General features: G+C 39.3%; 2 protein-coding genes across 7 annotated transcripts; both read right to left on the bottom strand.

Moving 5' to 3' along the window:
* Positions 1–10,390: 10,390 nt before the first annotated feature.
* YEATS4 (YEATS domain containing 4) lies at positions 10,391–15,741 on the bottom strand. 2 transcript variants are annotated; one of them, XM_064731204.1, is made up of 7 exons: positions 15,600–15,741; positions 15,389–15,508; positions 14,760–14,826; positions 14,575–14,669; positions 13,082–13,174; positions 12,917–13,004; positions 10,391–10,974 (listed from the first exon to the last, which is right to left on the bottom strand). In XM_064731204.1, exons 1-7 carry the CDS (start codon positions 15,648–15,650, stop codon positions 10,805–10,807), a joined length of 684 nt encoding a protein of 227 aa, XP_064587274.1. In that variant the 5' UTR covers positions 15,651–15,741; the 3' UTR covers positions 10,391–10,804. The 2 variants fall into 2 exon arrangements, with proteins under 2 accessions (XP_064587274.1, XP_064587282.1); XM_064731212.1 differs by lacking the exon at positions 15,600–15,741 and having other exon boundaries at positions 10,393–10,974; positions 15,247–15,462.
* Positions 15,742–24,594: 8,853 nt separating this feature from the next.
* On the bottom strand, positions 24,595–56,447 carry CPSF6 (cleavage and polyadenylation specific factor 6). Of its 5 annotated transcripts, none has more exons than XM_064701912.1 (11): positions 56,304–56,447; positions 45,621–45,830; positions 44,375–44,478; positions 43,489–43,634; positions 42,667–42,840; positions 41,090–41,594; positions 39,787–39,879; positions 38,670–38,785; positions 38,219–38,372; positions 37,433–37,627; positions 24,595–37,304 (listed from the first exon to the last, which is right to left on the bottom strand). In XM_064701912.1, exons 1-10 carry the CDS (start codon positions 56,361–56,363, stop codon positions 37,438–37,440), a joined length of 1,752 nt encoding a protein of 583 aa, XP_064557982.1. In that variant the 5' UTR covers positions 56,364–56,447; the 3' UTR covers positions 24,595–37,304; positions 37,433–37,437. The 5 variants fall into 5 exon arrangements, with proteins under 5 accessions (XP_064557982.1, XP_064557981.1, XP_064557983.1 ...); XM_064701911.1 differs by having other exon boundaries at positions 24,595–29,944; XM_064701913.1 differs by having other exon boundaries at positions 24,595–29,944; positions 37,433–37,624.
* Positions 56,448–67,389: the final 10,942 nt, after the last annotated feature.

Here is a 67,389-nt window from a genome sequence, read left to right as displayed (position 1 = left end):
TAAAAATTAAAGGGTTTGCATGTTTGTTAGTCTGTATGTGGGTAGAAAGGCAGTGAGGTTAAGATAATAGTCTCAAAAATGTATTCTCAGAAAACATTTAAAACCACAGCAGGGTGTGATTGTATGCAAATAAGTATTTTTGCAATAGCAGATTAAACACCTTATGGAATTTGTATGGAAAACTGCATGCTTGTACTTGATGTGAAGTATGATTAAGCACCAGTGTGTGGAGTTTTTGCCTTTGGTCAAAAATTAAGGCAGATTTAAATCAATCAATGGTTTTTTCAGTCTTTTCACAGTGTATAAGTTATGAATGGTGTCTACTAGAGAGAAAACACAACTTTCTCCTTGGGTCTGCATTGTTACAAGAATATATCCTGCTATGGTTTCCAATCAGTAAATGCAGGGCAGTAGCAGAAAGTCTGGTGGTAACATGGCAACATGGCAACAGGATCTGAAACAGTGAGGGAAGAAAACTGGCAAATGGATGTAAACTTTTATCTTATTGTATGTTTTTTGCATCAGCTTACAGACAGCTTTTCATGAATGGGTGAATGAAGCATTTCAGGTTCCAGGACTACATTTAAATAAACTTTTTTCATGTTCAAAGATTGTTAAAATGACCCTCAGGCAACCCAGTGCCTTTAGGGGCAGCAGGTAACTTCTCAAAAAGCTATCCTTAGCAGTAGTGGAAAGACCTGCATTGTCACAGGCAGATCATCTCTGCTCTACTTGGTCATTTGCATAGCTAAGGGACTTTAAAATAGGCTTCAGTGTTAACTTCTAATCTACATTACATACCAGAGTGTATCTGTGTATCTGCCTTCCTGAAACTCCTTTCTCTTACACACAAATTAGCTGCAATGCAATGAGAGTGATACCATGGCTTTTCCTAGAAAATTGCCCTTTGCTATGCTCAGGAAGAAGTTTAAAGGAACATTTAAAATTGCAACCTGAATTTTGTTCTCCTAGAAGTGATAGAACTGATTTAGCAAAATCAGATACGATGGTGATTGTTTTAATCCTGTTTTTCCCATCTTAGTAGAAAAAATAAAATTCATTACTTCAAATTAACTTTTATATAAATAGTGACATAAATTGGACTCACTGCAGTTTCTCTGGGATGGATATAGTACTTCAGGAACAACATAAAAGCTTCTCTGAAGAAGTCAAATTATCATGTTGAGAAACAGTAAAACACACTCTCTCTTTTCCAAAACAATTCTGCCTACTCAGCAGTGAATCTACAGAGGGAACCCAAGCTCACACTGGCAGGATTACGCTTCTGCCTCTTAATCATAATTTGTTAGTGAAAGCAGTGGTCAAAGGAAGTGCAAGGTCAGCTGTTGTGAGCGCTGGCAGAGCAGGCTTCACTCTCCCTCATGCATGTGCCGTTATCCCACAGGCTCCAAAATCACATCTGGACGGGAGCAGATGAGTAGATAACTGAGCACTGTGATTTTTACAGACAGGTGAGCACTGGAGCACTGAAAGGTATCACCTACCCTCCCCTGGAAGGGTCTCAGCCCTGCTTAGGGAAAGGCTTGGTTTTTGAAGCTGTTGCTGAAGTACTGGTCATACCCTGATGTTTTAAGAGAAGAAAAGCATAAATGGCAGGGTTTTTTTAATTTCTCCCCATCATATTAGGAGTGGGCTTCTTCAGGAAAAAAAGAAACTTATTACCATGTGGGCAGAAACCACCAAGTGAAGGTAATGAGCCATCCAAAGTGATGAACCACTCCGAGCCCTTCAAAACCCAACTTGTAAGTTAGAGTTGAGACAGCCAATGTAAAAGTCTGTGGAAATAACTTTGGGCATGTTCCCTCAGAAGAGGCAAAGAAGAAAAAAAGGTGACTTGTGGCAAAGCAGAATTATTGGTAATGAAATGTAAAGCTGTTTTTACACTGCCTCATTTTGCAGCCAGCATATTATTTCTCTCTTTTAGGACTGCCTAAGTTCACACATAAGCCAGTAGAAGCAAACTACATAATTGCTTGAAACAAGGGAAATAAAAGCAGAGTTGTTAATGTAATGACATTTTAAGCAATAATTATTTCAAGCAGAAATAATTAGATTTCCCTTCAGTAGCATATAATAGCTTACATTTTAAGGCAATTTAGGGACAAAATCAAAATATATACCAACATTATTTCCTCATGCAGAAACAAGTATGGGGAAGAGTCTGAAGGATAGAGACCGAGGAAGCCTTGCTCGTAAGATTTTTCTTGAAGCAGTTTGGCTCAGGTGGGACTAACTAACTGTATTAATAGAGATTTGCCCAGTTGTGTTTGTTATTCCCCACTGCTTCACTGCTTGCAGGAGGAGGGAATAATGACAGAACAGTTTTTGCTTTAATAAAGCATTTTTTAAAAAAAGTTTTGTGTTTACATCAAGGAAACCCCAAAGAAACAGGCTTTACGATGAAGTGAGAAAAGGTGAAGAACTTCCTGCCTCTTGGGAAAGTTCATTGCACTGCTAAGGAAATTTCTGCCCCATGTGATAGAGAGCTTCCCTATGTCGGGAGAGCCAAACTGGTAACTGTGGGCCATAGATGCTCTTTGGATGGGCTTTTCCTTCTCTCTCTGCCACACTCTTGGCCTTTCCTGAGATGTTCAATTGGTTGCTGTTTGTGTCAGAGCTCAGGGTAGACTGCATATCCTGGTTTTAAATGAGACCCACTCGTCAGTGCAGACCATTGTGAAGCAGCCTGAAGTATTTGGGGTTTTTGTTCTGCTTTCAAAATTGGTGGGTACGGAAATTTTGGCAAAGTATGAAGCAAAATGCTTAGAGTTTTTGTTTTTAAGGTTTTTTTCTCAAGGCTACTTAATTCTGTAGCAAACATGCACCCACTTCAACCTTCAAGTAGCCTTTTTGCTACACGTTGCAAATTTTCAGAATATTTTTGTTCTTTTTCAATCTCTCCTTTTTTAAAGCCATAACATTTTTCATGCAAGTGACTTCCTGGAATAATACTTCTTTTAAAATAAAAATAAGTGTGATTTGTTAAAGATGGTGAATTCATTGACAGCAGTTGCTTCTCTGACCCACTCTAGTCAGACTGGGTTGTGCTGCCACAGGATGAGAACTGTACTGTACTGAAAGCTTCTTCAGATCAAAGTGGATGAAGGGTATAATTTTAGAGCTGAAAGACATTGCTTACATTTTGAGTAAAGAAGTGCAATTTATCATACCACCCATCCTATATTGCCCATTCAGATTGCAGGCCTTCAGGCCTGGAACTCTGCCTGTGCATTTTACATGTGCAGTATTCTCAGGATAGAATATAAATAATAATATATCACCAGTGAAGGGAATAGCCCAGTGGAGCAATCCACAACTGAGTGAACCTTTCAGATATTGTGGAACAACGCCAGCATTACTTCAAAAACATTTCTTTTTTCACAAAGTCAGTCAAATGCCTAAATTAAAATCCCACTCAATTGCTTTGGTCTTATCAGATAAAGTATCTATGTGTTCATTTAATATGCCTCTCATACATTTTATCTTTGTGCTTCATTTAAATATGAGAAGCAAACACATTTTATATAGCTGTTATTCTCCAATTACTACAAAAGCTTCTTGGAATCTTTGATCATGAGAATGTTATTTCAAATCCAGTTCTGCTTCACAATTACAAAGTGTCTTCACTGAAGTTAGTTTGGATGCAATTCTAACTCCAGTAGAGTAAACCACAGTCAGTCCTCAAAAAAACAGGTATGACTATGGAGCAGTAAAGAGATCAGAATGAACCCAAGTAACTGAGTTGATTTATGTGGTGGTGGGGTTTTTTAGACAGAAATTCCAACCAAAGCTGTAATGGTAACAAGAATCTGATGTGAAACACCAATGATTTAGCATTACATGGCATTTACAAAACATTATTATTAAATACAGTAGATCAGCAAATTTCATTTTTTTGTATCGCGGATACTAGGATACTAGAAGTTCAGCCCCCAAGTTTTGGTTTCTTAGGGGTATTTTTACACAAGGCCAGAGAGACGTGATGCAGGTATATAATGCCTGCTAACCAAATTCAACAGCCTGGAGTGTGCACATCTATTCAATGATCACAATGTATTCAGAGCTGTCACACAAACTGTTACTCGATTTAAGTAAGACTGAAGCTAGCACTGTACAGCATCAGTGTCAGATAAAGCTCAGGAAGCAACAGCAGCAGCAAAACAAATTACACTGCTTTTTGTCTTACAGATTGTTTCTCAGTTTTTATTGAGTGGTGAAGTAGCTGTAGCATAGAACTGAGGATGGAACTTACAGATGGCAAATCTTTTAGCAAATGTGCAAAATACAATGCAAAAAATATTTTTACTGCAAAGTCAACAATAGGGCATGCAGCAGCAATGGCTAGGTGACAAACTGACAAGTGTTTTGTTTAATTTTGTGCATAGCGCGTCTTCAGATTTCTGAAAGCCTTAGCTTAATACCTGTAAAGTCTTAACTATCATGAAATATAAAACATTACTAAAGTGTCCTTTCTACTATTAAAATGAGGCTTTTTCATTTACTGATTTATTACCTTCATTCACCAGAGGTCCGATTGAAATTCAGTCACTTCACAGGGATCGAAGGTCAGGTTTATTTAGTGAAGGACCAAGCATTTCCATCTCCAAACACAGAGGCACACCAATTGCAAATGTTTAGTACCATATGGAGTCAGATTAAACTGTGAACAAAGTATTTTCAGACAGTGAATCCATGAAGAGTTTTACTGCTTTTTCATTTTAAAATACGCGTGTTCTGTCAGCCGGTTCCAAAAAGTAATGATTTTGTTTCTCTCTTTTATTCATTCCCCTGAGGGAAAAATGAATACTAGAAAAAAATTCACAGCCTTAGAAAAGTATCTTCTTTGTTCTCAGCAAAATGCACAAGGACTAGGACTAATTTCTTATTTACTAATAAAAACCCAGCAAAACTCCCAACACAGTTTAGTTTAAATTCAGCCAGGCTGTGTTCGATATTTGAAGCTGTAGACTCCCGACTACTAAACAATGTCAAGCGAATCTCTCAGGATGCAGCACTAGCAGACCCATCAGGGATGGGACACCCCAGGAGTACAAAGCAGCACCCAAGAGGAGCAGCCTTGTGGCTGTGACTTGCAGCCTGGCAGCTGAGCACACACCAAATCAGCCGTGCCCTCTGACATGGCCCACGATTTTCTGTCCTGCTCCCAGGCAATGCCCACCTCCATCCAACACTGCACCTCCTGGCTGCTGCTGCTAAGGACTATGCAAAGAACATTCAGAGCAGCCACAAAGCTTTGCTTGGATCATTTTAAAAAATATGCAGTGGGTGCTGGAGTTTGGTCTGTCTAGTTTAGTGCTGTGTCTTTCTTCACCATGCAAACATACTTAACCTGTAGAATATATGTATATATACACATATTTATTCTACGATCACTAAAAGGGTGTATAACTTCCAAAGGTAACAGGAAAATAATTCCATCTAATTTAGACTTATGTATTTACTAAGGATGCTACTCTTTCCTGAGATGATTTTTTTTCAGCTTGAAAAAAAACCATTCCATTTGTTTCCTCTAATGCCCTAACCACTACATGAGGTTATGGTTTTTCTTGCCTGTTCCCTGCCCAGTCTCAGAGAAGTCCTGCAGGGCTGACTGTCCACAGCTCACTGAGGGCAGCAGCACAGCAGGGTACTCTCATGATCTCATGGTGAAGAACTAAAACTGAGTGATGCAGTTTTCCTCAGGAATATTTAGCTTACCAAGTAAATGCTTCACCTACTACATAATCTTCCATAAAGAATCCAGGAAATAACATCAAAAGTTTACTGCAAGCTCCTCAAACATAACTTCTCAACACTCTCCTTTTTACCTGCTCAGAGTTCAGGTGGATTGAGACCTGAATAGAGCTTTAGGTGGAACGCAGTTATCACTCTACTCAGGACAGTAATTAAAACAAAAATAACCTGGATTAATTCTTATTTTAAAAACAGAGAGATGCTTTTTTAACATTCTAGATCAGAGGTTAAATAAAATGTTCAGTTTGAAAAATGCTGGTTTGTAGACTGAAAAAAAGTGAGATTTGCCTGACATTGCAGAATTAAGATATTAAGAAGAAAATAAGATATTGGTCCCTTCAGGTGAAAAATTTGCAAAGCAGAAGCTAGTAGTAGATCAGATTAAATTGGTTTTCTGTCCTAAAGTACAGAATTCCCCACAAGTGTGGGGGAATGAACACCTAATATAACAAATGAACACCTTAAAAATACAGTCATTATTAGGGGCAGAGTATGTCAAATACTGTATATTGCAATGTTAATGAAGTTATTTTTGTGGCCTAATCACTGACATTCAAGAGATTTTTCCTATGAAAATCAAGATGTAAATTTTAATTCTGGATATGTATTAGCTATTTGCGTGGGCAAGACTGTTTCACTAGAAACTTACATGACTTCATGTGCTAGCTTAAAACATTTTTAAGTGAAATAGTAGGAATGTATCCTAAGCAAATGTTACATAAATCCCAACTAAATATATATTTAACATTAATTTCTCATTGCTGCTATTCTTTTCTGCCATCCCAATTCTCTTTTTTTCCCCCTCTTAAGTGAAACTGTTCTTCCTGCACTATGCAGGAAAATTAAAGTTCCAACACACTTGGAAGCCAAAGGTTCATTTGTAGTATTCATTAAGCAGTAAGCAGTCAAAGAAGTGTATTTACTTTATCAACATTAACTTGATAAAACAACAAAAGTAATTACTTTTACTGGTGTAAAATCCTGCAATTGAGTGCAAGCAAAGTATGCAGTCCAGTAGAGTGCCTGAGTTGTTTCATGCACTCATATTGTCACACAATCTTGGCCTGAAAAAGGAAAAAAAAAAAAAAAAAAAGAAAACAACTAAAAGCAACCCCAGAGCTTTGTATTTTGAAAGCTCCTTCCCTTCCCAAATGGAGAAAAATTCTAAACACTCATGCTTTATTTTGTGCTTCCTGGCACACCACACGATTTGTTGGCAAGGCTGCTGAACAGTTCTTTAACATGCAAGAGATCATCTGGTCACCTCTACAGAAACAAATACAGGTGTTCTCATCAGATGACCAAGTCTCAAAGCAAATGAGATTAACCAAAGACATCACAGATCTACTAAAATCCCATTAATTAAACTGTTGTAGAGACTGGAGAATATTTTGGGCATACCTGCCACCTGGTGTTTGGAAAACATCATGTCTGAAAACAACCTGAAATGCTCTTAAATCTGTATTCTCATTAAGACACAAACACACATTGATGTATTTTATATGGATGAAATGCATAAGCAGCAAAAGGTTGGTGTAATTACCAGCATCTGTCTAGAAAGAAAATGAAGACAGTGCTTTAATGTTTCTTCCAGCTCCATCTCTACAAAAATTCTTTAACTGGATCTACACATCTCCTGTCAGATAATGGCACCTCTGGTGAGAAACATCCTGGGCAACAGCCTTACAGTTCTTCACAGTCTGACTGCAAACTACAGCATGCCAAACCCAAAGAACTGACTTATATGAGATGGAGCTAGGTAGGAAAAGGGCTAGTGATACATAGTACTGGGTACTCAGTAATGAATCATTGTCTGAAATTACTGTGATGAGTATTCATTTGTCTTACCTAAAACATTTAAAATACCCAAGTCTTTATAGTGGAAGTGGCAATGACACTAATAGTTTTGCATACTTGATATTGATGCTCCCTGGTAAAACTCAAAACATTAAGCATGTAAACTGAGATAAACCATGTTTAACTTTACCTAGCAAAAGGTTACTTCAAGTGGTGGCTAAAGCTTTAGTGCAGGCATCTGAAAAACTCCCTGTGCAATTCAGTGATATCAAACTGTACTTGTAGCACATTGAGATTTTTGTCTCCTCCTCTGCAAAGCAAGATGTAAACACAACTCTGTTTCCCAATGACAACTCAGGATGAAGCCACAGTCTAAGGTCAGTCTCAGCAATATAAACAGCATTTAAGTTTGCACCCTGGCAAGCACAAACTGGAACTATTTTTCTGGAATCACATCTTCGTAGGGCTGCCAAACATGAAGCCAAGTGTAGCATTTGGGTTTGTCTTTTTCTTCAAGGCAATGGAGGTCAAATGCAACTGTGTCCTGAGGTGCCCCACTCCATCTCAGTTCTAATGACTTTGAAAATGATATGCACTAGAAGATCAACACTGTAAATTTACTGTGTACACACACACTCCTGGCTGTTTGCATCAATAACTTTCAGCTGCAGAGCACATGGGAACAAACATAACCTCTCAACTAGCTGGGATCCATGCAGTTCTTGAGGATGGCTGGGCATGGTCAGGAGCTGGATTCAATCCCTGTGCATGCCATACAACTCAGGACAGTCTGTGACTGCACCTATGATTAATTGTCATTAACTTCTCCCGGAATTTAGTTACTGTCTAATACAGGGCCCAGTTGCTTTCTCAGCACCTGAAAAAAGTGTTTTCTAATGAAAACACAGATCCTAACGTGGAATTTTGTAAAGCAGAAGGTGCTCTTCCTGTTGTCTATTGACTGACTACTCAGCAGACAGCTGTGTTAGCAAATTAGAACTATTTTCTTATTTTTGAGAGAGGAGTCTAATGACTCTTCTAGGATCTTTGCAGAGAGTGCAAAGGAGAAGAAAAAAAATACAAAAAGTTGAAAGAAAAACTGAAGAAAAAAAGACCACTAACTCCAAGCAGAAATTACATCAGTGATCTAGTATGCTGATGGCTACTAGCAGCGGAGCCAAGATCATTGCTCCTGTATCCTAGGAAACTAGGCTGTTTATTGGATGTAAACAAAAAAAATATTTCAGGCTCCCACAAAGAATTGGATTCAAAAGGTACATCTCCATTATTTTTTGGCCAGTTCAAGTCTGTTTGAGCAGACCTGTTCATGTTAGTCACAGCTTCTGCAGAACCTCCTTAATATTCCATTTGAGTTGGTCATCATTACTATTATTTTAACTGACAAATATGAAAATAATGTTGTATACATCAAAAATTGTGCTTTCCATTCCCATTTTTATTTCAGCATGCACAACATACTGTGGCTCATGCAAGTCTTATTCTCAGTGCACAGCTCTGAACATGGCACTCTTCTTCAGCTGCTGCTTAAAAGGAAATTGACTACTGAATAAAGAAACCAAAGCACTTAAGTAGCCAAAAATTGACAAATTTGGATATTCTGCACTGCTAGGAAGGATCTGTCTGGATACCACAGTACAAGGTGCTCCTCAACCTATGTGTATTCATAATACCATAAACCAAGAATGCCAAGTAGCTGTTCTTAATGAAAACCCTAAGTCTACATACTGAGTGATGAAACTTTCACTTTACCAAGCCATGTAAAAGCCCATCAATCATCAGTTGTTTCAAATATGAAGAAAGGAGTGCTTTGCTCTTAAAGGATTGATGAGATCAGGTAGATTTTTTGGGGAAATGCTTACAAGTGACTTAAGAGTTATGTGGCAAGGCTTTGGTAGTGAGGGGGCTATAGGGGTGGCTTCTGTGAGGAGCTGCCAGGAACATCCCCTGTGTCCACCAGAGCCAATGCCAGACGGCTCCAGGATGGCCAAGGCTGAGCACAACAGGTTACTGATTTAAAAAGGGGAAACAAAACCTGCTTGGGCAGGGGGAACAGGAGCAGAGAGAGTGAGAATGTGTGAGGAACAGCCCTGCAGGCACCATGGACAGTGAGGAAGGAGACACTCCAGGTGCTGGAGCAGAGATCCCCCTGCAGCCTGCAGAAGAGCTCACACCAGAGCAAAGGGATGCCCAAAGCAGACTGTGATCCCGTGGGAAGCCTGCATTGGACCGGCTCCTGTGGCCCCTTGGAAAGGAGCCCACACTGGAACAGCTTTGCTGGCAGGACTTGTGACCCCATGAGGGACTTCATGCTTTGAGAAGAAATGTAGCCTGTGAGGAGCTCTCCAATTGGAGGAATTAATGGAAGACTGTCTCCATTAATTCCTGACTGGGAGGGACACCAGGCTGGAACAGGGAAGAGTAAGAGGAGGAAGTGGCAGAGACAATATTTGCTGAATGAGTGTAGTACAGTACAAATATGAAACAAAATCCTGCAAAACAGTACTGGAATAATTTGCTGCTTCTGAGCATAGCCTGTAGCATTGATACATTTGTATGTGTTAAAGCAGCTTTGGGGCTAGAAACTCTTACCTGTGGATATACAAGTTATTTAAAATCCTGTTTTCAGAAAGTGGTTTCATTGTGCTGGTAACAGAGAGACATGCCAAAAATCTCTGTAACCAGACTTAAATAACTTGCATACCTTTGTATTTCAACCTCTGCCTGAAATCAGAGTATGCTACTTACAGTAGCTTCCTTACAGATGCTGAAGCCCACAGCTGGACAGAGACAAAAAACATTAAAATAAAAAACTGCATATTTTATTTTTAGCTTTAAAGATGCATGTCTAAACAATCAGTAGAAAAAAAAAAGTAAAAAAAGTAAACACCAGCATTTTGTAAAATCACATTGAACTAATACAAGACTTAATACAAAGTTTTCATACACGACTCAAATGCAGTTTTCAAAGAAAAAGTAGTCTGGTCTTCAAGACCACTTCCACTTGAAAAAAAATCGTTAAGTACCCACAGATTTTAACTATAAAACAAGGATACATTCTTTCTTTTTTCTTCCACTTATGGAGTTGATTGCCACAAACTTCAATCATTTGTCAGTGAAATTCTCATAGTCTCAGTTACAGAACTGAAGAGAACTCATACAATTCCATGACTGAAGTCTTTCCATTTTCAGTACACACTCAAGTCAGCACTTGTCACATATCCTTAGACTGATCATCTTCTTCAAGTTTTCTGATTTCATTCTTTAAACAGTTGATGGTTTCACGACTTGCTTTTAGTCTTTCTTTAAGCTCAGCAATTTCAAAACTAGTCTTCTTTTTGGCAGCTTCAAGCTTCTCCCTCGTTTTTACTTCAAGATCTGCAACTGTGGCAGTGATAAAGAAAAAAAGTATATTTTAAGTGCCATGAAATTTGCTTTTTTTTTTTAAAACTGAAACAGTAATTTGGATAGCATTTGTCCTGAAAGAAAAAAATCTGTTTCTGTTAGCTTTAGAAATTCAATGTTTGTCATCAAAATGGTGTCCACATAAGAATCTGGATTTAAAAAATAGTTCGTTTTGCAGCCTCATTCATCCCTCAACCCATCAGTTTTGCAGATAGCTATACAATTAATAAAATAAGTTTCTACATTTTTTTTTAAAGATTAGGTGAAGAAAATAAAATCTGACATGGGAAATTACAGAGAACTATGAATACATGGTGCCCAGTGACAGCATGCAAGGCCACAGGCACAAACAAACGTGGAAGGTTCCCTGTGAACATCAGGAAACTTTTCCTGTGAAAGTGACCAAGCAGTGGCACAGGTTGCCCAGAAGGTTGTGGAATCCCCATCACTGGACACATTTAGAAGCCATCTGGATACAGTCCTGGGGAGCCAGCTGTAGGTGGCCCTGCTAGGGCAGGGGATGGACATGATGCACCCAGAGGTCCTTTCAAGCCTCCACCATTCTGGGTTTCCTTCTCCATGGAACTGTAATCATTTTCTATCTCTCACTGGAGTTTAATTCTACAGATCTGAAAGTTTCAGTTATGCTGCCCTGCTTTAATGAATATCTGACATCAAGTACCTATTTTTTACTGTTTTTACATTCACAGGTTTTAGGACAAAGATGGTAAAGCCAACAAGTCAATGAAGGCTGTGGAATTCACTCATATCCCATACACTACATAGCTGTGGCCAGTGGTAAATATCTGCTTCATTACTGCATCTTAAGGAAGTATTTGACAAAGAAACCACACTGAAAGTTTATACCTACTGTCTGGAGAAATATCAAAAAAATTTAAATGAAAAAAGTTTAAATTTGGATGTTTTTATCCATCATATTATTAAACATTTTCCAAACAAAAACTGTAACATGTAACAATAACAAAAAGCCACCTCAAGCCTGGCTGAACTGAGGCAGGAAATACAAGCAGCTCACATATCCACAGAGCTAAGCAGACATAAGGCAAATAAGAACCCTAACTTTGAAGAGCTTGAAATTCACAATCACTCGCCATTCTTAGCTCTGCTGGCCAAAAACTACATGACATTTGTTGCTGGGTGAACAGAAGGCCAGGTAGGGTGGACTGCAATGGATTAATGTTTGTAATCAATAGGGCAGGATTTTGGCTCAATCAATACTACATCTTCTACTCTCAGAAAGCAAATAACAGATGAAATATAGAAGATCAGAACAGAAATAATCACTAAATGCAGTACAACCAATGAACCAATGAGTCTTTAATTTAGTTTCCTTAGTTCCCTTAATATTTTTGCTTATATTTGGAAACCAATTGGATAAAAAGGACACAAAAACCATTACGCAGTACTTAAGGAGTATGTTTGAAATTACCTACATACACAGTTAAAGAAGTAGAAGGGAAAAAAGAGCTTTCAGACACTACTCTTTATCCACAAAGAGTTGCTGCTTTGACTTAAACATCACTAACTGTTCTGCACTTCAGGCCTTCAAGTGTGACCTTTGCTTGCAGTGCTGAACAGAACTGTACCATAAGGTGGCCTTCATTTACCCTCTGTTTTAATTCATTTCAAAAATGTCAGACTAGGTGTAGTTCATGCCATCACTCTTCATACCAAGTAATTCCTAATTCCTTTTTTTTTAGAGCCATAGGGATAAGAAAATCTTAAAGTTTTCAGGTAAGTATTACTATCCTTGCAAAAGCTGAAGTTAAATTTAAGGCAAAATTACCATTTTTGCAGCATCCAAATCCATTGTACTGTTACAGCCCCCCAAAAAATACATTAAAAGCGAATCAAACTATTGTTATTTCTAAAGTTTAAAATATTTTAATTTTCAACTTACACTCTGTTTCATGTTTATAAGCACCTAGTGTTAGCTGACGAGACGTTGTTAACAGCTGCTGCATCATTGCAGTAGGATCTTGAAATATCTAATGGAGGAGAAAAATACATGGTATCACTAATACTCTTCAAAATAAAGTGAGGATTACATTAGAAATGTTCATACCATTTCATCATAGAATTCAGAAACTACAGTTTTCTTCCCCAGGATGGCATTGGTATCCGACTGAAAAAGCTTCAGCAAGTGATATAAAGTTACCTATTCAAAAGACAGAATTTTATTAGCTTAAAAATTGTAGCGAAATAAAAAACTTGTTCTACATATCAACAAGTAGTTGTTCCTACAAAATAACTGTATAAGACTTAAAAATGTTTTAGGAATGCAAATATAAATGTCATATAGCTTCAGCAGAATTGCTTTGAATTTAACATTAACTTTTAAAACCTGCCAACTATCTAAAGGCCTCTTGAGACTTCAAAAATGTCTGGGAAAGTGGTTTAGGACTGGTATATAAAAAATACTAATACCACCATTTCCAAATGGGTGATTTAATTCAAATTGACTTTCTCAATCAGTTAGAAAGTGCTTTCTGTGACCTTATCCTCTATTCTTGAGAAACCGAAGCACCAGGGAGGCTGTGAATCGCCTTTCACTGGAATCTCTCTCTCTGGGGTTACTCTTCCATCCCTGCCCTGCAAACGGCAGGGTGGGGAGAGGACTGGAACCCTCTGTGCAGCCCTGAGGAGCCACTGCCTGCCTGGCCTGGGAGGGCACACACAGCCCACGCTTCTCCCCTTCCACACACAGGCCCAGGGGCCGCGGTGGAACAGAGCAGTACCCGACTGCCCCTGGGAGCTCCGGGAAAGGAAGGACGTGACAGGCTCCCAAACTGCCTTCCAACAACAGCAGCAAAGAAAAACACCCAACCAACCTTAGGACAGCTTGGTCAAGCTGTGAATGGAATTTATAAAAGTCAGGGTGCTACCGAGCCCAACAGCACGGGAAACCCATTGTTACCAATCGCCACACATTGCAGAAAAACATGAAATTCACTTCCACTCTCATTCAGCAAAAAATGGCCTAAAAAAAGGATTGTTCATGTGACAGAAGGAACTCAATCCTTCCCGAAATAAACATCCTTTTCCCTAAAACAGAGTAATCAAGTTTCCTACTAGATCTGAAAAACAAACCTACAAGATATGACTGAAACACAGGAATGGAAGAAAGAAATTAATTCCAGCACTTTACGCAACTACAGAGTTTTTTAACCTGGTCTTAGACAGAGATTTATGCTAGTATAGTAGGCCTGCTGCTTTTTGACTGATTTTGATCTGACAGAAAAAATAAAAATTAAAATACTTAAATATCCTAGAAATTGGAAGCTCTGTGGAAGAGAAATCCTCAGTGTGTGCTCAACCCAGGTAAGGTGCAATATGTGGTCACATGTTAGTAAATATCAGAGAAGCCAAGCACAGGAAAAGCAGCCATGAATACCAGGAGTGTAGCACAGAAAGAAGAAAATGTGACCAATACTTAAAATAATCTTCTACAAGAAGAGACTTTCATTACAATGAGACTTATTTTGTCCAGCAATTTCCTAGAGCTGTTGGCCACCATAATTAATTATTTAAGCTTTGTTAAAAGTTCAATGTACTTACAGGTCTTTCATTTGGATCAATGAAAAATATCTTAATGATTATTTCAAATTCACCCCAGCCTGTTTCGGTGATTTCATATGGTGGTTTGGTAACAACTGCAATAGGCAACACAGAAGTATTAACATCGTGATAAAGGTGGAACAAACGCCCAATTCTAGGAACAACTGCTGAAATGCAAAACCCACCTCTTAAAGGATTACCGTAGCTTTCATGCAACTTGAATTGAATTTTTTTCACATATGCAGACATGTCCTAAAACAGAAACATTGTTATTTCTTATTATTTCAGCACACGAAGCTACTATTCAGTCATCTATCCTATGTGCCTACATTCTTTCTGATTTTAAATAGTATTTTTTCTGACTTTAAGCACAAAAGGAAAGCAAAGCGGTAAATCTAAGAATTAGTTCTTGCACACAGTTCTCTTTTAGTGTTTTATCCCCATGAATGTTCTCCAGTCTTCCCCTTCACTGGAAAGATCACTCCAAAAAACATAAGTGGAAGCATGCCTTTCCCACGGTTTTCCTTTTTGGAAACCCACCAGCCTCTGTGTTTTCTCAGCTTACAGCCGAAGACCCTCCTGCCCTTTCCTCTAATCCCGGCTTTTGAAACCCCACGTCCCGGTGCTGCTCGGCAGGGAAAGATCTCTTACATCCCGGAGCGCAACCCTTACCCCAAGGCCACCACCACTAAGGCACGGCCCAGGTGCCACATCCACAGGCGTTTTGCACATTTCCGTGGATGGCAGCTCCCGCTTTCCCAGCCCGCCTGCTCCAAAGCCGGACCAGGCTTTCGGGGAAGCGGCTCTGCCGTACCTCGTTCCGGTACGGCTTCACATACACCGTCCACTGGTGAGTGTGGCCATCCTCCTCTCTCTTCTTCCCAAAGTACCGCGCGACGTTGCCGTACACGATCGGCTTCACGATGGTAACGCCCTAAAGAAAGGAGCACAAGCGGACAGGGCGCGTTGAGAGGCGCTGCCGCACCGCGCCGCCCCCCGCGGCCCGAGCCCCGCCGCGGCCGCACCTTCACCCTGCCGCCGGAGTCAGGCCCGAACTCTGCCATTCTCTTGAACATATTGCCCGGGGGCGCCGCCCGCCGCCGCCGCCGCCCGCGCCCGCCCCGCCCGGCCCCGCCGCCGCTCCCGCCGCCGCCGCCGCCCCGCGACCGCCATCCCCCGCGGCTTCCGGGGCGGGGCCGCGCCGCTGCCGCCGCCGGCCGGGGCGGAACGGAGCGCCCGGGAGCGGGCCCGGCTGCGCCGCGGGAAAGGCACGCGTCCCTGGACAGACCCCAAAGGCGCCCCGGTTCCACGCTCTGCACAGGGACACCTTCCGCTACACCGGGGGGCTCAAAGCCTCATCCAGCCTGGCCTTGGAACGCTGCGAGTGATGGGGCATCCACGGCTACCCCAGCAACCTGTCCCAGTGCCTCAGCACCTTCACAGGGAAGATTTCTTCCCAATATCAATTTAAAATCTGTCCTCTTTCAGTTTTAAAGTCATTCCCCTCGGCCTGCCACTCCATGCCTTTGCAAAAAGTCCCCCTCCATCTCTCTCACAGGCCCCCGTAGGTAGCGGAAGGCTGCTCCGAGGCCTCCTGCAGGCTGACCGCAGCTCTCTGAGGAGATGACTCTGAGGGGGGTGTTTCTCTGTGGAGCTGCTCCGTGCCTCAGCTGCACCCTCGGGTTAGCCCAGCTCTGTCTGTCCCCGTGATGGACTGGAGAGCTCGCTGCACTCCTCTGGGGAGCAGCAGCCAGACCCTGCCTGCAAACCATTTTCCAGAGCATCCCCCCTCCCCTCCCGTGGCCATCCAATGCCTGTGACGTGCTGGGACTCCTGGCAGACACGAACACAGCGAACATCATGCTTAGCCCTTTCTCAGAAGGTAAAATTTCCTACCCTCTTGCTTGTATGAACTAGATTGTGTGAACAGCACTGCTCAGCTCTGAAATGTTACAGCTGTTTTCATTAAAGCAAGTTGGCAAGACTAGCAGCTGGGCCAGTCTTTTACAAGTGCTCAAGCTCTGTCTTCAAAGAAAAATTTTCTGAGGTTAATCTAACTTCTAATTAATAATTGGCTTCTGTGGAAGACTCTTTATTCCAATAACAAGATGAACAAGAAGGGGAATGGTGCAATTCCTGATCTAAAGAAACCTTTTCCTCTCGACCATTTCTGCTTTAGTTTTTAAAGACAGAGGAGTAACCAACCTTTGTTAATGTGTCAGAAAGAGAACGGGACTTAACAGCATCAAAAACTCCATCAGAAGCTATCATACAAACCCTGTTAAGACCCCATCTGGAAAAGAGTGCACTTTTCTGTTAAAAGTCTGTACTAAAATGGGTTGGGTTGGGAGGAGCCTTAAAGACCATCTCGATCTCGCCCTCTCCCTGCTGTGGGCAGGGACACCTTCCACCAGAGCAGGCTGCTCAGAGTCCCATGCACCTTGGCCTTGAACACTTCCAGGGCTGGGGCATCCACAACTTCTCTGGGTAACCCATTCCAGTACCTTACCACCCTCATAGCAGAAAATTTCTTAATACCTAGTGTTTCATCTCCTCTTGTAGGAAAAAAAAACCAAAAAAACTGGAAGGCTAACACACAAGAACAGGGCAAATTGGTGTCAACACCATGTGCCCTAAAGAAGGCTAGAGCCTCCTTAAACAAATTTGTCAAAATAAAGGTAGAGAAAATATTAACTAGCTGTTGCAAATGCCTTAGGGGGTTGGGGGTTAAGTAATATGGGAAGGGAAAAACAAGAGGGCGAGCAGTATCAGCACAAAAATGAGATTAATATAAACTAACCAAGAAACAACTCAATTTGCGTTTGTAACCCCTGGAGCATGGGAGGAGCAGGATACTCGTCCTGTAAGAAGTGCAGGAGCAAACACCCCAGACAGACCCTATGAGATTTTAAGATAAAGCAAGGAAGAACTTAAATGATGCAGATGCCTGCCCCAGGACAAGACTGAGCTTCATATCTCAGGCAGCATTTTCCAGTCTTTCTCGCTATTTTGGTTTCTTGTGTGGCCTTGCAATGGAAGGCTAAAACACACCCACACCATTCCCAACCTATTTTTACTCTAAGTATGGCCAGTCGTAGAGATATAGGTTGATTGAAATAATTAAATTCCTTTTTTAAACCTGATACAAAGATTTCTTCACCAAAAGAATGGTTAATGGATTTATTATCTAAACATTCACCTGAATGTTATTACCAAGATGGAAGCACATTTAAGAAAAGAAGTGGCAGAACTGGAGAAAATGGCACTGGACACGTACTCTGTGGCAACTGAAATAAAGGAAATCATCTCAAATGCAGAAAGTTTCAACACACTTACTGAATTTCAGAGTCAGATTGTGACTGTGGAGGAAAACCTTTGTTAGAACATGTGGAATGAGAAAAATCTGCATAACAAGATGACATAGGAAAGACTGGAAATGGATGGGACTGTTTGAACTAGATCACGTTAAGCAGGTTCCTGGCTGTAGCAAAGGGCTGGCAGCACCCTGAAGAATCTAAGTGCTGAAATCTGCTTCTAGCAACCTAGTTTTGGGAGCTGCTGTACATGATGTGCCACCATGCTGTAACTGTTGAGCCCAGCCTGTGTCCAAGTGTGCGGCTTAGGTGAAGTTTTTTCACATGCTACTGTTGTGAAAGGAAAGAGCCACATACTGGGAGCTGGCTGCTCCTCAGAACTGAGCCCTTTACCTGCCAGTTGTCCTCAGAGGGCACACACAACACTGTGATACTGGCATACACAACAAATAAATAAAGAACAACTTCCAACTCCAGATTCTCAGCAAAATTACCAGGTTCCTCGGCATCTTTACCCAGGTCAGGTCATTCCAAGATTTAATTCCAAAATTGTGAGGTTTAAGTTTCCTTTTTTTTTTCAAGTTCAAAAGAGATGTTTACAATTTTATTCTTTGTAAGGGGATTACATACAATCTCACAGGAGTTGACCTTGCAGAAGTGTCACGTGAGACTTTCCTCAAACTTCTTCCAATCCTGGGAAGGACAAACTGTGTGGGCCAAGAGGCCACCTGTCCCAAGGATCAAGTGCTGCTGGAGGGAGCACAAACCTGGCTACAGCAAGGAATGGTATACCATCATCTCTCTCACTAACCCTGTTTTAGCAGACTATTAATTTAATTTGATGGTAATGTGGTTTTGGCAAGTTGCTACTTTTTCCCCTAAATAAAGTTGCATTTTTAGAAACCTTCCCTTCTTCAGTACCCAAGTGCCCCACAATTAGAAATCTGAACTAGCTATTGCTAATTATAACCAAATTATAACCAAATTGGTAATTATAACCAAAAAAAGGGAGATGATATCATAGAGGTTTTAATTTTATTTCTAAATTCTTTTTGAGTAAAAGGCATAAAACTAATTTTAAAATATGATAAATTACATAACTAAATGGAACAGGCAGGGGATAACCAGGAATTAAGAGGAGAGGCACAGTAGGAATCCTACATGAGAAGATAAGTTTGTTTTCTGAAGTATCATACTGTTACCACTGTGAAATTAACACCAGGAAAATTTTCCTGGACTCCTGCTGAGATGAAAGGCAGCAAGCAGATAGTTTTAATCTTAGAGAGAATTTATTCTTACATAGAGAGGCTCAAAATGCAGCTTTCAAGAGCTGCTGATAAAACATTGGCCTTCTCTGACTTTTTTATTCAAAGTACTTTATGTACTCAAAAAAAGAACCCACCAAACACCCTAGACATTATTTTTAACAGTATCTTCTGCAGGGTTCTGTTAGCCATTCTACACTATTCACCATTTTCAATACCCTTACACTACAGGTCTTGGAGAAAGTAGGGGCTATGCTTCATCTTGCAAAGAATCCAGCCTAAATCACTTTCAGGAAAGTGAGAACTCCAGTTTTAATTACATAAAGGCTCCAATTAACTTTTTGAGGTGGGAGCCCAAGTTCCTTACAACTTGACCCATGAATAAGGATTCTGTTTGGCATGAATGGTCTCCTTTTCTATCCCGTCCCACCAGTGTGGAGCTATAACACATCCAAGCAGAGCCATATATTTTTTAAGAGAAGCACAGGCTGCAGATTGTAAAAGGTGGCAAAGGTAGCTGCCTGTCAAAAGAAGTAAATGGCTACAGGGAAATGGGACACCAGCAAGCCTCAGAAATCAGATTTAAGTAGAAGAGTAACCGTTCTGAAATGCAGCAGCTCCACAGAGCTCACTGCTCCTTCAGAGGCAAATGCTGCCTGCTCCACAGGGGAACCCACCCATCTTCAGAAGGGTTTTAGAGATGCATTCCACTACAGGCAACATTTTATCTCCCTGTGTGGACAGTATCTTTTCCCAGTGTCTTAGCACCAGAGAAAGGTTTCTAAACCTTAAAGTATTTCAGTAGCAGTGCATCATATAGGGAAACACACAGAGGAAATTTAAAAACAGTGCACTCAAAAGGCATTCAGACAACAAACAGGGGTTTGGATTTTTTTATGAGATGTCAAGGCAAGGAAAATAGTTTGTTTATTTTGTGGAAAAGTGGAGTAAAAAGTGATGGCTATCTTCTTAAATTTAGGACAGTTGAGGATTACTACACCTCGTTCTGCTGACAATGCAGACACAATTAATGAGATTATTAATTAAGTGAATAGAAGTGGGGGTTTTGTTGCCACTAGATGGCAGAAAGAGCCCTTTTACACTCTGATCACATCTACACCATTTTGAACATACACTCACAGGACACCTAGGGGCCTATCTTCACCACTAAGATGCCGGATAAAAGAAAAAATCTATTCAATGACTGCCAGTGCTAAGTAGATTAAAGTAGTTTTGGAAAAAATGTTCAGCAATATATAATTTTAAAAACCATCTGTTTACACTGGGTCCTTTCTGTAAAGCTGAGAAGCCTTGTTTGCAAAGAAATTAATTTTACTTCCCACTTACACCAAGTGCACAGGATTTACAAGACTTCCAGCAGTACGATGGGAAGCAAAGTGCTAAAAATTTTCTGCAAATTGTTCACAAGAGATGCATAAACAGGTTCAGATTGAATTAATTGAAAGGAATAGCAGTTTTCTATCTGCAGCAAAGAGCTCAGCCCTGTTTCTACTGGGCTGCATTTGTTTTTCACACTCTCTCAAGGAACAGAAAGAATGGAGAAAAAAGCTAGCATATTTTTGATCAGTTCCTTGAACACCATACACTTTTATGCTTCAGTATTAAGAGCATGAGCTGATCTGCATCTGTTTTCTATAATATTACACATTATGTTACACTGTGTCACTTCTCTGATTCGCTTCAGGCTCAAACTTAGTAATTAAAAATCTGTCCAGCAGAAAAGCTGAAATGCACCAGCCCTTCACCCTCACTCATCCCAAGGACAGCACAGCATCTCTCAAGCTTGCAACATCCTTGACAAATGTGCTCCATTCCCCAGCTGTCACTCCCCAGCACAGCTTCTGCACCTTTCACAAAACCCTCCTTTCTCCTCCAGGCTAAGATAATATATTCCCATCTTGCTCTCACTTTGGTCTCTGTTGTCTCTTTTGTACATCTCCCAGCAAATTACTTTTCCTGGACGCAGAGCAGGCTTATCATCTCCCCATTCCCAGCCATTTACTTACATTTTATAGAAGCCATCACTTGTTTTTGTATCTTTATCTAAGAGATAAAATAGCTAAAAATACAATGTGACAGGTAAGTTTTCCTCCTTATGCAGTTCCAGTTCATCTGTCCATCTATTGTGTAACAAAGTCTCCTGAGCAGCTGCAGCCTTACCTATACTCACAGAACATGAATGTGCATTAAGTCATAAATTCTTCACTATGTCTGGAGTAATCTCTGTTGTTAGTCAAGATACATGCAGAAAGCAGTATCATGCTTTAAGAACTTTAGGATGTGCTAAAACCATTGTCAGAAGTGTTGAGTGTGCAGACTATATTCCTTTAACAAACTTGGTATGCTGACCAGGAGGTTGTCTTTACAAAAATGCTAACTGGGCAAAACTTTCTCAATTGACTATTTTATATCTAGGACCATGATACTGCAGGCCTTCCAGGGGACTCAGCTAAATCCCAATGCAAAACAGAGGTCCTGGCCCCTAAATTATTAAACCAGTTTTTCCTCACCTTGTGTGTTGTGATTTTAGTCCAGAATTTTGGGGTACAGACACTCGGGTGCCTGCACCCAAACTTCATGTAGTAATGTTTGTAAAAAAGGCAGCTTTGTGATCATGAACTACACACATACCTCTGTCTTCCTTTACGCAGTCTGCACTGGACAAATGTACCTTTTCTAGCTTCACAGACTTTGCTCTGCTACTTTGGGTGTTTGATTTGCTTTCTGCTGCTCTTCTCTTTTGCAGCTTACCATTTTTCCTGGACAAGCTGCAGTATTATTAAACTGTCTGAATGATGAACCAGGAGAAAATTAAGACAGAGAACAGCACTAATACTCCAAACCTGAGCATCTCTTTCCAGCCCAAACAAGGGTTAAAAAGACACTTCCAACTCCTTGCTCAGTGCCTGCTTCCCTGAAGGTGCTCAAGATGTCTCACTTCCATAGAGACAATATTTAAGACTAAAACCTCTCTCTGATCAGTAACTCCTGTACTGACAGTAAACAAAGCAAAATGCCAGCTTTGCAAGAGAAGAAACTTCAGTAGTGCTTTCAGTGAGGCTGGTGCAGAAGAGGCACAGCAGCAAAAGGGAAGACTTCTTTCTGTAAAAACATCTGTGGAACTCAGCTGTCCCACTGCCTGGGATGCAAAACCCTTAGCAGGAATGCACAGGAACTGCAGAGCTTCCTCACAGAAAAAGTTTCTACAGTCCAGTAGTCTCCCTTCAAATGCTGTTAGAGTAACAACAGAGGGCTCACAGAACTATTTTAGGCTCCCCTGCCAAACCTCACAAATGCCTTCCACCTCCCTCTCCTCCCACATAGCTAACAGTCAATATAAGGGCCACACAGTGAGGTTACTCTGCTAAATGCTGCCATGTTCAGGAACAGGTTTATCCTGGTGGGGGTGATTTTGGGTTTTTGGCATTTTTATTTTGCTTCCAACTGTCAGAGGATGTAACAGATGGGAAGAATTAACTTTCTTTGCTGAGGTGGCAAAGAGGAGGCTTCTGCACCAGATTCCACATTGCTAAGCATTGGGGACTCTCCAGTCGGAGAGAAACAAGCAAGGACAATAATCTGAAGCCTGGATTCCACCAGGATCTCTCCCTCCAGCTCATCTAGGTCTCTGGGACTTCCAATCTGCAGCAGTTATTAAGAAGACCCTGAAAGAAGTTGGAGGGAAGCTTCTTACAAGCAGAATTAAGCAAGAACATTTTCCTAGTCAGCATTATCAAATTATTTCTATGTCTACAACTCAAAGGATATTTTCCCTACAGAACTCTCATGGAAGAAGACAAACCCCATACTAGTTACATTACTTTCCCCATTCTCCAATACCATTTCAAAGCATACCTTGATGTTCCTCCATCCTGGTTAGCTGACCTATGCTTGAACACCTCCACAACGAATTCATCCACGTACTACTGAATCCTCACTGTGTTTATCTTAGAGTATACATCCCATGTTTTGGGGGACAGGGTGCTTTACACTTGTCTCACATTTCAGCAATAGGAACTGCTGAACACCCTAACCTGGAGGAAAATTGCAGGAAGATACTTTCAAAATCAAGAGTTCACAATAATTTCCCCCTCTGCTCTTAACCCAGAGGAAAGCCTGGAGTCCCCTAACCCCACCAGCCACAGCCCAGCACCATTTCCATCTCTGCCCAAATTTTCACATGGTCACTGAAACCAGGCTACAACACATAATCACATTAAGAACTCAGGTTGTTACGGTGAATTCTGACACAGTACAGTAAACTCAGTGGCCAAGCTGGCTTTGTTATCCTATGGTTTGCTATTTGGACAAATAATGTCTGAGCCCTTTAGAGCAAGTGAATGCTTTTTCCATTACTGTAGGTTTGGAGCAATGCCCCAAGAAATTCAGGTTAATTTTCTAATGAACATTTTGTTTTCTCTAAAGAGACCTGTACAGTTCCACATTGGGTTTAAACACAGTCATGAACGTTGTGTTCTTCCAAGCCAATTATATTAAATTTTTGACTTTTTTTTTGAAACGGTGATTTTTTTCTGACAGGAACACCAGTGTTCTCACATAATCTTACCACTGTCAAGCGGCAGAGGCTCATCACATGCCAAAGGTGGAGCCAACAGCATAGAAAATGATACCAGTAATCTAAGATGGTACAATGGATCTAGCTTGTTTTGTGCCAGAGTGAATGAACTTTGACAAGTATTATGAATATGGAAGTTCAGCACTAGAATGGCACAGTATGGCAATGCAAGTGGCTTTGTGTTTGTAACACAGTGATGTGTTTTATGTAACACAATGTTCTGCTTTAGCAGTTAAAATATTTGCCCATGTAACCCCAGTATCAGGAGTAGTTTTAAATCATCAGAGGATGGTTACTGTCACTCGTACCAAACCAGTATTTTGCACGAAATGAGCTGACAGCAATTCAACCTGCCATAGAGCTGTTTTACAGCCGCTGTGTTTAACACTCACATGCTCTGCAATGATTAACATTTGCCAGGTATAAAGTCAAAGCAAGAAACCAGATTAAAAAGAGGAAGTCCACAGCTCCAAACATTACTATACTGATGTTTGAGTCTGAAAATGTAATTTTAACAGACTGAAACTGCTTTACGTACATGCTTATTTTATTCCCTTTAGTTAACAGACTTCCTGTGGGGGCACTGTATTTTACAGAAAAATAACGTTAGCTTAAAAAAAAAAGTCTGCACTACTCACTGGTTGTAAACTCTAAAAAGTCCAGATAAGGATAAGAGCTAGTATAAACTATTTCTAGATTCAGAAGTAATTACAGCACAGAATCTAGCTGTAAGTATCTTAGAATGTCCACCCTCCAAGTTTTAATGTCTGAAAATTTGAGAAGTCTGGCAATAATGAGAATTGCGAAGAAATTAGACAAGCTGAAATGAAGACAGACAAAAGTATTTTTTCATATAAAAATGGTCTTTATTTCTTCAATACAAGGTAAACTACTATTGCAGTTTAAGACCAACACAAAAGTTGGACAGCAAATTGCTTAACAGTCTCCTAAAGGCTGAAAAAAAGAAACCTATGAAAGCTAAAAGTTGTGCAATATTTCAAGTATAACATCTAAAAAAATGTAATTATCCCTAAATTTACAGATTATTTAAGTACCTCTGCTGAAAATGTTTGAAATCCACATTTGCTAGGATACCATTCTTACCTTGCAGAGAAATAGAGGTCTCCAAAAACTGCAGTATTCAACAGACTCTTTGGCCTGCCAGCATCAGGGAACTGTTTACTATATATATAAAATCCTTTGGAGTCAGGCATTCTGACAAGCATCCATTTCCTTACATTTTGCAATGCAATTCTGCATTCCACCTTGGACAACCCCCTCCTGTATTTCAAACCATTTCTTGAATATTTACTCGTATATCCTTGTGCAAAGCAGGAACCAGGAAATGGAATGGTACAGGAAGACAATACAGCCTTTTGTTTAGAAAGTCAGCAGCGCTGGTAATCATCATAAAAATGTTAGAGTTTACCAAATAGGAATGTATTTCACCTTCAAAACACTTGGCTTTTTTTTTTCCTTTCTTTATTATTTTAAAAAAGGACAACTGCAGTAGTAAGGAATATGAATTTGCAACCACTTATATTTATAAAAGCACACACATTCCTCATTTTCTTACATCTGAAGATCAAAGGAATGTCTGTTTCATAATGTGATAATAATATACACAGTTTAAAATATTTTCTATTACAAAATACTGTGTACAAGAGGGTGAGGCTGAAGTCTATTGAATATACTCTAAAGTGTTATTACTGAAATTATGTAAAAATCACATTACATGGTATGAATAGATAGGAATTTTTACAACTTAAATGCTCCATTCCATCAGGATCAAAAGTATATGTTTACTATTTTCAAGAGACTTCTGTAAAATTAGTGTATTTTGAAGATTTAAGCACAGGCATATGCATCATCCCAGAACCCACTGCAATCACTGGGGCTACAGAAAGGGTTCATGAATTAACAAACATATTATATATAAATGGAATAAGGAGCTTTATTGCATTTTGTCCAACATGGGGGAAAACAAATCGCACACTAACATCAAACCGATGAGCTTCTATACCCCAAACTGCTCCTTAGTAAATTTATCCTCTATAGCTAAATGGAAATCTAAAAATACATGGGATGTCAGACCTCAATAGGGTATGGGGAAGAAAGGGGAGGAAGGCAAAACAAGTACAAAACCAAGAAAACCCCAACTCAACACCCACATCCACCCCAAGCTAGTCTGAAGTATTAATTGCAAGGCATCGTAATTGCAAGAGACAGTATTTCTGCATAAACATCATGATTCATCAGCATGCTGCAACCATTATGTTCAGGACCTGTGCAGTAAATTACCAAAATAATTTGCATCTCAACTGCATCTACATTGTTTCTTTTCTATATTACAATCCTTATTTTGGAAAGAATTCAAATGAATTCATATTTTTATATGGACACTGGCCTGCACTTTCCTTCTCTAAAATCTTGAAGAGTTTATATTTCAATGCAGAAGCAATTTAGTGTCTCAGATCTCTGAAGAGTACCAGTCCTAAATGTGCATGTTTTATATTCAAATCTACATGACTGACAGTATCTTAACGAGCACTGTATCAGGAAATTTAAGGCTGTATCTCAGTTCACACAAGAACCAAAGACAATTTTAACAGGCCATGTATAAAATTCTATAAATAGAAATGGGAGCAATGTCTGTTTAACCTGTACACAAAGAGCAAGTGGATAAGGAAAGAAAATCAGGAATTAGGTATTTCTACAAAGAATGCCATGTATTTTACTAGAAACACAGAAGACAAGTATATACAACATTTAAATCTCCAATTATCCACATACAACTAGGAAAAAAAACCATTTACAAGGGTTTGTGTATGCAACTAAACAATCAGGTAAAAAAATACAGTTAGAAAAACTAAGCCTCACCAATTTCAAAGGAACAAAACGAGAAAGTACTCAGTCCATAAAGAAAAAAGCTAATGTCTAAACTTAATAAAAATATCTTGTTTAACACAAAAAACAGCAGCTATCCAAGCTTATAAGCCACACTGTAAATAAAAATCTGAAGTTCTGACAAAAATTTTCCAAAATGCCATCAGAACAAAAAATATTGGCACAGAAAGCAAAAAAGGAATGAGGGAAAAAAAAAGAAAGACTGTACAGTTTCCAAAATGCTATGTTGTTCTTCTTAAGTACTTTGACCTGTCAAAATGCATAATCCTGTAAAAAATTTACTTTAAAAAAATCACCCTCTACTTCTAAAAAATAAACCACCAAAACAAAGTCTGTTGGTAAAGCACCACCACTCCTAAGTCACTATTTGTTAGTTTTGTCTTTCAAGATAAAGGACATAGCCTTTAGATAATATTTTCAATGTTACTTATAAACTCAATATTTGAAAAAAATTAAGTATTTCCTCAGAGATTATTTCATCCTTTCATCAGCAAAAGGAAATGAAATACAACTGAATGAATATTAAACAGCAGGAGCCATCATGGCATCACCACCATTCAGCAAGTTTCCAAACTGCCATTTCCTGCACGTGTACAGAAAATTGCAAGAACCTTTAGTAAACCAAGACTTGGTAAAAATTCTACTACAGATCCAGTTACACATGATGTACATTAGGCATATTCCTTTTTGGTGTTTATCAGGGTCTTTGGATTTTTTCTGCACATTTTTTTGTTTTATTAAAAAAAAAAAAAAAATCTAACAAAGGAAGCTCACTACAACAAGAGAGTATTACCTAAAATGCAACACAGTACATTTATCTGTTAAAACTAAGAATCTGGAGAACAGGCAGAAATAATGGGCTTCATACAGAGATCTCGTCTCTCAGGTCACAATGGTCATTCTGTTTAACTTACATTATTTACCCCCTGCTATTCTCTCCCTGCTATTTCCATTGCCAGCAATGGAAATATGTGAGTGAGAAATTACAATCTATGTAAAAAGAGCAACAGTCTCAAATCTATTTCAATGTGGACTAAAGTATCAGTTCCTACATAAAATGCTTGTAATGTTACTTTTATTTTAAAATTTCATATATCTACGCAATGGAACACTACTTACCTGCTGCTTTTCCAGTATTAGCTATTCCCAATTTAACTGCTACAGGCAGGTAATTTCTTCCTTAAAGTTATTACACACAGTAGTAAACAATGTTTTTAAGTAAAGAAAACGAAGTTACAACAGTACTGTTTGTAACCAATACCTATTCACAAAAAAAAAGCAAGAAGTGATTCATGACTTGCTTGATACAACTTTCAGTTTTACAAAATATTTAAAGGCAGGTTTCATTTTCAAACCGGATTAAACAAACACGTGAAATATCTTCTCAGAAGCAAATAGTTCAATTAACACCAGTGATCCCATGCGTGAGGAACTGAGGTACACAGTTTAAGAAAAAAAGAAAAAGGGGCAAGTCTGAAGCTGTAGCCAAGTCCAACAGCATCAACCTGACTGCAGGAAACCTGGTTCAATAGTAGGTGCCAAAAATATTAGAGCATTTCAGGCTTATGCAAAACTTTAGCAGTTGCACAAGCTACTGATCCCAACTCAGTAAAGCATAAAAATCACTCACATATGCAAACACAACACTTAAAGCATATGTTTACATTTCTTGAAATCTATGAAATATAAGCACATGCTTTATACGCTCTGGAAAACCAAACAGATTTAAATGCTTTCCTGAACAGGGTAACATTTTAAGTCAGCTGTAAAATCTTCAAAATCGGTAAAAAAGAAATCAAGAGGCTTCTAAGAGTTGCCTCTTAAAGCCATCTGAGGTCTTGAAACTTAACTTAAAACATTAAGTACAGCTATTTGAACGAGTGACAACTCCAAGAGTGTGTCTGTTACATAACATTTTACAATAGACTAAAAGCGAGCCTTTGTGCAAGGCTGACTGAAATGAAGCTTTTGCAGCTTTTACGAAATTTGCTTGCATTTGACACCTGATGAAATTTAAAACAAATTCTTTAATTTGACGCCTACTTTCACTGAGTGCTCCATTAATTTGTTTTTAGGTAAATTTACAAAACCTCATTTGACAAATTTAATCAGTGCCATTTTTTGCTAAAGACATTTTAAATATTGCCCACTGGTGAACAAGGACATACAAATGTACCTTCTCTTTTATATGCATGTGTGAATAAACCCCAAAGTATTAAGAAAATACCAAACCCATGAAGTCATAAAAATGGTAACATCTTGTTTCTTCTGGCACATTTCTAATATACAACTATGTACAGACTGCTACGGCCTTGGGGTGGACAGGGAACACACACAAGCACTATTACTATAAAACTGTAAACAACTGCAGGATTTTGGGTGTTTTAAACCTAACCTTTCTACCCCTTATTATGGGCAGTTTAAGTTCATATGAACAGTTTAAGTTTATATTAACTCTAGTGTCAATCAGGATCAAGGCTGTATGAGAGATAAAATTTTCAGTGTGCTAAAAATCACAGACCTGGGACTATCTCACCTCAGAACAACCGACCACAGAGAGCTGCAGTTTTTACAGTTTTATAAGTCAATTAGCAAATTCACAAGCCACCTAGGTAAACACTGCTAAAAAGCAAAACAGAATTAAAGGTTTCACGTAACCACCTATTTTTGTATCAAAATTGAGTGGGAGAGCGCAACATTAGTATGTTTAACTCGCTGAATCCAAGATTAGGTTGAGGCATAGGCAAGAACTATTGCGATGTTTCTGAAGACAGCATCAATGTTTTCATTGTAACATTATCTTTAAATATTGCTGAACACATGACTTTCCCTGAGGTGTAAACATCAAATAACTTGAACAGCTTTACACATCAGCCCCATTAAACAGTTTATTACAACACTACATCTACTGTAATCAGTGGTGCTGTGTACAGACATTATATGAACAGTTTAACATGAACAAACTACTATAAAAACAAGCATTTACTTGACTTTTTTCAATTGCTTGCACATTATAATTGCCAAATGTATATAACCAGTAATAAAGTTGCAAAAGCTATAAGGTTTAAATCACACAGGTTTCCCTCAAATAAAACAGTTAAGCAACATAAAAAAGTAAAAGAGCTACTGGTTACCATGTATGCAGATTTGCTTTATTCAGATCTATTCCTGTTCATATTATCCATGAATCCTTACAGGCTCAGTTCAATCACATGAAGCAAACTGCTGGACAAGCATCTTTCCTTGAAGAATGTATCTTGTCTTGCACGCTGTTCCTCTTCCTTCAGCTGTAATGTGTCAAAATTTGTGATGTAGATTTTGCTACTCCCCAAAACACACAGAAAATTGTTGGCTTATCTATACATACACAACTCGTGCATCTACTTCACCGTGATGTTACTAACATAAAATACCCAGAAGCAGTAGCTACTCATTTGAAGTTGTTTTCTAATACAGTAATTAAAAATAAGATTAATGCTGTTGAACAATGAAGTTGAAAGAATATAAACTTCACAGTTAAAGTACTGATGATAAAGAAATAACTACTGCTTCTGTGCCTGACTGTCAAATTTATATAGAACACTTCCTAAAGTATGCATTCTGCAAGAGTAACTGAACAAGAATTTCAAGTAATTTTACCACAATTAGATTTTTACATTTTTACCTGCCCACTTACATAAGTTTTAAGATGGTTTGACATTTAAGTAATTAATTGATTATATAATGAAGTGGATGGCTCACAGCTCAGTAACATTTAAAAGCACACAGAATCTGACACCAGTATTTCAAAAGACTAGTGGCAAGCTGGATGGGGTTCACATCTAAAAATACACACTTGCAATTATGCACAAGAACCCACTTTTCAATTAATACAATGTAGATTTGCAGGTTTCCTCACCTCCTTGCCCTTGAAAAAACCCCAAGCCCTACTTCCTGCTCTCATCTATTTTGGCAAATCAGGGAACCACACAATTCAAAGTTAATTATTGTAAGAGTTCACAAAATACTTGGGATAGTATAATTTCATACACTGGATTTCAGTTGAATTCCATTACAAAACAATTAGCTACCTTAATTTCATTAATAATTCACAATTTCAACACTCAATTTCAAAATAGTTTCAATCAAGTTCTTTTAAAAACCCAACACATTAAATTATTCGTTTGAAAACCAAGGCATTTAGAGAAGCAATTTCATGAACATGCAACAGTACACAGCTGTCAAATATTCTTCTATTAGTACAATACTTTCAAAGCTGGGAAAACTAAGTATGCAATTTTTCTTAATTTCCTCAAAATGACTGTTAACAATAACTTTTAAAAATTCCAAAGTATAACCAAGTTTATCCTATACACTATAGTATGCACATAAACTAATCCCGATCAGTAAGTGAAATGTCTTCTCTTATTCACAGATTTTGTTCCCAGGTCCTGAATGCATCAACAACTACTTTTGGGGAAGTTCCTTCCCCAGAGGCCAGTGTTTCCATGGGAGTTATGTATTTCTGAAATTAATTAGTAGCAAAGTGACAAGGTGCTAGCTCCACAAGAAAAACACGTTGGGAGCTGTGAGCTAAGTTAGCACAAACAGACAGGAGAGAATCTCAGTTTTCTAGTGGAGAAACTCACTACTTGACAGCTGTGAGACTGCACATCAGAATTTGCTGCTCTCATCATACAATTGCTGCAGCCAGAATTATGGATCTTGATTATGTCCATGGCAACAGTTAATAGATCCAAAGTGCCCTATATATGATTTAATACTACCATAAGAAAGCTCCCGTTCCTGGGAATAATTTGCTATATCTGTAAAGGTACTTATGGATCTACAGGAACTTCAAAGAATGCACAATAAAGTGAATTTAGGATTAACGCTTTTTGGTATACGGCTTTTAAGATGGTCAGCGCCACACTGAGCCTTTGTTTTTGAAAACATGACCAACTAAAATCCAAAGTAGTGTACATTTCAGTTCCAAGTATTCTGCCACTGTATCTTGGCAAAACTGGAAACTCCTGTGGTTCCAAAAAGAAATAAATCTGTATGGATTATACCTGCATGCTCAGCCTTTTTCAGTATTCTACAAGCAAGTAGAATATTGAAGAAACAAAAAACTTTTTAAAAAATTAAATCTCTAGTCAGTATTTCTTGGCATCTTTTCCATCTGCCTCAAGCTCATACATAAGCTATCTGTCCCAAGCATGTGTTAGATTTGTACAATTTAACACCAGACAGCAATCAGTTTCTCAGCATTTCTAGTGAAATTTACCAACTCTATCCAAATTTCAGACTTAGGTGTTGAATGGAAATTTTGTGGTTTAAAAGTTAGGGGTTTATGCCAGAACATTGCACAAATGAAATCCCAGAACTTGAGTGATCAAACATTTCTATATTTATGCAAGATGCAACTTGAGCACTTTTTACCCACAAAAACACATTCTTACAACAAAACCCCAGTAATTTCTTATATATATATATATATAAATATATATAGATATATCAAAAGCATCTTGCAATAGCAGCTCTAATTTTTCCCTTTAATTCAAATTATCCAAACATTCACATAAAAGCTTTAAACAGCCTTTAAAAGTTTGAAAATTCTACAGCAATTTTAAAGCTGTATATACATACAACCCTCAAATTTGATTATAGTAGTTTATTTTCAGAGATTGGATTTCAATCTCACATGTTCACATTTCAGTAAAATGCACAAGAGATACATTTGTTATTATATCCTAAACACTCCTATGAATTACTTCATGTAATTCTCCTTTATTTTATTCTATACATGAAGAAAAAGAAATACACAAACAAAAAACCCCAGAGAAAATACCAGCTTAGAAGTCAAACCTACATTCCAGAACATCACAAAATACCCCAAATATTGTGATGCTTTAGCTGTAACATAGTGAGCAAGAAGGAATTTCAAGCTTGACTTTCTATTTGTCTTTCAGCATGTAAGCACAGATATTCATGTGGTTCTGTTCACTAGACACGTACAGATTATTTAATCAGCACTAGCATCTTCTCACATTTGTTGCCTGCTACCCCCTCTTATTTTGAGTGTACTTACCTGCAGTCTTTGCTCAGTCTTAGTGTATAATTTAAGATCAACACAACAACAATTTCATGACTGTATATCAATAATTTTACGTGGGGGGAAATCCTCCTAAACTAATTTAATTTGTCAGGTATCTTTCTTCTATTATCCCAGCCTATCTATTCATCAAAACTAACTGATGAACACAGAGGTGCGTTCAGAAAATTCAATCTTTAGTTTACAGGTTAAAAAGATATTAATTATTAGCAAGTATTTTTCACATTCATATATGAGGGAGAGACAAAAAGGTAGATCAAGCTGCCACATGTGTCTCTTCTTTTTTTTTTTTTGGTAAAAAGAAATCTTAGTTCTCAAACCACAATGAGCAAAAGTAAAAAAGTGATTTTTTTCATTCTTTGAAGAACATTGGCAAACCAACATTTTCACTACTGTATTTCATACATGCAAAAGTTTCTTGGGGAACTTTTCACACAGATCAAATTTGTCAAAACTAATGAATTCACAAATAAAGAAGCCCAGGATATGAGGAAAAAAAATATGTGTGTCTACAGACACCTCAGAAGTCAGTAAAATTACAGCAACATATTTATGGAAAAAAGTAATAAAAGTTATTCATTTGAAAATAAGTGGCATAAGATATTTGTTCATTTTTTAAATCCTCGTTTCACCCTCAAGAAAATCAATTCATCACTGAACATTAAGAGACAAACTCTGTATTTCTGCAAAGCACCAGAGTAATAGTTAAAACAGATTTTAAGAAGCACATAAACCAGTGGCACTGCTTGCCTCTATTCATGTTATACTGGATTGCAAATACTGAATCAGATGCACAAAGCATCATTTCTCTGGTGAATGCTAAATACAGAAGAATAGTGCCAGCCCCACATAAAACACACAGTTAAGAAAAAAGAAAGAAATTAGGTAAACAATATTAATAATAGTTCAACACTGAGACCTGATATAATTCTAGACAGGTATATATACCCAGGTCTTGAACAATGTTACCACATGATTCACTTAATATTAACTAGAAGCTTATTATTAAAATAGCCTATTAAAAGCAAGCATTTGCCAATTCATTCCAAGTTTTCTTAAAAGGCTAATTTCATACTTCACTTGATGTTTAAGTGGTTATTAGCACAGTTACAGAACCATTCCAACTTAGAGAAGCAAAAATATAATGAATACTATGTACTATGTAAGCCATCAGTACCACTTCCCCTCCTACTAACACAAAAAAATCCAACCATGTTATTTCTTCAATCACTCTAAAGCTGAAAGTAATTTCAGAGTGATCTGAGAGCAGAAAAAGCATACAAGCCTCAAACTTCTAATTACTTTGCTTACAGTGGTTTGAGAGCAGAAAAATCAGAGAATAAACATGAAATATGGAGTACAAAGTCTACATACATATCAACTGTTACAATGCTGTGGTTTTGTCTTTGCAATTCAATCCAAATCCAGTTTAAATAGGAAATAATCAATCAACCCAGTAACAAAAACATAAAATGAAAAACTTAACATTCAGCAGTTATAGAAATTCAGACAGATTAAGATTGGGACAATGTATCAGCTAGAAATACATTATTGATTCTCAGTAAAAAAAAAAATTCTGCCTAACAAGTCAGGACTCATGCTGATGAAGTTACATTACTATTCTGTTTGTACACATTAATTCTGCTAATTACCGTTCTATTGGGTTCTCAGTTTTTTTGATTTATACAGGTTAGACACTTGCCTTAAATCCATTGTTCTTTTTTATTATTTAAAAATATATCTTTTATAATTATATTTGCTTTCTATGAGCAAAGGCAAGATGTTCCAAAGAAGCATTCAGTTTATAGTAATTCAGGAGAAGGGGTTGTCAATGCACATGAAGTTTTAGTCAAGTGAAGGCACAAAAATATTGCAACAATTTGATTTTAAATCATGAAGTGTACAAACAGAAGTGTAAATACCTGATATGGTACAACTAAAGTTTTTAAAGTTTTGCTGTTATAAACATATTTTGTAAGTTATTCCAATTTAAGCCATCTCTATAAATGTAATACAGAACAAACAGAATTTCACTGTTCACAAAAGTTTTCACAATGGACCCTTAGAATCCTTCTGAACTAGACGTGTAACATTTTGGAAAAAATGCCAGTACAGTATCACAGTCATGACTATAGGTACACAATAAAGGAGAAATATAAGTGCCATTCATAGGGTGCAGGCACAGAGGCAACTTCATGTTTTCTGGCAAAACACAGTAATATGGGAAATAACTCGTTTCAGCACTGTTGATATTTATTAAATGACTGAGTGTTAAATCAGTTTATGAATATTATTCAATGTAAAAAATGAAACAAAAAATGTATGGGAACATACATCTTAGTGAAAATGAAACATACAAACCAGGAGATAACTGTATTTCTTTTATATGTGCATGTGTGTGTGTATAAATATATAAAAACAAAACTACAATAAACCTCTTCTTCATTAAGACAGAAACAAGACAAACTGTTTACAACTTAACTTAAAAAAATACCAAATGCTTTACTTTACATGTAGAATACTAAATTTGGCATTTAAATCAAGTTCTTAGGACCTATTTTCTTTGCACAAGGGAATCTTACCAAGTCCCCCTTTTGAAAGAAAAGAGAAATCCCAGCACACAACAAAGCTGAAGGATCTTGCAAATATAAAGCCCACATGAACTGAGACTGAAATCACAGCCTCAGTGCAAATTATGCTTCAGAAATTATAAAATGCAACCTAATGCTGTTTGACATATATTCTTGGGGTAAGAGTAGGAAATCTGTACTTGGCACAGTAAATCTGGATCTATGTGCATAACACTAAATACACAAAAATCAAAGCTAGATCAGTAAATTATGTCAAGGGTTAAAAAAAAAGTATCTTTCATTTTTCATTCCAGGCTATTAGCCATTTTTAGTATGCTTTACTCATCTCCACCAGAAGGAAAACACTCTGGAAATGTATCCATTACTCAGCTCAATGGTTACCTCTATTAGTAACAATTATTTGCAAATATCAAAAATATGCAGCTACTATAAAAGGCAAAAACCCAGTTCAACAAAAGAATTTACATTTACTTTTGTTATACCTGTATTTTTACATTCTCTTATTTTACAATTAAGAACCAGAGTTGATATTTTTGATTTTTTGATATTTAGTTGAAATTCTAGAAATATTTCTACCAATCCATTTTTAATGGCAAAAAGTAGCACTAACAGAAATATACTGCCAACTTTATTTCAGCTACCATGTTCCACCTTCCTATTTAAGCCTTTGATTCCCCTTCTTTAAGTCTGTTATTTCTTTTTGTGTCCCCTGCTGGTTCATGAACCTGACACAACATCCCACTCAACTCTCAACACTCTTAGAGCATTTACTACCATAATTTGTTCTCTCCCAGAGGAGTGGCAGTGACACAAAGAGCCTGACTGAAAAACTAACATTTAAGACATACAGAACTGTATTTTCACTTAGGACTATACTACATTTTATTTGACTTTTGTAAGTTTTGCTCTGTAACATCTATAAATGAACTCCCATGAATAAAAAAACATATGCAAATCTGGAAACTAAATCTGAAGTTAAATGTAAGAAATGGAAGCTGGGCAGACAGGCATGTCTACAAACTTCAATTTCAGTGCAGATGTAGTGGAAGTTCTTTCAAGAAGAGAAAAGGCCACTGGAGAGTCACTACTAGGTAGGGTTGGTTTTTTTTTTCAATTGTCAAATATAAGGAATCATGGGAATTAGGAATCAACCCTAAAAATGGTACATTATATAATGTCAACATTTCTATGTATTTTAAAGCAGTGCATTGAAAAAAAATCATTGTTGAGTGTGCTACTCTAGCTATCTAGACATTTGATGCATACAAGACTTCAGATACACGAAACAAAAGAGCATGTTAGTTTGTGAGCAACCAGAAAAGAATTCTAGTGTTACATATTTGTTTACTAGTCTTCAGAAAATGACTTTACTACCAGAAGGGGGATGGACTGAAAAATCAGGGTGGTGGGCAGCAACTGGAAATAAATTTTACTGAAGGTTAATACCTGGATTTAGCTAGAAAGCAGAAGATACTGACAGGTCACATTTCATAACATAAAGAGCAAAATCTGGTTATATTTCCTGAATTTGACTAAAACTCACCAGGAAAAAAATAAAACAAAAGCAACACAAAACAAAACAACAAAACCCACAAAATCACCACCGCACCTTTGCAAGGACAACTGTACGGACACTGAAATAATCCACACACAATCTACGAAGGGCTAAGTGCTACAGTCTTTACAGAAGTATAATTTAAAATACAAAATTAGTATTTTTAAATACAATTAAGAAATGAAACTGTAAAACTCATATAATCTTTCAAGATTACAAAGAGAACAGTCTGACTTATTGCCTTTTTAAGAAGTGGTTCAATCACATTTCATAAAAACTGAGAACACTATTATCAGCCAAAATAAGAGAAGTGGCATGCAGAATGTAGAAGATAATTGCACAAATACCTGCTCCCTCCCAAGATGAGTTAATTACCTGTTATTACTTACCTATGTTCATGTCAGGTGCTGCAAGAAGAAAGTGATTCAGTACATACTGAAGGATCATTTAAAGCCAGACATGAATGGTATAAATACATCTAGAGGGGTTATTTTAGCAAGTCGGTGAAGCTCAAGAAGACAAAAGAAATGCTCACCTTCTTTAACGGTGACGATATTCTCTCTCTCTGTCCCGTTCTCTGTCACGATCTCTGTCACGATCGCGGTGCCTCTCCCGCTCCCGGCTCCTTTCCCGGTAATAGTCATCGTGACGGTCTCTACTACGTGATTTGTGCCGCCTGCTTTTTTCTCGTGACCTACTGTGGTCCCTCTCTCTGGATCGTTCACGTCTTCTAAAAGAAATTACTTCATTAATTTTTTTCCTCAAGATATTTGTCATCCCCATGCTGGTTTTGTACTCTGCTTACGAGTATGAATTTGATCAAAAATAGGTATAAGGGTAAGATCTGTTCATTGTGATGCAGGTATATTTTTGTATATAACATTAAAGATGCCTGGTACAAACAGTGGTGGCTAAGAACTCAGTTACAGATAGTAAGAGGCTCCCACTTTCTAATGTAGCAAGGAAAAATCAAAGTACATACTCAGAATGGAGGATGACTGAAATCAGCTGGGGGAAATGCACCACATATCAAACAATCACTACAGCATGGCTGCTAATCTGCATATGGAAAATATGGGCCAAAACCACTAAATAAAACTAAGAGTTAAATTGAAGCTAGTCAGATCAATTTTGATAAGAGGGTTAATTAAAAGGCAGCTTTCCTAGGTTCAGGAAATCTTTATTTAGTTCCTTCACACATTTCCTGTGCAACTCAGCAAATCACTGACTTCTTACAAGCCTTAGTTTCTTCTCTGTAAACTAGTCCTGCACCACACCTTCTCTTTTCTAAGTAAGAGCAGATGGAAGAGGAAAGTTTTACCTGGATCCAGAACCATAAGACTTGGACTCAATTCCATGAAGGCAGTCCTGAAGAGAGCTAATAAGCACTTTGCAGCGATCATCTGCAGATACTTTGGACTGTTTGATTAAGGAAATTGCAGTTACCAAGGTCTCTATAGCACTTCCATAGTCCCCTGAAAAGATCAGAAGATTATGCAAATTAAAACACAGATTTTTATCTGTAACAGTATTACCATTTTGCATCTAGACAATTTACTCTAACACCAAATATTAAAATACTGTCCTGATCAGTACTCAGGTTTTCTTAGAAACTAACAGAAGCACAGTACAAAATCAGTCATAAGTTGCATCTACATTCAGCGTTCTATCAGGAAAATGGGGCTTCAGCCCTTTCAGATTCCTAATTTTTAAAAAACCCTATAAATTCTTTTCAGTTGGGTAGAATAAAAGACACATTGAGTTTTACTAACCAGCACTGGCATCTGATACAGCTCTTGAAATGGCACTGCTTGAGATTGCCCTATTTCTATTCATGATTTCTTCAAATTCTGCTTCACTTAAAGGTGTCCTCGCAGCATCCATTTCTCTGCAAGCAATAAAACTAGTATTTAAAATGTTAAGGAGAACTTCAGAGGCTATCATTGCAATTTCAACAATCCAAGTTTGCAATTTTAAGCAGTGACAAACAGAAAAGAAAGCAGGATCTGGGTTTGGTTTTGGTTTTTGTTAAGGACCATCGTTACAATACAAAATCCTGAAAGCTTAAAAAAAAAAACCAAAAATACCCCAACAAACCAACCAAACAAAAAACCCCAAAAGAAACAATTAAGACATTGCTGTATAAATAGACTTTTTTTTTTTGGTTCATCCCATCTATTTCAAACATTCGGCAGCACTTAATATTGTGCTTGACAAATATTTACAATTTTCGCAAAATCCTTGAAGGTACGTAAATAGATATTCCCAACTGAATGGATGTGGAAATACATGTACATAGGCAATGCAGCTTTGAGCAAAATTAGAGAAAATTTTCATAACAGTACTGGAATCAGAACTATATGATCCTGTTTCCCAGATCTTAACTAAGACCAGAATGCTGTAACTTTTGAAAAACGTATATAGTTATCATCTTTAAAACACTCAATTTTCTGAATGATAGGTCAGCATTTTACAGCAATTTTTTTTCTTAAATTTCTGGTCAAGTTTAAGGTACTCCAATTTAATCTCCCTACTAGTCACAGTAAGGAGGAAGCAATAAAGCAGAATCCTTGTGCTCATTACACTTCAATTATCAGCTACCTATACAGGGTTTGCAAAGTAACAGAAGTAAACCTAAATTTTCCCAAAAGTTTTGCAGTGTCCTATTAGCCAGTCTCTGTGTCACATAGAAAATTTGGAGAAATGTGTTAAGAGATAAATGCTGAGACTGTCAAACTGGCCCACTGCTTGATATTTCTAGAACAGTGTTAGTTCTTCTGGTAGAAAGAAAATGCAGAATAATAAGCAATGCTATCCTCTTAATTGCAAGAAGTGGAACAAGATCCTATAGCCAGTTTAGCATAAGAGGAAATGTCTAAAAATTCATACCTCCCTGAGTTTTGAGTATTATTTTTCGTGTGCCTCCCATAGAATGGAATATGTAATTTTTCTCTTATGGACATGTTATTTCCAGTGAAACGCCTATGATATATAATTAATGACAATTTAAATAGTTATGGATGATAGCTTCAACATTATTAATGAAAATACTGGACAGTAGTAAGTTATACTGTCCTATTCCCACTCCTTCCCTCCCCAGACATTCTATAAACTGCAGACAACCTTGATTTAGTCCATCAAAAAACACCCAACACCTTACTGTTATATATTTTAGGCAATTAAGCCAAATGCTTGGATTTCTAGAGGTTTTTTTTGTATGAACATCACATTTACACAAATGCTTGGGGGTTTTAAACTTTGCGGTAAAAAAAGAATCAAAGCACAGTATCTTTGCAGGAAACATTTTAAGCCAGAAAAGTGTGTCTCATGCTAGCAGTAAAATTGTTACTGAAAAATTCAAATCTAACTACGTAAAATCATCTCTTACAATTTATGCCATAATTTTTGACAAATACAAATATGGTGAAAATCAAGAAACAGCAGCAAGACAGAGATGCTTGAAATCACAGATGAAAAAGATGTTTCAAACAAGATGTGAAAAACTTGACAAGTCAAGTCAGGGACTTAAGAACTCTGTCACATATAGGATTAACCACAGGAAAAGCCACTGCTACAAACACAGCAAGATTGCACCAAATGAGCAGAAACATCTTGATAGGAAAGGAAGGTAAAAGTCTTGCAGTAAATTCACACCTGGCTTTTAAGACAAACACTAAATTTTAATTAAATTCTGAAGAAAAAAGGGACAAGCAACACTGCTGAAAGATGAAAATGGTATGACCTCAACATATGCACATACTCAAAAAGGAAAACTCCAGAGCATTCTTAAAAGGCAGCCTGCAAAGCACCATGATACAGGTAAAAGTCAGAATTTCAAGTTAAGACAGAAGCACAACCAGAAGCTGCTGCATAAGAAATGATATATAAGTTTACATGTAGAACACATGGAATGATGACACTGCCAAATACAGCAAAGACAAACAGTTCAGAGCTGAAAAGGGAAGTGAGATTACTGGTGTTGCATTTCAGGATTTTCCTCCTGCTGCAAATATGTTTCTCAGATTTAATCCCTTGGACAAGTTAAAAAGGGCAAACTACAAGATCTGTGGGATCCTTTCTGGCCCTACTTTTAATTGTTCCTAACATTTGCATTAAAAGGGAAAAAAATCGAATGCTTCCAACAAGAGGAGTAAAATCTGCTACCCAAACACATTAGACAAAAAGAACTCACCTTCCAGGTGGCCCATAGTCACCTCTGTCATACGGTGGAGGTCGGCCATATGGGTCTGTCGGAGGCGGGCCCCGGCTGTCTGAAGTGGGGATGCCACTATTGGCAGGTGGGGGGAAGAAAGCTGGATTCACATGTGGTGCTGGTGGTGGAGCACCTGGCGGTGGCCCAGGGAGATGAGGAGGAGGAGCAAGAGTCAGGGGTGGCCCAAGAGGGCCAGGTGGACGAGGGGGAAATGGACCCGGAGGTGGAGGTGGACCCTGCTGAGGTGGTGGCGGACCTGGTGGTGGCCCATAGCCTGGAACTGGTGGTGGAGGGCCTGGAGGAAGTGGCCCAAGTGGAGGCTGACCAAAAGGCTGTCCTGGAAACAGAACTGGTGGTGGTGGACGATCACCACGATTAGGAGGTCCAGCTAATGGAGGTGGGAGGACCTGACCAGGTGGTGGAGGGCCTGGTGGGCCTGGTGGGCCAGGAGGACCTAAGGGTGGACGTGGGGGAGTTTGTCCAGCTAAAATAAAAACAAAAAAACAACAAACAAATAAAATTGAGTGAATAAATACAAAGAAATAAAATTCTTCAGGTTTTTTTTTCCCAAAAAACAATGACAAAAAAGAAACCAACCCTTCCTCCCTGAACACTATGCAACATGTCCAAGACATGCATACTCCTGCTTTGGGTCCAGTAGCTTCGAAAATTTTTAACTTATCTGTATCTATTGAAACTAAACATCCAGAGATATCTAAAAAGAACAACATTAACTTGTACACTGACAACTCCACTCCTCAAATCACTTAATCACCTGCTGTTTTTTTCCAAAACCCACAACAAGATTACGAAAGCTAAAAAACATTACATCTTACTGCAGCTAGTCATTCATGTGGGGCTTAAGATAAAATATATATTAAAAATATGGGAGAAGCTGTATTGGAGAAAGTAATGTAATTGCAGTATCCAAACATTCCTTTAGATTCTCAACTGTTTTTTCAATTTGACTATGTCCCTTGAACTGTTGGAAGACAATCTATTACTGAATGACATTTACTAAAAAGCATGTCAGCTGAAAAAAGAACTTCACGGCAGTGCAAACCTAACTGTTTAATGTATTTCTTCTATATCAGATACCTAACTAAACATGAAGATCTCCTCTTCAAATTTCTGGTGTTTCAAGTGCCTACTAACTGACCACTCAGTGGGCATGAATCAAAGCTGAATTTCTGATCACATGCAAACTTGTACTACAATAAGGAAATCAGTTACTTTACACTCTTCAACACAGGCAATTCTGAGCACATATAGCAAATCACAAAACTCAACTACCCTACCCTGAAGCCAAATCTACTTGCTAATGTATATTGACATAGTATAAATAATGTATCTAAAAAAGCTCTTGCCTTGCTACCAAATTTACTAGGTCCAACTTCCTGCTGAATGTCAACAAATGAACAGTCAAGTCCTACAATCTAGCTGTAAACACTGATTATGGCTCATTACTGAATTGCCTTGATCTTAATCATTTCCCAAATAAGTATGCCATATTGAAACACATGTAAGACTGGAACTCCATATATGCAGAACTGTACCTGGGAATGGTGGTGGTGGCCCTCCTGGCCCTGCCGGTCCAGGGAATCTGTCTCCACCTGGAATGGCACCTGGAAACCGGCCCCGACCTCTGTTACTAGGTGGAAATGCTGCTCGTGAGCTTCCTCCTGGGGGACCAGCTTTACCTTCCCCAGACATCTGGCCAGACTGTGTGGCTGCAATGGCAAAGCAAAAGTGTCATCACACAGACCAAAATAGGTTGAAGTATTTCAACCCTTGACCTGAAGTTTTATGCAGTGCTAAAGCATGACCTTATGAGCACCAACTTGCTCCTTGTACCCAAACCCAATGCATTTGGGAAGGAAAACATTCTTTGCTAAAATACTAAGCCTCATACTAAAAGAAGAGGATTGGAGAGACTGCCAGTCCCTCCTTCCATGAAACCCAACACCACACTGAGAAACACAAGACATGGTGCTAAAGTACAGCATGGAACCTCTCTTCCCCATTCCATCATAAATACAGACCGTCCACACATTAGAATTTAGTCCAGTTTGTCTACAAATGTTCAATTTCTAAATGCTCTTGAGCTTTTTTTTTTTTAATAATTATGTCCACAGGAAATTGAGAAAACATCCACAGCTGTTAAGACAAGAGTTGCACGAAGCTGCAACCCTCTGTCAGAATGCAGCAGCTCTTCAGTGTATGAAGTGATTTCTTTAAACAAAGATAGAAGTTCATTTACCTGGACTCTAAGTATTTTATGGCTATTTTAAACTGTGTAGAAATTACAAGATGCTGGGCTAAAAACCTGCCATTCTACTTTTTCTGCTTTTCCAAGACAGCACTTAAGAAAAGCTTACTTTTCCTTGACTGCATTTCAAATTGACTCAGAAACTGTTTATTACACGGAGTTACAACAGGATTCTGCCCATGCAATTCTCTTTTAGGCAACAAATCCATCAGCTTTTTGGAGGATGCTTCCGATCCCACACCCACAAGGGCAAACCTGAAAGGAAACAAAAACAGTTACACCACAATTTGTTCATCTTCTGACATCCTGACATCTCATGAAAAAGATTACACACAGTAAGCAAAGGAATACTTGACAACTAGACACCAACACAGGTCTTAGTCCAGTTTTCAGAACAGATAAAATAATTTATTCTAGGACATAAAAGAAGGAAACAAAACAGCAAGTACAGGATGCATCAAAGTTTATCCCAACAAAGGCAGCTTTTTGGCAGAGAATCAACAGACTACATAATGAATTCATATGATGAAGTTATTAAGCATACACTCATACACTGTGCTCACTGCTGCCAAAGATGCAGAAAGGCACATTCATGCAGTGAAATTTAGGTTGCCAGTGAAAAATGGGCTCAAGCAATTACTTTAAATAGCTAACAGAAAATAAAGATGTAAAGAAAGATTGAATAATGAAGGCTGGGGGAACAGCATTTACACTGAAGAAAAACAAACATCACCACCACACAAAAAAAAAAAAAAATTTAGAAATAGTCTTATATGAAGATCATCAATGAGCTTCAACTCACAAAATAATGAGACACACAGTACCATCACAAAAATTTATACCTGAAACATAAGTCATTAGTATGAAATTGTATGGCAAATCATTTCTGGATCAATAAGCTAAGATGAGCAGTTCAAAGATTGACAATTACAAAAGTTGAGAACTCCTTCCTCTCCCAAACTTCAGTCCACATATAGAAAAAAACAAGTTCTTACCCTTTCGACTGGCCATTAGCACGATTTTCAAAAAATTTTATCTCCAAAATGTCATTTACCCCCAGTGAATGAACTGCTTCAGTTAAGTCTTCATCTGTTGTCCACTGAAAAATATTTTTAATATTCAACTATGAGAGCTTATCTAAAACACCAGGCAAAGGGCAACTAAATTTTCCATGGATTTTTGAGTGTGCGTGTGTGTGTGTGCAATTGATCCAGAGGAATATTTTATTCAGGCTGTCAATATATTCTGACTTTTGGAGTAGTCATTTTCATCTTACAATTCAACAATTAGTTCAGCTAATTCACGCACATTTTGCTGATTCCATTCATGTACTTCAAAATGGGACAACTTAAGTCAACAGTCAGGTCCTTTACTTACCTATTAGCTCCTGAAGTACTGTAATAACTAATGAAAAAAACACCCACAGTAAGAAATTATCAGAAATGAAAAATAAATAATTTTTTAAATTTATCTTTTAAAATAGAATTTTGCATATGTGGGCCCTGAAGAACTTGATTTCATGTAACCAGATAAAAGCTCAACTTAATTCAGCACTGACCAGTCCTTGCACTGTTTGCTTTACTGCAACTGATTTTAAAGTACTTGCATTCTAATAAAAGTAATTTTCCTAAGGGCACCTACAGTTCAGTGAGTTATCATAAACCTGTTCTTCTTGGACAGAGAAATAAGCCTCAAGACAAATACCTGAAAACAGTTATGCTGAAAGAGTCACTGCCGATGGAAATGGCCTGGAAAAATGTGAAAAGTAATTTCAAGAAAATCCCCGAGCAACCTCCTTTTAAACTAAAACCTTCAGCAAGAGTTTAGGAAAAATTTGGCCTGTTTAGTAACCTTGAAACGTTTACAGGCATGAAGTATTTAACAGTTTAAATTCTCTTCTTTCATTTGGTTCTCTGAAAACCTTAAGAACACAGTAGCACAAATATGCCTTCATAACACTTTAAATGTGACAGAAACTCTCAAGTTTATATTTACTGAAGACTTTCAGGATTTTTAAGACATCACAATAGCTCCAGACAGGCTCTCTGAATTTCAGGTAAAAGGAAAAATGATCTCACAACCACAAATGAAAATGGAAAAAAATCAAACCAACAACAAAAACAACTGGGTTGTGATACACATAATATTTCAAATAAAACATTTTAAAGCAAAAAATTTTACAAGTAGTTACATCCATAATTTAAATTCCTGTCTACAATTAAACAGCAGTAAGATACTTACCCAAGTGAGATTTCCAATGTACAAGGCAATTCTCTTTCCAGTATAGGTATAGACAACATTTGGTGCAGCTCCTTTACCTACATCATCCCCAACAGATGGCGGAAGAGAATCCATGTAATCGCGATCCTCTGGAGCATCTCCATTATTTGCAGATGGAGAAATTACATCATCATACAAATCAATCTGATCATGCCCACCATATTCAGCCTCCTAAAATAAAAAAGACATCTTGATTATAATTAATATTGCTTTTAAAACTTATTGAAGCAAAAGTTGTGATAACTGCCATGTTCCACAGACACAGTAAATCTGATCAACCACCTACACAACATGAATGTTGAAAAGCTAAGCACCAGTTTCCTCTACATCAAAACATATAAAATTCTTTTAACACTTACTACATTCTAAACCTATGTGGAAAAAAGTACTTCTGGCCACTGTTTTCCATGCCAATAGTTTTGCCCTTGTAATATAAGCAGAAATCAAAAAATCTACAAACCCAACTCCCAGAATTGTACACATTAGAATGCAGAAGTTTCATGCTTTAATCCCAGATTGCAACCAAGTACCACACAATTGCTTACTCACTTCTCCCTCCCCAAACACTCCATGGGACAGATGAGAAATATCAGAAAAAAATAAAATTCGTGGGATAAGAAAAGTTTCAAAACTGAAACAAACTGCCTGTCCCCGAGCAGTGATCATCCTCTTCCACCCAACTCCCACCAGTTTATGTACTGGGCATGGTGCTCTTCCACCTGATGCGCACCTATAATATAGCAGGACCCATCAATAAACTAGGTATATTGCATCTCTTTTGTGGTAGTTTATTATATAATGGGGTCCCTCAGCACATGTTATCTCCTCCTCTAGTGACATTCTGACATCTTTGTCTTTTAGACAGTCCACGATCATTTCCAAGATTCTTGGGCAACTGGGATATCCTATTTGAGCTCATTATATGGTCACTGCAACCCATTTATTTCATGTAGCACCAGCTGCACGATGTGAAGACCACCTCCCTTTGAACATGCAGCCCAGCCCTGGCAGTCACCGGGGAGCTGGAGGAGCTGTGCTTCAGCACCAATCCCTTTCAAAGCAGCTCCTTGATTGGACTCCAGTATCTCCCTCAGCAGGAGTATAGGAGGCCCCAGATACTCAGTCTCCCCTGGTCCATAACAGAGGGCTGGACATGGCCTGGAGTCTCTCCTGGTGCTTTCTGTCAGACACTGCAGGTAGGGCCATTTGCCCTGGCTGCAATATAGAGCACTTTTTTACATCTTGCCCTGCCCAGACTGGCCTGGGGGCTGCTGCATGAACTATGTAACATTTAATTTGTTCAAAAGCTTTTTGTTGCTCAGGGCCTCATTTGAAATCATTCTTCTTCCAGGTCATTTGATAGAGAGGGCTTACTTACAATTAGACTGCAATCTGGAATATGTGCACTTTCCAAAAACCCACAACACCTAAGAAAGCTTGGGTTTGTTTCTTACTAGTTGGTGGAGACATTGCTGCGGTTTTGTTGATCACATCCACTGGCATCTGACAACATCCATCTTGCCATTTTATTCCTAGAAACTCAATATCCCATGCAGGTCCCTCGACCTTACTATGTTTTATGGTAAAAACAGCTTTTAGAATAATTTGGACTATTTTCTTCCCTTTCTCAAAAACTACTGCTGCTGTATGGGCCCACATGATGATATTAGCAATGCCTTGCAGGTGTTCCAAAGCTTCACCCTGTTCTAATGCAGTCTGGATCACTCCATAGAATTGGCAGTGCTGTGTTTCCACCCCTGGGGCACTGGATTCCAGGTCTACTGGACATTCCTTTAAGTGGAAGTAAATTGTGGCCTGTCAAAGCTATTGAGGCACATTAGCAATGTCAGCTGTGGCAAACCACTTGGCAGCTTTTGACTGCAGCTCATATGGGAGTTCCAGCATGCCGTACGGCAGCACTCAGCCACAGTGTGACTTCATTCAGGCCACCATAGCTCACTGTGGTTCCCTGTTATCCAGGCCATATGGTCCTGCTGATCATTGCTTGATTCTCCAGTTGATAAATCAGCTTGTGAATGGAAATCATGGAGTCTCACTGGTGCAATGCTGCTGCTGGTGCAACGCCATGGTAGCGACCAGCACCTGTTCGCTGACCTTCAGCAAGCCCAACAGAAGCGTCCTCTGAGAGAACAGGCAAGGCAGGCAGCTGCTTAACTTCCTCCACCTCCAAAGCAGTGGTACTGAACACCCACCCTTTGGGTCCTTGAAATACCCTCTCCTAAGGCAGTCTGTGCCAGGGACACACAGAACCTTCGGGCCAGACACAGACACTGCTTCTGCCACACGTTCCCGGTCCGGCTCACTTCAGCCTCCAGTTTAGTCAACTGTTGGGTTCCCCTCTCTCTCCAGAAACAGAAATAGGTTCTGCACCTGCAGAGCTGGATAGCATTGGGGTAACCTGTGCACTAGAGTCTTCCCTCTTGTGGGCCTGATGTGCCAGGCCACAGGATCCCTACACTCCTGCAAACCCAGCATATGAAAATGGCACGCTCAGACAAGTTGCCACAAGGATCACATGCACTGGAATTCTTCTGGGTCTGTGGGTGACTGCACACTGTCTGGGTCATAACAAAGGCACTGGATACCTCTGTGGTGGCCCTGGGTGACAGGGAGCATCTTCCTTGAAGGGATGTCTTTCCTTCACACTCCACAGGAGTCACCTCCCGAAGGCTGAGGCCCTTTGCCAACCACCTTGTCAGTGCCCCCTTCCTTACAAGGTGACCCCAGCTGCCTGATTTCCCTACCCTGATTCCAAGCTACCAGCCCTGTTCCCCAGCATCCCAGCAGTCAGGTGATCACCTGGGTGATGGCTGAAATCTCTTTGCATATCCCACAGCTCCCTCAGGGACAGGGACTGAGGGACTGAGGGACTTGTTCCACCTCTTCCTCCTGCTCTTGTGAGGGCCCTGCTTTGTTCTCCTTTGCTAAACAAACTCTCTTGTGTCCATTTCTCCGGGTGAGAAGGGGTGACTGATGCCAGCAGGGCTGGTGCTCTGGGGCAGCTGCATCACACACTGCAAGCGCCTGCAGCACCTGCCACAAAGGCCTGAGTAGCCACAGTGCCTGTCACAGGGTTTGAGTAGCTGTAAAGAGTTGTCTAACCCTAACCAAGACCTGGCACACAATCATGATTCCTGGCAATAGAGCCATGTTTCAACCTCCCAAGGATATTCAAAATTTTCAAGAGCTACTGTCATTAGTCTGGTAGAGAAGGGGAAGATGTAGGATCATGACTCCTCCACAGGTTAAGTCTCAGAGGATGAAAGGTAAAAGGTGTAATCATTAATAGTTTACACACTAGATAGATCACTCACAAAGTACAAACATGACAGCAGAGCTGAGTACAAGTAACAGATTACTTTCAGAACCAGCAATTCTGTAGCATCATATGCTAGTGCTCACAATATCATCAAATGCCTTCGGTTAGAAGAAACCTTAAAAATCATCTAGTTACAAGTCCCCTGCAGTGGGCAGGAACATCTTTCACTTGACTAGACTGCTCATGTTAAAACACAACACAACAACATCAGACCAGTTCCCACAGGTGAAAAACAACACAACAGGAAGCACACACTGGAAGTAAGGAGTTAAAGGATGGAGCTCTGATAATAAGCAGAATAACTGCTGGAGAGTTGAGAGCATAAAATCAACATTGTGTCCAACGACTACTAAACTAGTTAAGAAATGCTTAAAGCAATTTTGTTCTAGCATGTTCTGGTCAGATTTGTTGTTTTCTCAACCTGTCAAGCCCCATGATGGGTGACCAAAAAAGGGCTATTGTGCTTTAACTCCACCTGGTAACTAAGTACCACACAGGCATTCCCTCACTCCACCCCCCAAACTCCGTGGAACAGGGGAAGAGGATCTGTGAAAAAGTAAAACCTGTGGATTGAGACTGGAACAGTTTAATAACTGAAATAAAGTAAAATATAAAAAGAATAATAGCGATGATGAAAAAGAAGACAACAAAAAGGGATGAAATAATGCACAAGTGAGTCAAGTGATGCACAACCACTGATGCTCACCACAGGCTGACCAATGCCCAGTGCATCCACAAGCAGCAACTGCCCCTCTGAGCCAACTTCCCTCAGCTCCCTGTGCTCTCATACCTTGCTGCAGAACAGGAACTGCCTCCGCCAGGTTTCGGTATCACAGATATTTCAGCACCCACTATGAATTTGTATCCAGAAACTCACAGAAGCATCCTGGACAGAACAGTTCAAGGTACCATATATGGCAGCTAGAGATAACCAAACTGGACTCCACAAAACACAGGCCACACAGGTGGAAATGCTTGCTGTAAACCCAAGATATGCACAGCCATGATCAGGATAACCACTGTCTTAAAAATATAAAAATATTATCAACTACTGCTCATACAGGAAAAGTAACTAAAGCAAATAATATAAGTGAAAAAACGCCAACAGGTAAACTGAATTTTGGCATTGACAATCAAGTGCGTTTAATCCTCAGTAAACTGCATTGTCCCAATAAACTTCAATAGAAAAATCTCTCTCTAAAGGTAAGCTTATCACAATTAAATTAAGGGTTTCATATTTCACCTAGTCTATCCAGTTCTCAGTTTGATTCCACCTACCATCATAGCTAATGAAATCAGGTACACAGAACTGCCTGAGACAGGCCTAAACATGACATCTTACAGCTAGATTAAGGATGATGTCACAGGGCAATTAAGGAAATCCTCTGCTAAAGGTACAGTAACTCTAGTCACCTATGTATATGAATCATTACTTCAGGGAAGCAGAACTTAGTCTTGGTAGACAGATCCAAAAACACAATTACCAAACTTACAGCAGATGTATGCACACTAACCTATCTCTCTGAGGTCAACATTGCCAAAACACCAGAGTGGGCAGCAGTCCAGGGCTCTGCTGCAACAAGAAAGTCCTTTGAAACAGATCATTTGTATCACACAGGCTTTCAGGTCTCCGTCAGTGGAGAGAGAGAATTATTAAGGCAGCAGAGTCTGCATGTAATTGAGAGAGGGCAGGGCAGGCCCAATAGCACCAGTGTCTTCATTTAAATAAATAAGGACACAAGAGAAAACCTGATGTTGTTCACTAGAATTTCTTCTCACATCATGCTGGTTTTGCATCCAGCATGGAATTCATTCACTTACCAATCTGTCAGCAAGGTGTGTGCTTTGATGATTAAGAATGATCTGAACCAGCAGCTCCAAGTGTAAACAGAAGAGAGCTGTCCTGGTGGATGTTGCACAAGATGCAACAACCCTTTCTCTTTCATACCTGTTCTGTGAAACTTACCTAAACACACCCTTCCTTCCCAGATGCAAAAGAGGGAAAAAAGGACAGAAGTGTTACTTCCCTAGTCTCAGCTATTTAAACAAATACTCTGCCTGTATCAGGAACCAGTTCTGACCTCTTCCAACTTTCTTAGTTACAAGAACATCAAGCATGAAGAGAAACTATTTCTTCTCACTTACTGTAACTCACCATCTTGCAGATAAACATGCTAAGAAACAGAGTGAGCACTGCTGTTCTGGCCCCCTCTAAAACCAAATCAGACAGCAATGCATTTCCAAAGTCTATGTTTTAACTAGACCACAGTCTGAAATATCTCATCATAAAATCAGGACTGAATTCCACATTCTGTGCTAATAGGTGGTATTGGGTGAAACATTCCCATATGAAAGCCACGAACACAATGAACTTCACTGTGCAGAAGGGACAAACTTAACATGTTATTTCTTATTTGGAACTTAGTGGTCATGCTTCCCTGCGCTGCAGAGAACCACTTCCTTTACAAGTGCTGTTTTGGAAATGGTTTTTGTTGTTATGCAAAATTTCTTTAAGCAGTCCATACATCTGTTAGACTTGCCTCTTCTGCAGAACTTTGTCCAATTTAAGCATTAAACACTAACTGACACCTCCAAAAACACATTTAAAAAATCAGCGAGGTAAATAAAGTTTCATTAAAAATATTTACTGTTGCTTCTGGGAAAAAAACCCCTAAACTATCCAGCTTTCCCCTTACTGTTTTTTTTCACTCAAGTTACTATATTTGTGGTCAAAAACTCTTTAAAGTTAATATCCTCACTTGAAAAAAATCAATTTGTAGGTCCTGAAGAATAACAAGTTAAACACATAAAAATCTTTCTGGTCTTGATTAACTACCTGAACATAGAAACTGGAACATTAACAAAAAAGGAGGTCTTTGATACTTCTAATGTAGCAAACTGCCTATGGCAGAAGTGGACAAGTTTGTTAGACCACAGGATTCACATTTCCTCTACAGGCACAAATGCTCTTGGCCCCACAAACGGCACCGCACTAAAATTGAAGCAACCTGATCCCTTGTAACTAAAAATTACAGAGTAACTACAGAGTTACAAAGAATAACTAAACAGTCACAAGTAGTCAAAAATACAAACTAAACATACTGCAGTATCACTGTTCACATTAAAACAAAGTGAAGAGGTGCCAGATAAAAAGGTCTGACGCTTTTCTGCAGTTTGATATTTACCAATATACAGAAGTTACATCTTCCCAGGGCCCCTTTCAGCAGAACTGACAAAATGCATATGCCATCACACATTGTGGACATATTTTATAGCACATGCAGATCTGCCAGCTTATGTTTTTTCGGACCAGGACAGCCCTACTGAGCAGAAATTTATTATACCACAAGGTGTCCATCCCCTCTCATGATAAGACACCTGCCTTTCTGATATAAAGACTGTTGTTCTTAATAACTGGCTTTAACTGGCCACTAAATACTAGCTTTTATTAATTATCACACACAAAAATATTCCTTTGTGTTATAGATCTGAAGATGGTAACTAACACATTCCTAAGACACTGTAGTTTTCAGATAATTACCCTCTTAACTGCTCTTCCATCTAAATCAGTTTTATTATCCAGTTACAAAATACAAAGAGAAGTCTTTCATCTCTAATTTGTTAGCATTTAAATATCAAAATAGAACACTAGAGGCATGTTTAGACATATCCACAATGCAACTACCCTAGTTTACTCACTAAGAGTATAAACAAAGCAAGTACCTTTTCCACAGCATTAAAATATTATATGCTTAAATTCTTTCACATCCTCTTTCTGATCAGAAAGATTTTTACATGTGTACAATAAAGGTTTTTACTCTTTAACTACATACATGGAAAGGACAAAGACATGAGGGAAAAAACCCTCCAAGCATGAAAATGCAAAGCTGAACAGAGCATCAGGGAACTTACTAACACATGGTCAAATTTTCATGACCATAAAAAAACAACCCAGTTTGATGGCCAAACTGGCCAGCAGCCTCAAGTCAAGACCCAAACTGGCCTCCTACACAGGCTCCTTATTATCTCTGCACACACAGCAATATTCTGGGGTTTTGTGTATAAAACCACACCCTCAGGTTTCCTAAAGCATCCCAAACTTACTGAGGGTGTTCTGCCCTTGAGAGAAGGCCATCCCCAGCTACTGTGTGCAGGTAACAGCTCTAACGAGCATCACAGACCTCCCTCTCCTGCAGGGCAAGATGTGCAACACGGAGGGAGGCGCTTAAGCTAAAACAATCCATGCAATGCCTATTTCTAACAGGGCACAAGCAATGCATGCACTAAGTACTGCATTTATGAGGCCGTATCTCAAAATGAGATTTTAAATAAATAGATAAGACTGCTGGGTGGAGAAGTCAGCTTAGAAGAAAAAAATGAAAAATTACTCAACCAAGTTCTCCAAGAAAAAGAGAAAAAAAAAAGGAAACCACAATTAAAACAAAAAATGTAATTGGTCAGAGCCAAATTGACTAAAGCTGTTAGCCCAAGGACAAAAAATAATATTTTGATCAACAATAAGTTAGTAAATGAGTAAGAGGCAACAATGACAGACAATGAGCTTCAGCTGGAATATGAAAGATGCATTTTCACTCAAAACATCCAATATCAAGTTAGTCAGCTCATTGCAACCAACACTAAATACAACCCAAGACAGTTTACAGCTGTCATGCGTCTTAGCCAGCCTGTAAACCCATGGCTCTGTGGTCTTGATTTCACCTTTACAACCTATGGCTCATTTAGCACTAATCAAGCAGAACCTTATCTTCCACCTGCTTGGAAAAAAGGCATTTAAAAAATCCCAGAATAACCTCAAGGATGAGCACCTTGAGGTGTAGAACAAGACAAAACAAACAAGGGAGGTTTATCCAGTCACAAGTCCTAAATGAAGGATTAACTCCAGATGCAAACACAAGTCTTGTCCCACCTTGGGTATAAATACAGTTATGTACTGCATACATAAGAACAGCAAGCTCCACAGTACATTTTTCAGTCCCTGTTACTGCCAAAACCAGTGGAAAGGGTTCTATACTCCAATTTAAAAAATATTATTAAGTCGCATTAGTGTAGAGCAACAAAATCAAAAAACAAATTCATTTAAGAGATAAAGATAGTTTATTTTACAAATATGGTGTTTGTAAAATGCTCTCTACATAACCAAATTAATAATGCAAATTACGTTCTCCCTTTTTTTATTTGTCATCTTCACACATCCACAGAATTATGTTCCATCTTATCAATTTAAGCTGTCAGCTTCAAATCAGGAACAGCATTTCATGAATAAAAGTTTCTATGCACCTTTTCTCAATTATGTCAGAACTAAGAGGCAGTAACTAATACAACTGGCCTTCTTTCATATATGACAGAAGGAAGCATCAATCTCTTACAGTAAAACTTTTATATTGTCTCAAGACTTGCTCAGTTCAACAATATTACTTTAAATAGAAAGTCACAGAAATGAAATTTGGAAAAGAACAAACAGCAATTTTTGGGGGTGTGCGACAGAGAAAAAAACACAGAAGAAAACCCCCTAAAACAAACAAACAAACCCCTCAAATTCAAGCTGATGGAAAAAGGGCACTAGCCTCTTCTCACCTTTCTGCCCTATATTTTGCAAGATTTATGAACTGGAACAACACACTGCAGAAATGCAAACCCAAGAGGGAATCAAACGGGGTGAGTACAGGGAAAAAAAGCAAAAGGTTTCCCTGCCCACTGGATTAAGCTAAACTAAATTATAACAAGACTCTCTTCACCCATACCACCATGGTTATAGAGAATACCAACAGTAATGATGACCTGAGACCTGAGCAGACCAGGACCATGTGAGTGAAACAGATCATCCCCATCACTTCTGTTCCAGCACTATCTCTTTATACTATATTTACAGCACATAACTATTCTACTCTGAGGACTTCTGCACACACGAAATTAGACAAACAATACCAAATTCAAGTGAGGGGTTTTTCCCTGAAAATTCTGCTTTGTTATTGGTTTTATCTAGAATCGACTAAAACAAATACAAGTTATCACAGAATCTCAAAAAACGTACTCTTCTGCTGAATGATGTCTGCCCTAGAGTTCATTCCTGTTTAAACTCATACAGTGGGTCTTCAACTCTAAGGGAGAAACCTTCACATGCACACAAGCTAAGAGCAAATCAGCACTTTCCATCATCTCCTTTTAGCATGGCATTCTTTCATAGTATACCTTTATGAGATTATTAATACTTAGAATTACTGTATTAATCGATATCTGAAGAAATAGTCTTCTGAGAAAGCTACAAGTTGCTAAGAAAGTTACATACTACCTGTGAATTCCAAAGCCATTACTTATTTCCCAATTTTCTGCAGGGCATACAGCTGGGTCCCGTAGGTACGTGAAAGTGCAGTTGTTCCCGGTTATTTATGCTCTGGGGCAGGAACAAAGCAATCTGGGGCAACTCAACCTGGAGAAGTGCAGCACTGGCTAACAGGACAGATGGCATGCAAAACTGATACAAACACCGCGTTTCGGTAGGAAAAGTTGGCACACGGCTATTTGGTAAAGATATGGGGCAAAAAAAGAAGAGAAAAAACTAGAAAAGTGGAAAAACGAGAAAGCTACTTATAATCCAGTGAAGTTGCTTATTTCATCTATATTTCCTCAACAAATATGAATTCGTCCTCTAAAAAAGGCTTGCGTCACTTTTTAAAATGGACGACAATAACAAGCAAGAAAAACAAACAAACAAAAAAGAAAATATAAGAAGCTGGACAGTTTCTCCAGCGATGCAGAATAAAGCCGCACGAGTTCCGCCTCCCCCGCAAGCGCGGCCGAGAAGCAGCCGCCGCTCGGCGGCTTTTGATTCATCTGCGAACAATGGCAGCGCTTCCCCTCGGCCGCCGGCGGGAAGGGGCCGCTCTCCCCGCCGCATCCGGGAGGGTCCCGTCCGCCGAGCGGGCACGGGAGAGCCCTCTGGGGCGGCCCCTGAGAAGGGAAGGCCGAGAGGAAGGAAGGCTGGTAAGGACCAAAAAGCGAGGGAAGGAAGGAAGGAAGGCGCTCGGCCCCCCCGCCGGCAGCGGCCGCCTCTCAGCGCCAGGCGCGCTCTCCGCCCAGCCGGGCCCGCCGCCGGCACCCGCGGCCCGGGCGTGAGGCCGCGCCCGCCCCGGCCCCGCGCAGCCCCGCGCTCGGCGGCGGCGGGAGCGCCCGAACAATGGCGGCGGCGCGGCCGCCGCGCTGAGGGCCCTGCAGGCGGCGCGGCTGCGAAGGCGGGCGAGGGCGGGGAGCGCGGCGGAGAGGCCGCGCCCGCCGACCGCGCGTACCTGGTTGAACTCCTCGCCCACATCGGCGTAGATGTCGATGTGGTCCACACCGTCCGCCATGGTCCCACCCGGGGCCGCCGCCAGCCGCGCCCGGCTCCCGAGCCGCCGCCGGGAGGGGGAGGGAGCGGGGAGGCGGAGCGTGGCGTCACTTCCGCGGCGGCGCAGCGGGGCTTCCGCCGCCGGCGGGCAGCGGGCCGCTCTTCCCGCCCCGCCCGCCGGGGCCGCCTCACGCCTTGGCCCGGCACGGCCCGGCCCGGCCCGGTCGTGCTCTGTGCCGTGCCCTGCCCTGCTCTGTGCCGTGCCGGGCGGTGCGGTCCGTGCCGGCGCTGCGGAGCACAGGCTCGTGTGCCGCACACAGTCCCAGGGCGCTGCGTGCTCAGCAGCCAAGGACCGAAATTAGCGGCTGAAACATGAGCACCGCGCTGCGCCTTCAAAGAGAGCAGCGCTGGGCTCCGGAGCTCAGTAAAATGCGCGGAAAGAACGCAGAACAGGCACACGCCGAACTGCATTTAGCCAGGGCTATACTGTGCCGCTGCAGAGCTCTCTTTTTAACATCACAAAGTGAAGATAATTAGTGTCAAATCAAGCGGTGTTCTTTTTTCGGTGGTATGTTTTTTGTTTGTTTGTTTTTGTTGTGCATTCAGAGCTGTTAGGGTTCCAAGACAGCTTCAAATTAATTTTGAATGAATGCTCTGTTACCCAGATCTATGTTCAAGCTCCAGGTGATTTTTAGAAACAACATCTCCTGGTATATGAAGCGCAGTGCACATAATGCTCTACATAATAGGTTATGTTCTGCTTTGTACATTATGTTCCACGTCCAAAAATAAACCTGCTTTTTATACTTTAGTGCAAGCTGACAATAAGAAGCCTGTGCTTCTCAGACTGAATCAAAATAATGTTAAAACATCATTGCAATGAATAAAAATGTCATTTTTAGCTTGACTCAAGTCTCTTGTTTCATGCCTGGGAGTGCTTCACAGTGTGTGGATCAGCATCCAAAGTGTACTGGCTTCATCTTGGGTCCCGGGCCTGTGTGCAGATCATCTCTGTCTATCTTGCAATCCCACTCTGCTGTGCCCATGGAAAAGAAATATGAACAGACCAAAAAATAGCTCAAAAATTAGAGATCCAAAACAAAGGATGTATTGTGGAGCACACCTGCTGACAGTCTAGATACATTTCAGGTACGGAGGTGCTTGGGTTATTCCTGGTGTTCTTATCCAACTCATGACATGATGAATTTATCAACTGCAGATCTTGTGTCATTCCTGCTGTTAATTCCAGAAGACAGAAATACTATATTTAAGGGTTTTTTATTGGAGTTTCTAGGTTAAACAAACTAGCAGGTTGTGAGCTCTTTGGTAAAGTTCAGTGTCACCTGAAAAAGTTTTAGAGGTGGTAGTTAGGAACAAAAAATCAAGACATATTTATTGAACTTCTACTGTTAGTTGCAGTTATGATTGATACTACTACATTTGATCACAGGTTAGAAGTACATCTTCACATCTGTGAATGCACTAGTTGCTAGTGAATGAAATGATTGATTGGTTTTGCAAGGAGAGTCCACTCTTCTGGATTTCTCACAGTCCATGCAGATACTGTTAAAGTATTGAGAGCTGATTGGGTTCACATACTTGCCTAGTGGTGAACTGATTTAGTAACTAGTCTTCTAGAGAATAAAGTGAAGCACTGTGACAGTTACCACTTCTGGACATGCTAAATAAAGTTGCTGCAATCAAGAAGTGCCTTGCTGTCCTAATGATCAGATTAAAAAATAACAGCAGATGGTAGGTCATATGCAATGGAATGTTTTGTATGCTCCTGAGTATTACCCATAGATAGTTTAAATGGGCAAGGAAATGAAATGTGAATGAAAAAGTCATCATCATCACCTCAGAACCACCTCAAGGATTACCACTGGCATTTAAATGATCCCATCTGGGGCCTTCAAAGAGGCAGGAGAAGACGTCAGAAACTGCTGTGCTTGTTGTGATAATGAAGGATGATCAGTGAAGCCCATGGACCCCCGTATGCTGTTTCATCCTAAGGGAGTTTATCCATTTTAAAGCCTTCTTAAATAGTTTGATTTGCTAGATTTATTGTCCACAGTCATTTACAGAGTATATTATGATAATTTTTATTCTTGTATGTGTATTACTGAGCAAATCCTATAGGCAGTGTAGGAGACTAAATATTATGCAAGCTGTTCTATTTATTTTCTGTTGTGTTTTCATTCTTTCCATGAGTAGACTTACTAAATATGTCTTCCTGTTTCTTGTGGTCATCAATAGCTTCTTTGTGAATTACTGTGCCTCAAGGGAGCAACTTCAGAGTTGATCTACTCCAGTGAAAATATTAATGCTTTAGGTATTGTACACATTTAAATTATTTAGACAAAATGTTGCTGTCCTTCACCCTGTAAAATTCAGGAGGCTGAGGTGAAGCATGGCTGGAAACAGAAATGTGATCATGAGAGAAAAAATTTTTGGCAGTACAGCATGGTCTTGGAGAAGTGTCCTCATAAGTTTTGTTGGGGGCAGCAGGAGCCCCCATGAAGTACTAATGAAGTAATTGCACACCTTCCAAAGCCTCAGCCCACCACGGGAACAAATGGCAGCAGATGAACTGGTGTCTTCCTTCAGTTCTTCTTTCACACCGTGGGAAGTTCTGTCACTTGATGATGACAGCTGGAGCTCCCTTAATAGCAAAAGAAGGGGGAAAAGGGACTGTAACAGTTCTACATAAGAAAGCAGCCTACAAGTCCCTCTTTCTCTTGGATATATGAAAGTCTATTTAGTTGTATATGGTTCCTTTGGTCTCTTGTGCTGTTAATGATGCAAATTCAGATATAATCCTAATTTTGAACATAAGAGCAGCAGCTGGTTCTCTGAGGATCTTGTGACACACATCTTGTTAGCTAACAGAACTCTCCATACCTTCCTCTTCAAAGCATTTCAGACCATTTTCTATTAGGATATTCCTTTGCAAGACCAAGGAGAGGAGAGCTATTTTCCCAGCCCTTTTTATTGTGTGTGATTATCTCAAAAGTATTTAAATATATTACTTTAGTTAAGAGTGGCAGAACCAGTTTCAATATAACAGTGCTTTTTAAACAGTAACCTATTTTGGCCAATACCAACATGGCAAAAAGATATATTTATATTTTGAAAAATAAATTTATGTAGAATTCACCTGAGGAATCAAGACTGAGAATGGTGCAGGAACTTTCAAATGGACTTTCATTTCAATATCAGCATAAACTGTTCATGCAGTAATGTTATAGGCAACAAAGTGAAAATCTAAGTTATTTAAAAGGGCTGTGTTAATCAGGATAGTGCTCAAAACTGGAGGAGACCTCAGCTTAGTTGAGAAATGTAATGTGTGTTTTGTTATATAAACTTATGTCCTAGCTATGTCAGTCCAACTGCAATGAATATGTTTTGTTTCTTTACTTGTAGTCCTGAAAGCTTTGATCTTTCCAAATCCTCTTGGAGGCACTCTACAGGCCCTTTTATTGTTTTTCTCCCAGTAAAATATCCAAATGGTGAATGTCTGTACACTCTAAGCTATAAGAAATTGGTTTTTTTCCACTGAAATGCTTTCATATATAAAATTCCACAGACAGAAAGTGGGAAAAATTGTTATATTCTAAATGAGATGGCAAATAGGCACCAATCTGCATATTTGCTTTCAGAGGCCAAAATTTCAGGTTTTGTTAACTCTTGTGTAACTGCAGGCTGACATGAAAAGAGACAATTGTGTTCCCAACAAAGGTAGCAACAGGCTGTGCTGGGAGAGAGGGAATATTACCTCATCTTTTGGTTGCAGCTCACAGTTAGATTGGATTAAGTGTAATATAAAACTGCATCCAAAGGGCATCTACAAGAACTCCTACTGACAGAGCTATTGTAGGAAAATAGCTGGCATTATTCATTGCTTGCTCAGAGTTGTCTTTTTATAGGTATTCAATTGTTTTGGGATCATACATGTGCACATTATGCTCCATCTTTTTTCCCCTCTGTAAGTGTCTGTCAGCCTGCTGATTCTCTTTTTTCAACTGTTCACTCCCTGGTTCAGAGCCAGGTTGAAAATTATGGTTAATCAGGATATGATTTGCAAATGGTATGCATATTCTAACCCTCAAGGCAGAAAAGTTTATTAGAGAAGGTAAGTATAGTGCAAAAGGTGATAATAAATTCAATTGCCTCATTTGAATCCACTTTCATATGAGCTGCTAATCAGTTACCTTCAGAAAAAGTATGAAATTGAATTTCCAGCTTAATATCACATCCTATTTTTTGATAGCTTCACATTCCCTTGTTTAAAAACCTGTCTCTGAAATTTCATTCCTACCCTTAAGAGTGTCACTAATCTATTTTTCCCTTCTGCACTTCAGCTCCTCTTCTAAATTGCTTGAAACCTCCTAAACTTGTTAATGGTATTAAGCACATCTTTCTTTCTCTGAATTGGCTGTATGCATATGCAAATAAAGGAACAGCACCACGAATACCACTTTAGGATGTTCTTTGATATTTCAAAGAATTTAAGCTCAAGGATAACTTTGTTGCATAGTTTCTGTTTACTTCTGATACCAGGAGTCACCCTGAATTTGGATAAAATCTTCACTGTTCACTCATGCATTGTGCATGCCTTAGTGCTTTGAGCACAGGCTGGCACAAGTCTGTTCTCCAGGCTTCCTCTTTGTCAAGCTGAGCTATTTAGAGATGGAGTTTCAGAGAAGAGAACCCTACTCCATAATATTCAGGTTTGGTCTTTTTTAAACTTGAACACTTCCAGATTTCAGGAGGGGTAGTATCTGTCATTACTGTGTTATAAATAAGCAGAATGAGTCTGGAACTGGAATTATTCAAAGGGCAGGCCAACATTGTCACTCTGGCCCTGATCCACGTCCCTGCAGCTCTGCTGAGCGATGTTCACATGAGCACTTGGCAAGGGTGACAGGGGACATGCCCCTGCCTGTGCCCTCTGGGAGCTCCTGCTGCAGGGACAGGATAGCAGGTCCCAGCCCCTATCCCACTGCTGGGATTGCACCAGAAAAGCTGAGTGTCTCATTTGTGGCACCAAGATTTGAGAGAGGCGGTCCCATTTGTGCCACTGACATTTCCAGGAGTGGCTGTGCTGGGGTGTGGCAGGGAGGTGCCGTGGGGTGGGCTGTGCCAGGTACCTTTGCAGAAGTGCTACAGGGAACAGGGATCTCTCTCATCTGCAGCTTTCATGGGGACCATCGTGGCTGCAGAGGCAGCAGAGAGGAACAGAGGGTCGGGTTTTCCTTCCAGCAATCCCTAGGAGTGCCAGGGACATGAGGCTGCACAGGTAGCAAGGGGTGTGGTCTTGAGGATACTGCAGAATAAATAACCATTGTAAGTCCCATGGCAGCTTCTTTCTGCTCTACAAATCAGGGAGTCACCACAGAGGAGGAGCCATCACCATAAAACAATTGTGTGTGCGTTGATTGCAGCTGTTACAGAACAGAGGTTTAGATTTAAACACCACAAAGGGAAGCAAATAAGCAGAATATGAATTGATGAAAGCCAAGTGCACTATTGGGCTGATACCACCAGGCTTACTGTCAGAATACTTGGATGTCATACAGCAAAGTTATGGTTTCCCAGGCCATTCTCAAGGACTGCTTCAGCATTGTTTTCATGGATCTGAATAGAACATCCTTTTGCTGTTAACAGCTTAGTGGCAGAAAAGTATTCCTTATTCTCAACAAGGTTAGTTCTTTAGGAATTTTAAGAGTATCTTAGGAATAAAAAATTTGCATGTGTGATAATTAACTTCTGGCATAGAAGATCTCATTCTGAATTAGCACAAGTTCATTTTGAGTTACAGAAAATACACAAAATACTCATAAATACTTAGCATTTTCCCAACACTTTAAATCTGAACTAATTATATAATTTACAAGTGCTATGATTTATTCATTAACTCTCTCTCTGTAAGTTAGTTAAGAGTACTATGACACTTATTTTAATCAAAAGGAGACATTTGAGCTCAAATTTCCAAAGTACCTATTGAATTTGTGAGAATCAGACATCTAGAATGTCAGTCAGTGAAGTAGCAGCAGTAGTCAGGAAACACTGGTGAAGTTTAGTATCTTTTTATACTTGAGTTGCTCAAAATCAATGGACATTTTAAAAAATATTGGTTTTCTCTTCCTGCAGGTGTGAGGTCACAAGATATCATTACTAAAGAAAAAAAAACCTAGAAAATTTCAGAATTAGTGGAAGAACACCTCAATCAATGAAAACATTCACCAAAAAAAAATGTAATTTGACTAATTTAAAATGCAAGTAACTAAATATAAACTCCTGGTTTCTGCCTGGAATCCATTTGGGATAACTGAAGAGAACCAAACTAGGAGAACAGTTGGGAATCTATTAGAAGGAAGATCTCATCCTAATATTAATCTGATACTTTATTGCAAGAGAAAATAAACATTTCCTATAATTGTAATCTTGTTTCATATGTGTGTCTTTATTCCTTTTCTTTATTTTCAAGTAGGAGTATATAATTTTATTATGAATTGAGCACATATATATGAGGAGCAATGGAGAAATTCACAGACAAAAATAAAAGAAATTGTATCTGTGTTTCAGGTAGGAGTTATGTCTCTGACATTTTGCATTGAATTAAAAATCAGACATGAAAAGATAAAAAAAGAGAAAAAAAAAGAGCAAGACATATCAGAAAATATGCGATTTGTCAGCTAGATATAAAATGGCTCTACTGGTGGTCTCTATGGCAACTAGAAATGAATGGCTCTGAAGATAAACTCAGTAATACTTTTTAGCAGAGGCAGTAAGGTTGCTGTCTACTGCCACACACCCCAAATAATATTCTCTGCCCCAAGGTTGAACATGTAAAAATGCAGTATCACCAACATATAATTTCACACAGATGAACTGCAACAGCTTTTAGTTGGCAGGATTTCATCCATGATAGAGACTCAATTGCTCTGCCCTGAGCAGTAAACAGAGCCCTGGTTTACTGAAACTAGGTGATTTATTTTCTGAACTGCTGCTCACCAGTGCTCACCCATCTTTTACATTTCCCAAAGCCAGCTCAGCCATTTTTAACTCCTTGGAATGACATACCCTTTCTTTAATATGAGCTTATTACACATCATTGCAGTGGGATTCACAGCACCCTTCCAAGAGCAGCTGAAGTGCTCCAAGCGCTCAAGTGGAGACTGCCACCGGAGGAAGGGGAGCTGGCCTTCTGCAAGCCCTCCTCCTCTGCCTGCACCTTCCCTGTGTGCAGTGGCTGGCTCATGACACAGTTTAATCCTGAGCACCCCTGACTGGGCGGGAGAGATAAAACTTTGTTAATTCTGGGTCCCTCTATCCTATTATCAATGCCCTCCCTGGCCGTGGTATCACAGAGTGTGCCACACATGCTCACCGTTTCATGCAATAGAAAACCTCTCCTGGGAAGCTGCAACGTGGCCATCCCATTCTTTCAGACTCTTTGAACTGAGGAAAGGCAGACAAAAGAGCAGTTATGACTTGGAGCCACAGTGGTGCTATGTGTGAACTGTTCAAGGGCCAGGGATTTGTGGGGAGAAGGAGACATTCTCCAGAGGGGACCAGCTGTAAAGAAAGTAGCTGCAAGTCCCCCTGCACTGCTTGGCACTCTCTTAATTAGCAGTAAAGTCCTGGCTTGTGCAGACTGTGGTGAACTGGGTCACAGCAGTGATCTGACTCAAAATGGTGAAAAGAATAAAGCTGACATGAGGCTTTAGGGTCCTTTGTGTGACTAGGTGGGAGTGGTGGGGGCTGCACACACAAGGGTCTGGAAAGGGCAGGGTGACTTCTCTCAGTGGTGATTCTGGTTTATGGTTGCAAACAATAATGAAAATAAGGCCTTGCTTAGCACCTTAGCTTGTCTGTTTTGTTGAAGTTTTGTTGAGCTTTTTTTCCTCAGAAGTTCTGGTGAACTGGCTATAGCCAGTGAAAAATTATTTTTCTTTTTCCTTCAGGTGCATGTGCTATAAACACATTGAACAGAGGACTTTCAAACAGGAGTACCTTCAAGCAATAACATATTTCACACCAGCTTACTAAAAAGCCCAATGTCAAACCAGCTGATATGGAATTAAAGCCTTAGGGGAAGCCCCATCTGAGACACAACCAACTTGCATCAATCTTTATAGGAGATGACCTCTCAGTGAACTACAGCACCATGTGTTTTATTAAGGTCTGTTTTCCATTGCTCAGTAAAACTTCCAACATTTACGTTCACGATACAAGTGAAAAGGAGCAGGGCGCACAATGCAGTTCACTGGAAAGAGGGAAGTAACCAGCTGTAAATCTCTGCAGCCTTTGCAGTGCCACTGGCAGCTACCAAAAGCTCTGAGGAATCAGCAGGAAGGGCAGGCTGGTTTGGAGAAGTAGAGAACAAAGAGAAGGGAGCCCCATCAGTCTAAGACACAAAGCAGTATAGTCTTGTATTAAATTTGATGTTTGGTGATGCAACCAGGTGCATTTTGGATGTGAATTCTCCTGACTTTATTTGGAAGCAAAGGTGTTGAGAAAATATGAAATACCATTTGGCTGCAGGTTAAGTAGATTAGTAGATGTGGTCTAGAGTATGAACAGAAATCATTAAAATTATGATCGTCATACAAAATCTCACTTTTCAGGGTCATAGTTTCTTTCTTTGCATCTAGAAAAACTAAAGCCTGATACAGAAATAGCGCTAGCACCTTTTATTTCATTCTAGTATGTGATGTATTTATGCATTTGCATGAGAGTCTCTGGAACATAATTGCCTCTGATTTAATAAACATGTAGAGAAATTAGATGATTGCATCTCATTGATTACTCTGCAGGGCTGTCCAGACTACGGCAGCACAATGAACATGGGCAGCAAAATCTGAGCTGTGTGTGTACTGCACCAGTCCTAAGAGCTGGTTATGTCCCAGTTGTGATACCAACATGCCTGAAAGATCTCTGAAAACTGCTTTCTCTCTGCCTTTATCTTGCTTGAATCAGAGGAACTGTCTCTGACTAACATCTGTCCTTTCAGTGTGTTCCAGTTATCTACAAAATGACAAGGTTTCCATGCCCAGTTCTGTCTTTGAGATTGCAATGTGAATGTACTGGGATATTTCATGGATGCTCACTGTATGGAGCACTGGGATTCCTGTATATGGAAATCTACAGCTTTGCATTCCTGCTCTGGCAGATGGGCACAAAATTCGACTCTGTGACCTCTCTTTTGGTAGGAAGGTATTTAAGATTAGCAGAAAGTACATTCAGTGGAGTACAGAAAAAAGCCTTCTGTTTGGCCATCCTGAGCTCTGAAGCAAGATTTACACACCCTCAAAAATCTTCATTGTAGTTTATATGTCTGTCCTAACACTGTATTCTAACTTTTCTGTTTTAACTCTGAATGTCCTTCCATTTATATTCATATATGATATGACTTTGAGTGCTTGTAAACTCATAGATTGATTTGATTACAGTTACAGTGGAATATAAATGAAAAATAAGCTCAGGAGGGGGAAATTTTAGAATAGATCTGGACTCTCTGTGTCCATTACTACAGTAGATGGCGCTGTAACTTAAGTCAAATGTCTAAGTCATGTGGACTGGGGATCTCACAAACCTCTAAATAGTATTCTTTAAGCAATTTTAAAGAGCACTCCAACAAGGAGTAAGGATCAGACTTTTGGCATTCATCTGTGTTGTGGCTAAATTCTGGTTTTAGATTTTTCAGGTCAAATTGTTTCCTTAGGAAAACTCTGAATCATGCATTTACATAATAGTTTTTTCCATCTGCTTGCATTTCTCAACTCAGACAGTTTTTTTGTTACTTTTAATATGTCACTTGGAAACACATGCATCTTGTTTTCTTTATTAACTCCTGTTACAATTTTGGGCTGTTACCAACAACATACAACATGATGACCTAAACTTGCTATCTTGTTATTACTGACTGAAACAGTCATGTCTTGCTGGAAATTGCGAGGATAACATCCTGGAAAGATACTGCAAGCACTTGGCATTTACGCATTAATAGGACTTATCTGATCTAGAATTGTTATCTGACTCTATATCCCTGATACTGGATCTCAAAATTATTTACTGTTTGGGCTCTCATAATATCCCAGGAGGTAGGAGAGAAATTATATTTATATTTCTAAATAGAAAATAAAAGAGGAGACCAGATAACTTCACCTCATTCACACAGGGACCGTGTTAGAGAGGAGACTTGCATTATATATGGAATGTATCTTTATCTCAGATATACATAGAGCATATTTTTGTTCTACATATCCTATTTGAAGAAAACTGTGCACTTTCCTCTACACTATTATTTAGGTTATTCAGATGTTTTACAGAATGAAGGCTTGGTGTAAAGTGATTGTTGCTGTTAAGCCATATATACTTTGGAAAAGCCTTAATGTTTGATATCCAAAATAAAGATTGTTAGACCAACCTAAGGCATTTGTAGCTGTTACTAAACCTCTTTCTTGTTACTGATCTTTTTTTCTGGTGTATTGAGAAAAATCATAGAGCTGTAAATAAACCACAATTCTCTAGCTTGATAATATATTTAAAAGACAAGCTGAATCTCTCCAAGGGGCAGAGGAAGAATTCCACAAGAAAGTATAAGAGATGTAAATCTTCCCATGATGTATCATTTTATTGTCCAGTGTATACAGAAATACAGCTGTGGCAGCTACTGCATTCCATCAGGGTCATCACTTTCTTCAAGATAATTTTAGTTTTCTATGGCCCTTTGTTTCTTCACTAATACAGAGCCAAGATAAAACCAGATCTTGAGGTGTAAGTTTTTTTCCTAGTGTTCAAAATGAAGTGCAGAAAGGACTCTAGTATGTTTTACCATATTTAGATGGCGTCTGTATGTCTGTGTTCATCAAACAATTATGCTGCTGGTAGTATTTCCTATAATGCAAGGACATGGTTTTTTCGAGTATAACAAAACTAATTTTAAGACAACAACAGCTAAATCTGAAAGTCAGGGAGAACAAGATATTGCTGTCTTAGGAGTTCTATTAATTTGGCAAAGACTCACAAAGCTTTTCCAA

Source organism: Zonotrichia leucophrys, chromosome 1A (genome assembly GCF_028769735.1).
Source record: "Zonotrichia leucophrys gambelii isolate GWCS_2022_RI chromosome 1A, RI_Zleu_2.0, whole genome shotgun sequence".
NCBI classification, from domain to species: Eukaryota; Metazoa; Chordata; class Aves; order Passeriformes; family Passerellidae; genus Zonotrichia; species Zonotrichia leucophrys.
Note: the sequence above shows the minus strand (reverse complement) of the source record. Positions and strands in the feature narration are given on the sequence as shown.

Excerpts from the sequence above, each read along its gene's own strand:
- YEATS4 (XM_064731204.1), bottom strand. The coding sequence starts at position 15,650 with ATGTTCAAGAGAATGGCAGAGTTCGGGCCTGACTCCGGCGGCAGGGTG. Across the intron at positions 14,827-15,388 it reads TGAAGCCGTACCGGAACGAG|GACATGTCTGCATATGTGAA; the intron begins GTACGGCAGAGC and ends TTTCTGTTTTAG. Across the intron at positions 10,975-12,916 it reads TTATAAACATGAAACAGAGT|TTGCAGATCTTGAAGTAAAA; the intron begins GTAAGTTGAAAA and ends TCACTGCCACAG.
- CPSF6 (XM_064701912.1), bottom strand. The coding sequence starts at position 56,363 with ATGGCGGACGGTGTGGACCACATCGACATCTACGCCGATGTGGGCGAG. Across the intron at positions 45,831-56,303 it reads TGGGCGAGGAGTTCAACCAG|GAGGCTGAATATGGTGGGCA; the intron begins GTACGCGCGGTC and ends TTTTTATTTTAG. Across the intron at positions 38,373-38,669 it reads TGTATCAGATGCCAGTGCTG|GGGACTATGGAAGTGCTATA; the intron begins GTTAGTAAAACT and ends TGATCTTTTCAG.